Consider the following 72,089-nt stretch of genomic DNA (forward strand, 5'->3'; position numbering starts at 1 on the left):
GCTCATCCGTGCTATGTGCGTAAGTAATTACCGTCGAACAATAAAATATATAAAAAATGTTTTTGTATAATTCTTATTTATGTTTTCTATGTATTTATAACTGTGTATTGTGTATATTTAGATTTTTTTAAAAATGTATTTGCATTTTATATTATTCACTCATTATACACATTACAATAATGATATTCGACAAAAAAATGTTTCAAACATAATGACTTCTTGCACCAAGAACATCTTACTACAGCTATATTATTGCAACCTTCGATATCACATTTTGTTAAAGTTTCGTCTAAACTAAAGTGTACTGGATTTTCGAATTCGTCTGGTCTTTCATTCGTATAACCACTTTTAAACCACGAATATTTAAATAAGTTTTGATATCGTGGGGATGACAATTGATTATGTATCAAAGATTGCAATTTTATTATATTATTTCGTTCATGTAAGTTTATATTACTTTCCAACAGTAAAACCGCATCTGAAAATCTTTTAGCAAAATTTTTCCAAATTCTGAATCCATAAACATCTAATGGTTGTATTTTCCCTGTAGTTCCTTTCGGTATTATCATAGTAGTAATATGTGTTCCAGGAGGTGTTAAATCCGAAATCATATTGGGGCAATGTCCAGTCCATGAATCGATAAGAAGAACGCTATTAGGACCAATGTTTGCGAAATAAGCTTCTTCTAACCACATTTTAAAATGATCTGTACAAAATATAAATGTTAATTTAATAGTTTTTTTATGACTCTTATTAAATTGTTAAATAAAATAAGGTTGTTAAAAAAAGTAATTATAAAAGGAAAATACCTGATGTCATTTTACCAGATTTCGATGCTTTTACAATAACATTTTCTGCTTTAAATAAATTTTCTTGTACTCTTGGTCCAAATTTACCATTAGCTTCTTTTAATACAATAAATAAAGGGGACAACAAATTGCCATTACAGGATATTATTGGTTGTATCGTATATGAATGGGTTGTTGATGATATGGATTGCACGACACGTTCTACTTTCTTTTCTCCCTGGTTAGACAATGATCTTCCAGAGTGAAGTTCCAATTGGAAACCACTTTGATCTGAATTGTAAATATTTTCAGATCCAAACTGTTCAATAAGAGGTTTTACTGTTTCCAGAAAATCATCAGCTGATTTTTGCAAATCAGCAGAATCTTCTAATGTTCTTCTAGTGACAAACTTCGTAACTTTTCTTGAAACAATTCGGTGAGACTTCTTAAATCTTGCTATCCAACTGTGAGATGCTTTAAATATAGGATTTAAATTTCCTATTTCTTCTTGAGCTTGTAAAGCCCATCTTTTTAAATCAATATCATGAACCATGAATCCTGATTCGACAGCTGCAGTAAATTTATCATGTGTAAATTTGGAGATGTAAGATAATTTTTCTGTACGACTTCCACCTGATTGTATTTGTTCTTCCCATCGCCTTAACTGACGTTCAGATGAAACTCTTCTAAATTTATTTTGTACTACTCTTAGAGGACGATTCCTTTTTCTGTCATTACTGTTTTCATCAGTGTCCCGAAATCGCCAATACTCAACAGCTCGTCTTTTATAAGAACTATCAAAATTTGTATCATCATTTGAACAATGAGGATGAGAATTTAAACTATCTTCATGCCATGCTTCTTCGTCATCTTCAATTATTTCAAAACTATGTAATTTATAAGGTTCTTCATAATCGAGATATATTTCTTCCGTTACTTCCACCCCATTATAATGAAAAACGCTATCCAGTAATATTTTTTTAATGTTTTCCTTTAATTCCACTTCTGCTTCAGTTACTGGCGTTTCTGTTAAATATATTGAATTTATTGACACCAATAAAAGTCTAACAACGTTAAGCGGATTGATAATCATATTCAAAGATGTTATATTTTGCTTTCTATTGCAATAAAAGAACAGTTTACACAGATATTATTACAACGAAAAGACTACACCGACTGTGAGAATTATGCTGCTACATGAACAATTTATATTAACTTATCAGAAATACGTCATCACATAATCTTATTTTATTATTTATTTTAACGTATTAAAGATTTTATTGTAAAAATTATAACTTATCTGGAACACGTACACATAATCTTATCTTATGATTCATTTAACGTAAGATATAAAATTTGTTTATGCCAAATATTGCGACATTGGTATTCGCAAGATTCAATTAAAAAATAATTTTATTATAAAATATAATTGTTTTTAATTTTTATAGAAGAAATTAAATATTAAAGAAATAATAAGAAAGCAGGGGGTATATTTAAAAAATTCTTATTAATTATATTTAAAAATTTTTTTTTAAATCTAAATATACACAATACGCAGTTATAAATACATAGAAAACATAAATAAGAATTATACAAAAACATTTTTTATATATTTTATTGTTCGACGGTAATTACTTACGCACATAGCACGGATGAGCGTATATACGGGAGCGTTTATAATTAATTTTCGAAAATGATATTTCGTAACATAACTTTATTACACATGGTTGAATTTGGAAAAAAATAAGCTTTAAATTAGGTAAAACAAAATTTTTAATTTTGAAAAAAAAAATTAGGTGGTGAGGGTTTTTTAAAAAAAAAAAAAAAAAAAAAAATTTTTGTTCATATAACTTTAAAGTACTCTTCAAGCCATTAAAATTTGTTGTACGTTTTTTCTTTATATCTCTTATAGTTTAGCAGATATTTGATCCTAAAGAAAAATACCGTTATTCTTTAAAGGGGTGTTTCACCCCTTAAAACTCAAATTGCGCACGTATAAAAAAATACGTGTCTTTTAGATTTGTGTATTTAACAACATATTTCAAGGAGAATCAAATCGGTTCCGGACAGTTGTGACATGTCCCTTGTAAGTGCAATTTTGGCGCGAACTCGAAGCTATATTTTTGGCACGACTCGAAGCTGCGGCGTACTTAGAGGCACTGAGGGTGCGACTTCAAGAGCGTGGTGTGTCTTTAGGTTTCGGCGGACCTTGGGAGAAAAAAAAGAAAAACACGTCAGTTCTCTCGGGGGAAAATAATGGTCTCTCTCGATTTCGCTCGGCGATGTTGTTAGGCGGCAACGATGCCCTTGGTCGAAGACAAGAGGCGCGTTTTGTTATGATTCGCAAATTTATTTTTCGCCGCTGTTTGGCTCTCGACAGATTTGCAGAGTTTTGACCATCTCGCAAAAACACAAACAGCGCGCGGACTGCGTGATCATTTCCGCAACATTTTCCGCCCGCCTCGTTAGTCGCATCTAACGATAAATGCTCGCGATTCGCCCAGTCTGGTCGGCCGCTGCCAACAGGGTTTTGCAACGCTTTGCGTCTTGATAACGAGCATAGGACCGGTCCTGCTGGTTGAAAATTGTAAACGAACGACCGGCATTATTTTGATGTTAAGTGGCGCGTTGTCTGTGACGAGTGACCCTGTGACGACAATCTTCCGAGCTCGGGTCCGCGAGGCCTCTGCAGCGCTGACGACGTGCGGGGGTGCACGCCATTGCGGCAGGCCCCCTGCAAGCACTGCGCGGTAAAGCTCGCGGGCCGCAGGTAAGCTCTTGCAGAGCAACGTGAAGTCAAAGGGCAACTTGACTGGCATCGCCTGCTCATGTGGTATTGAATGTCGAGGTAAGTCATGTCGCGGCCCGGTCGTCTCGGCTACTCATCAGCTGGTTGGTCCTCAGGTTCCGTGTCTGCCCTCGGCAGGAGGATGACCTTGACCACCGGTCTGGCCAACGTCGTCGTGGCTGTCCGCAAGCTGACCACGCGCACCTGTCCATCAGCACCAGGATGAACCTCGGTGATTCGAGCCAACGGCCACCTGCTCGGCGGAAAGTTCTCTCCGCGGATAAGACACAGGTCGCCAACGGTCGGGTTGATGTTTTTCCTCCACCATTTCACACGCGAGGTGAGTGACTGCAGGTATTCCTTGGACCACCGTGACCAGAAGTCATCCCTCATTCGTTGTAGCAGCTGCCACCGCGTGAGCCTGTTGAGAGGCTCCGATGTCAGCGACGGCTCAGGCAGCGATGTCAAAGCGGCTCCAATCAAGAAATGGCCTGGCGTCAAGGCCGAGACGTCCTCCGGGTCATCCGATATGGCCTGCAAAGGACGAGAGTTGAGGCATGCCTCAATCTGTGCAAGAACAGTGCTTAGCTCCTCGAAGGTGAGTGTTGATTCTCCTATAACTCTCCTGAGGTGGTGTTTGATCGACTTTACGGCTGCTTCCCACAGGCCGCCAAAGTGGGGTGCAGCCGGAGGGTTGAACCGCCACTCCACCCCTTCGGAGGCAAGGATGTCGGCGATGCGCGGGCTTTCGCGCACAGCCTCCTGGAACATCGCTCGAAGCTGGGCATCAGCACCGACAAAATTGGTCCCCCGGTCGCTGTACAGCGTGCGGCACATTCCGCGGCGTGAGACAAAGCGCCGGAAAGCCGCTAGGAAGGCATCCGTGGCATAACTGGACACCAGCTCGATGTGCACAGCCCTTGTTGCAAAGCACACAAAGATGGCCAAAAAGGCCTTGTGCGCCTTGTGTCCTCGACCTGCTGCTGTCCGAACCTGGACCGGGCCCGCATAGTCGACTCCCGCTTGGCTGAAGGGACGCGATGCTGTTACCCGCGGCGGTGGTAGTTGTCCCATCATAGGATTCGGGGACGCCGCCCGCCATCGCAAGCAAGTGACGCAGCGATGAATGTGGCGTCGAACCTCCAGGCGTCCTCCCGGAATCCAGTATCCTTGCCTGACCATCCCCAGAGTCAGCTGCACTCCGCCGTGCATGGCTCGGCGGTGGCACTCCCGAATCACCAGGACGGCGAAGTGCGACCTCCTGGGGAGGATGATCGGGTGCCTTTCATCCGGGTTCAAAACAGCGTGTTTGAGCCGACCACCGACTCTGATGACGCCATTCCTGTCCACGAATGGATCCAGCCTAGCGAGGACGCTTCTTCGCGGGACTGCCACGCCCCTTGACAGCGCTCGCCGCTCTTCCGCGAATTCCCAGGACTGCACATGACGGATCCAGCGAAGTCGGGCCGCCTCGAGTTCCTGAGGCGACAGCGCGGACATCGGGGTGTATGGAACGCGCCGCTCGCCGAGCCAACGGCAGCACCACGCAGTTACCCTCAGCAGCCGCTGCAGCACTGAGAATCGTCGCAGCATTGGACATTCCTCGGCTGATTGGACCGCTGCAAGATGCACCTGACGCCTCTCCTCCTGCGGGTCACCCATCGGCAGCGGCGTGCTCGCAGGAAGCGTGGCGTCTCCAGACAGCCAGGGCGGCCCGCTCCACCACAGCCCATGATCCGGCAGGTCGCTGGGAGACAAGCCTCGTGACGCGCAGTCTGCTGGGTTCTCTGCTCCGGACACATGATGCCATTGGGCGTTGGGGAGCCTTCGCTGGATGTCGGCGACCCTGTTGGCCACATAAGTTTTCCAGCGCGACGGGTGACTCTGAATCCACGCCAGCGTCACTGTGGAGTCCGACCAGAGGTGAAGAGGAGCGGACGCGATGTCCATGACCTTGACGACGTGCGCTGTCAGCTTGGCAAGAAGCGCCGCCGCGCACAACTCGAGCCTTGGCAGCGAGACCGGCTGCGCAGGGGCCACCTTGGTTTTCGCCTGCAACAAGAAAACACGGCGCTCGCCCTCCACTCCTCTGGTGCGGAGGTACACCACCGCAGCGTATGCTCGCTCGGAGGCGTCTGCGAAGCCGTGCACCTCCAGGTCACTGTTTGATCCCTTGCACTGTGTCCAACGAGGCACGTGCACGCTCTCCAGAGCGGGGAGCTCGTCGCGAAAAGTTCTCCAAGTCCGATCTTCCGTCGGGGGGACAGGCTGATCCCAGTCCAGATGCTGCAGCCACATCGTCTGAATGAGAATTTTCGCCTTGATGATCACCGGCGACAGCCAGCCCATGGGATCGAATAAGCGAGCCACTTGCGAAAGTACCACTCGCTTCGTCACTCGCTGGCTGCTCAGTTGCTGTACCCTGAAGGCAAAACAATCCTGGCGAGGATGCCAGCGGAGGCCGAGCGCGGAGTGTCCCTTGTCGCTCTCCCACTCACGCAGGTCTCGCACTTGACGTCTTTCCTCGGGGATGTCCTTGAGTATGGCGTTTGCATTGGCTGACCATTTGCTAAGAGGAAATCCGCCCGCCGTGCAGAGGCCGATCAGCTCGTCGCGGAGAGCCTGCGCCTCGTCCAGGGTGTCGGTTCCCGTCAGGATGTCGTCCACGTATGCGTCCTGCCGCAGCGCTGCCGCAGCGCGAGGAAATCGCTCTCCTTCATCCTTCGCCAGCTGCCGGATTGTGCGTATCGCGAGGAATGGCGCGCAGGTCAGGCCGTAGGTGACCGTCTGCAGTTGGTATTCCTGCAGCTCAGCGTCAGCCGTCGGCCGCCATATTATCCTCTGCAGATCTCGATCGTCGGGATGCACCAAGATCTGGCGGTACATCTTCTCGATGTCAGCGGCCAGCACGAATTGATGCCTCCTCCATCTCAGGAGCACATCACTCAGCGCTGGAAGCAGATTGGGACCCGCGAAGAGGTGAGCATTAAGCGAGTCACCGGAATTGAGGCGCGATGACCCGTTGAACACTACTCTGATTCTTTTCTCTGGTGCAGCTTCCTTGAGTACGCCGTGATGCGGGAGATAGCATGTGCGCGCGCGCTCGACCTCCGACGGCGGGGAGACTGCTAGCATGTGGCCGAGCGTCTCATACTCTCGCATGAAGGTGCAGTAGAGCCGATGCAAGTCCGGGTCTTTCGCAAACCGGTGTTCCATGCAGCGAACCAGCCATGCGGCCGTGCGCTGCGTCTCGCCGAAGTCTGGCAGCGTCGTGGTAGTCGGGAGGCGCACGACGTACCGTCCCTCAGGCGTGCGGCGGAGCGATGAGACATAGAATGTCTCGCAGCGTTGCTCGTCCTCCGTGAGCGGCGTGGAACTGGTCGGTGGTTCTTCCTGGCTCCAGAATTGACGCACCAGTCCCACGAGGTCCTCGTCTACTTGGCAGTGATGGGATGATGCCTCCCCGGACCTTGCTGCGCCGTCGACTTCGCCCAGGAGAATCCACCCGAATGCCGTGCGCTGAGCCATTGGAGCGCCGGGGCCGCCTTTGCGTACTTCTCCTTCCATTATTGCGGAATACTCCTTCACCCCCAGCAGCAGCTCCACTGGGTCGCTCGCTCCATAGTCTGGGTCGGCGAGACACAGATCCTGGACGTGGGGCCAACTCTGAGTCGTGGCCGGCACGCAGGTGTTGCTCGCAGTAATGCGGGGGAGGATCAATGCGGAAATTCGCATTGCAAAGTCGGAGTTGCGCGACTTCAGCTCAAGGGGCGTGCCCCGCAGCCTGCCGCTTCGCCGCCCGATGACACCGGAGATGGACATAGAAGTGGCGCGACGAGGGAGATGCAGTCGCTGCACCAGCGCCTCGTGGACGAGCGACACCTCAGATCCCGGGTCGATGAGCGCACGGACTGCTTGTAGCTCGCCATGTCTGTTCTTGACGTGTATGCGTGCGGTGGCCAGGAGGCCAGCGGCACTATCTTCTTCGTGGTGGTAACTCACGTGTAGCGATGTCGCGATAGCTCCACTGGCTGCCGACGTTGTTGAACAGGCTTCGTGAAGCGTGGAGTGATGCCTCGCGTTGCAGACCATGCAGTTCTTCGCAGATCGGCACTCGGCTACAGGATGCTTGCCAAGGCAGTTCAGGCAGAGGCTGTTTTTCTCCACGCACTCCTTCCTCTGCGCCGGCAGCCTCTTGCGGAACTCAATGCACAGGAGGATGAAGTGATCCTTTTGACATAGTGGGCACCGACCTCCTTTCTGCTGCTTCTGCGCCAGGTTGGCGCGCGCCGACCTTGAAGACGCGCTCGCCGACCTGGAGGCAGAAACGGATGCGGGCTCCTGCTTCGCAGGATGCAACGCTTCTAAAGCTCGCAGGCGGCTCTCGAGGAACGCTCTCAGCTCATCATACGAAGGCGGATCTCGTGAATCGCAGATTGTGTCCTCCCACTCGCGTCTGGATCGAGGATCTAGCATCTCGATCACTGTGTGGACGAAGTGGTCGTTGTCGTATGCTGCCTTGCGACCGATGCTTTCCAACGTGCCAGCCGTCTGCAGTATGCAGTTGACCAGCTTCTTCAAGTCGGCGACGGACTCATTCTTCATTTTAGGCGTTGCGGAGAACGACGAGAGGCACGAGCGCACAAGGACTCGCCTGTTTTCGAACCGATCCTCGAGGATTGCCCATGCTCGTCGGAAATTGCCTTCCGTTGTCGGCAAATTGCGAATTCGATCTTCGGCTTCACCTTGCACTCTTGTTTTCAGGTAGTGCAATTTCTCCACATCTGCCAGCGAAGGATGGCGATCCAGCATCGACAGGAACAGGTCCCTGAACGCTGGCCAATCCTCAATGCGACCGGAGAAATGTGGAAGCTCGATGTTGGGCAGCTTCCGCTGCGACGCGGGCTCCGAAGCTGCTATCATCTTTCGCTCCGCTCCGCTCTCCGGCTTGGAGCGAAGGGAATGCAGCAAATCCAGCAGAGTTGAGCGCTGGTCCATCACCCTGTCTTCGACCGTGACAATCCAGCTCGACTTGAAGTAGTCGTGGTCAGCGAGCACCTTCTTATGTTTGGAGCGCAGCTCTTCGTGATTGAGCTGGAACTTATCCCAGTTTGCCTCCAGAGTCTGGAGTCGCGACTCCACACTGCCGATTGAGATTTTTGACGCTCCTAACTTTTTCAGGTTTTCTTCGGCGCGGGCTATGCGACCGTACAGCTCGGACTGAGCGTCAAGGACACTTTCGGCGTCGAGGCTCATTGCGCGAGTTAAGTCAACGTCACGCCCTTCGCACCAGGATTACCGTCACCGCGACACTCGTGTTCACTCACCACTCGCTCGGATGTGCACGATCCGGCTCGAAGGACCAAAATGTTTAGAGTGAGGTGGAACGAACACCAGAATATTATAAAGAATAAAGAAATGTTCAAAATATACTGTTCACAAAAGTGTTTAATGAAATAAAACAAAGCACAAAAAAAGAATATATATATATATATGTAAAGTAATTAGACACACAAAAAAAATAGAAAGTAATTGATGCAGTAAATTCTTATTAACTGCACGTTGCAGCGGTGCGATATTGGCGAGAATACTTAGTGCAATTTTGGCGCGAACTCGAAGCTATATTTTTGGCACGACTCGAAGCTGCGGCGTACTTAGAGGCACTGAGGGTGCGACTTCAAGAGCGTGGTGTGTCTTTAGGTTTCGGCGGACCTTGGGAGAAAAAAAAGAAAAACACGTCAGTTCTCTCGGGGGAAAATAATGGTCTCTCTCGATTTCGCTCGGCGATGTTGTTAGGCGGCAACGATGCCCTTGGTCGAAGACAAGAGGCGCGTTTTGTTATGATTCGCAAATTTATTTTTCGCCGCTGTTTGGCTCTCGACAGATTTGCAGAGTTTTGACCATCTCGCAAAAAACACAAACAGCGCGCGGACTGCGTGATCATTTCCGCAACACAACAATTTAGTTAAAAAATATTTACAAAATAATTACTATAAATATTTATCTTTACATACCATAAATATGAAATATTTAATCTATGTTTTAATAATATGTTAAATAAAAGTTTTTATAAGACATTTTCAAAATATTTATATAATATTTGAAAAAATATATATTCATAAATATTTATGAATTTTTATCATAAATATTATGTGCTGTCTGGGATAGAATTTATTTTAAGGATTTAAAAAAGGAGATTTTAAAACAAATGGTAAATGTTGCGTTGAACAAAGATATGGTTGTGACCTTGATATATGTTGTCAAGATCACTGTTTTGAGTAACATCCAAAAGATTTTAGCTGTCGCTCATTGCTTATTAAAAAGTTATTAACAGAAAAAGTTTAAAAATTAAATGTAATTTTTCTGACACTATGTATATTTCAAAGAGAATAGCTTAACAGATTTAATTGTTTGTGTGTAGTAAATTGAACGCATGGGCGAGAGGGGCTATGACATGACCCTCCTCCTATACCCCTCCCATCATCCAACAAATATAATCTAACATAATCCAATGTCCCATGTCCGAAGCATTAATTTTTATTAATAATAAATCATCGCTGGAAGGTCGCCATCTTGGACGCTCTACGCAAAGACGTGCCTTTGAGTGCTTCCGCTAGACTTTATCAAATCAGCTCATTTCTGGACTACTACGAGATTTTCCAAAACCAGAAGCATCATCAACTGTATGAGTGTAGATGTCAAGGAAAAGCAGACAAAAACGGCCACACACGGATACATTAGCCCATCTCGACCGTTCTTCGGACCTGCCGGACGGTGAGCCTTTGTCTCAGATACATGGCTTCCCGCGCAAATTCTCTAGTTCCTTCCCATCTTCTCCTGTCGTCTAATCTTCTTTCTTATATCTCAAGCACAGTACTTGGAGGAAAGGCTACGACATTTCGCTCGCATCCGGGTTCTCCCAACAGCTGCATTATATTCTATCTCTTGATCGACTTATATACCATGGAGGTAGACGAAGAGACGATCTGCCTCCACGATACAAAAAGTATCTTAACGCGTAAAAACGCACGCGACACGTCCGAATCCAAAACTGCAATAGATTTGGATTAGGTTATATTAAATTAGGTTAGGTTAACGATGAGGTCTTGTTGGAAATTTCCACATAGGTTTGCAACTTTTCACGCGAAGCGATATTTACCCCCATCATCCAATAGTGCTTTCAGTGTGAGATTTATATTTGCAAAACTTAAAGTTGCGAATTCATGTGGAATTTTGCAAATATAGATTTCGTTTTGCACTGAAACCGGACAACAGGAGTAAATATACTAAATGGTTTTTAAACTTATTTATTTCTTAATAAAATTTTTTAATAAAAAATGAGTGACGGCTAAAATCTTTTGAAGGTCACTCAAGAGGATGACCTTGACAACATATGTCAAAGTCACAATCCTATTTCGTTGCTCCGTTCATATAAATTGTAATTGAGATTAATGTTGCGTACGCGACATTAATCTCAATTACAATTATAATTTTCCTATTTCGAGATAGGGAAAGGAAGAAGAAAAATATATATAATTGTGCATACAACAAACTTATTTCTTTATTCCCAAAATTAATGGAAATATTAACCATTTTGCCTGCTTCAATAAGTTTTGATAAATCAAAAAATTTTTCAATAATTAAAAATCCGAATTTTCTTCCATTAAAGATCATAAGCTTCAATTGGTCGCTTTCAAGATGGCATAAAGGTAAATAAATATGATTCGAACATATGTGTTGAAGTTAGGTTATGTTAATTTGTGATAGAGATATCAGCACAGCTTCTGAAAGTCTCTTGTGGGCCACAACCCATGCCAGATTTTCCATCTTCACATGTGCCCCAAGTGTTTCCGGTGCGATAGTGCCATCTGAATCAGAGATAAGACAATTAAATTTATTACTGAAATCATATTCTGTAATAATATATATTAAAAATAGGGTAAAAGGAAAAAATTTCGGACCTCTGAAATATCTCAGAAGTGGAATATAAAAAAAAATTTTTTAATTAAAAAGAGGGTACTTGATGGTGACCTTCACCTTGATCTAGAGGTCAGAGGTCATTTCAAAATTAACTTTATTTTTTTAATTGAACTATTATACTTTTTCTATATAAATCGATTCCTTATAATATTTATACATAAAAAGTTAAGGGTTGGATGATCAAAAAATGAAAGTTTATGAGATATTTTATACTTTAATGTGACATAATTTTATATATGAACTATAAAATATCTCGTAAAATATTCATTTTTTAATAACCTTATCTCAATATACTTTTATGCATGAAATAATGAGAAAAATCAATTGATGTAAAGAAAAGCACATAATTTTTTTTAAGAAAAATATATATAGCTGCTAATGGTAAATTACATATATTTTTCTTAAAAACTATTATATATTATACTATTAAATAATTATTATTTATTAGACATTATTGATTTATGTTTGTAATTCTAACCTGAGTACGCATTGTTTACATGTGACATCCTTCGGCAAAACCAATTTGACGTTATGATCATTTGATCCGTGAATACGAATAGGGTATTTGTAGCCACTACCGTCCGCTAATGAGAGAGGATACTGCTCGAAGCATTTGTCTGTTTCTAATTCCTTCTCTGTTGTCAATGGGCAAAGATTGAATTCAAAGTAACCCAAGTGACTGGCTGTGAGACGAACTATTACATCAATGGTAGAACCTGCTTTGTATCTGCGCATAGGAAAATTTTTATGTATATAGTACATTTTCATATAACGTAATGCAATGATCCTTTTAATTCACAAACAAACAAATAAATCGACTTCGAGTAATAAGAACCTTATATTTTACAACCATCTCTGCTGTTTTGTCCACTGAAACTATATATACACATGTTATATATATATACATGTATATATATAACATATTTTTAACTTCTTATTCTTTATTGCTTCGAGAATTTACCAAAGACATAAGGTGAAGATATAGATTAAAATGCATAAATTATTTTTTGTTTGTATTAAAAATTCGATTCAAACCACAACTTAACCTAACCTAACCCAAAACTAATTCTAATAATAAATTATAATTCTGTATCAAAAATACAATATATTTACAGTTCAAATATAATTCTCTCTTGTGCTCTGACAAAATATATTTTTTACAAATAATTGCCTATACAAAATGTATATTAACCCCTTGAATATCAATGACGGAAAAATCCGTCAAAATAAACTGGCCAAAAGTGCATCATAAAAGAAAAATCCGCATATTTCATAACTGATTATAAGTTTGACATCGGATTTTAGAAATTGAAAATTGCGGATCCAGTATGGCGGATAATAATTCTTCAAAATTAGTATAGTTCAAAAGTTATTTTACTTTGCAAATACCGGTTCAATGTATCAGATAAAACATTTTTTCATACTGAAAATCTAAAATTAAACCGATAATTAGCAATACAGGGAATTGAAAAAATATTTCAGATTATTATCCGTCATTTTGAATTTTGGAATTCTGACCATGGATTTCTGATCAGTACCACAAAAAACCCCGGAAAAGTGACTTACTTTATATTTCTAAGTTTATGTCATTGATAGCATCCTTGGCACACAAGCGTTTTTCTTGCCTGACACTCAAGGAGTTAATGAAAAAATCTTCAATTAATAAAAAACTAAACATGATTCTCTTTGAAACTAAAAGCTTATTGTTAATTTTTTTAATAATTTTAAATATTTTTCTACTTTCTATTTAAATTTACTAACATCTATTATAAGGCAAATGAAAAATACAGGATCGAAAGGGTCTGAATAGCTTAGTGGTAAGAGCAGTCACCCGGAAAGTGAAAGACGCGGGTTCGATTCCCGCTTCAGCGACTTTTCGGACCTATATTTTTCTCGCCTATTTTTCCATATGTAAGTTCGAGGTTAATTAATATATGGAATTTAGTAATCTCAAACCAAGAGATACAGTTCCGAAAAATTAATTTTTGCGCTTGGCTTTATTAGCCGATTTAAATATCATATTTATATTATAATTAATACTGAGAGCCGATAAAAATATTTCTTATTTGTTTTATTTGAATTGTTATAATTGTATTATTATATTTTACTCACTTTTGGACAATGACGCCGGTTCCATAAATGCCTCCATTTTCGTTTGGTCGTGGTCGGGGTAGAGCATAATTATCACCGCATTCTCCGCACTTGCCTCCATTTCGTTGATGTTGAATCTAATAAAGAAGTTTTTAATAAAAGTTCTTTGATATAATTAAGTTTATATATATTTTTTCTTTTTCTTATAAAAATATTGTGTCAAAATTACAATATATAAATTTAAATTGAAAATGGAAATATATATATAAAATCTGAATAATACAAATTAAAATTTCTACAATTAAATATAATTAAATACTGCAAATTTTGAAGAAAATCTAGTAATATTTTCAAAAACTAATGATAAACATAAAAATTATAAAACTTGTAATATTTTACTAGAAATGCATTATTAGCACACAAATATTATTTAACTAAAAGTTTAATACAAACATTGATAAAAATTATTAATAATAAATTATTGAACAATTAATGAAATTCGATATACACCTCCTTCTTCTCGGCCACAGAGCCAAACGCGATGTTATTGCGAAAATTAAGTAAGAAAATTAAGGAATCTGAAAATTTGTATCCTATGGTTGAGATCTCAAGAATTCTCCTTGTTCCTCTTTTAACTTCCCCTGTAAAGAAATAGGCGAGAAAAATATTGGTTCGAAAATTGACTAAATCGGGAATCGAACCCGAGACCTTCCGCTTGCCGGGCGAATGCTCTTCCATTTTCGCAATAACATCACGTTTGGCTCTGTGGCCGAGAAGAAGGAGATGTATATCGTGTTTTATATTAAAGAGCCGATCTAATATTCTTATTATTATTAATTAATGAAATTATTTATAATTTTTTAAAATTAAATTAAAAATGCAAAAAATACAGGAAAAATTATAAATTATAATTTTGTAATGTGTTATTCTTATATTTGATAACTTTTCTATTTTATTGATTTACATTGGAATTTTCTTTTAAATTAATTCTTCAATGTAATGAATATCTTTGAAATATAATGTTGTATATCGCAAAATTTAGTTTCTGCAATAAAATGAAAATATACTGAAATTTTGTATCTGTATCTATTAATATAAATATAACAATAATAATATACTAATAATAATATTTAATATTTATTTTAAATATTTTAAACGCGCGCGGTTTTGGAAAAAATATTTTGTATAAAAGTAGTAGTTATAGCGTTTTTAGGGGGATCTAGAAAATTGCCTCTACATTTTTCAAAGTCATTTAGAGATCAACACAGTTGTTTTAAACGAAATCACTCTTTTTTACATAAATTGATTCTTTGTAATATTAGGCATAATAAATTATAAGGCTAAAATGACCGAAAAATAAATCATTTACGAAATATTTTATATTTTAATTTGATATAATCTTACATGAACTATATACATATATACATATATGAAATATCTTGTAAAATATTCATTTTCCAATAATTATACTTTTATGCCGAAAATAGTAAAAGAAATCAATTGTATAAAAAAAAACATAATTTTCACATAAATTGATTCTTCGTAATATTAGGCATAATAAATTATAAGGCTAAAATGACCGAAAAATGAATTATTTATAAAATATATATATATATTTCATATTTTAGTTTGATATAATCTTACATGAACTATATACATATACATATATGAAATATCTTGTAAAATATTCATTTTCGGATAATTATACTTTTATGCCGGAAATAATAAAAGAAATCAATTGTATAAAGAAAACCCAATTGGTTTCAAGAAAAGTACGTAAATTGCCCAACAGCTGTAAAATTGTATCAAAATAAGGTAATAAAATATCTCGTCGCAACTATTCACTTTTTGGTCATTCTACTCTTATAACTTTTCATGTTGAATGTTGTGCAAAGAATCGTTTATATAGAAAAAAATTAAGACGATTTCATTTTAAAAAAATTAGATTAATCTTTAAACGACCTTGAAAAATATCACTCAAGGACAATTCTAGGCCACTAGAGTATATTATGTCTACCTCAAAACTCTGCAATTTTTACCTGTTCCTATTTTTTTTTAAACACCATGATATTCAAATATTTGCCTGTTAACATTAAAATAAATTATGTATTTTGATAACCGAATTTTCAATCCTATAATAAGGAACACTTTTTTTACCCTAAAAATTATGCTATTTTCAAACCACTGAAACTCGAAATAAAATTAAAAAATCATCGTAAATTAAAAATTAAAAAAGCATTTTGAAACCTAAAATTTCAATTTTAATGCGGAATCAATAGTTTAAAAAATGTTTTTCTTTCCATTTTATGTTTTAGAAAAATACACATTTTGTTCTTTAAAATTATGTATTTTTGACGCTCAGGATTTTTATAAAAAAATGTCTTTCGAATTCTACATTTTATTTCAGAAATGCAATTTCATAAACTACATTTTCCTTATAAAACGCTATTTTTTAAATTTTCCTACGATTTTTTTTTTTTACTGAGTTCCATAATTTTGAAAGTAAACCTATATTTTTTTGATACAATGTTGATCAGAATGTCAAAAATACATAATTTTAAGGAACAAAACAACGTGTCCCTTTTTAAAGCATAGAACAGGAAGATAAAAATAATTGTAAAAATTATAAAAACCACCGATTCTGCGTTATAGTTGAAATTTCAAGCTTCAAAATGCTTTTCACAAATTCAATTTCTTTTTTTAAGTAATGTATATACATACACCGACTCCACCGCAGAAATGCTCGTTATCGGTATAGTTAGGCGGTACGGGAAAGCCCTTTCTCCAGGCACTGCTCCTGTTTATAGGATCCCACAGCATTCCGTGGCCATAAATTTCTTGCAAATTAATGACAACCACGAGTGTCACCGTAAATAATTTTACAAACATTTTTTTAAATTTTTTCTTTCTATCTTTAATATACGAAATATAAAGTCTTAACGAGAAATATAAAGTGAACGAATTTCGCTTTAATCTACTTTATATACCGATTCCATAAATCATCCACACCTAATAAAATAAGTTATTGATATTTAGGACTTATCTTATCAGGTATGACGTGCATTACATGAACAAACAAAAGACTTTGTTAAACTTTATTCAATACATCTTATTAATGTCACTTTACACCATTCTTGAAATTTATCGTAGAAACAGGACTGTAGTAATTTAAATTAAAAGAATGAGAGAGAATTACTTTTCCCGTTTTATTATTTTCTTAATACAAAAATTATGTAAATAAATAAAATAAATAATTAGATATAAACGATAAAGAAAAATTTTTGCACGAATTAAGCTTTAAAAACATAAATAAATTACGTAACATTATTTGCAATATATCTTAATGAAAAAGTGAAGTATAAAAAAATAATTAGACTCAAGACAAATTTACAAGAACAACGACGTGTGTTTGTTTTTTGATAATTTCGAATTATGCCATACAATACCTTAATTTGTCAAGTGCTGATACTTCATAAGTAAAATGTGAGTTTGAATTTCAATAATGAGAAAGTTATAAACATACACAGTAGGATTACTTTCAGCTGTGTTTAATATGCAATAAATCATTTATTACTATCAGTATAAACAAATATTTAAAAAATTAATTTGATCTTTGAAATTCACGTTATATTCCAGATGTCTTATTCATCAAGTATTATTATATTTTAATTAATCTTTATAATAAAGCAGTAATAATGCCTTGACAACATCAATTAAATACATTAAGAGTTTTTTCATAAACATTAATAAATTGTGTTTGACATGTACACTCTCTAAATTTCTTGGAGTGAAAACTGAACAATCTCATTCCAAAAGAGTGGAATTTTACTCCAAAAGAGTGGAATCTTACTCTTTTGGAGTAAAATCACTCTTTTGGAATGAGATTGATCAGTTTTCACTCCAAGAAATTTAGATAGTATAATATACACATGTGAAAGCTTAAACATAAGATTAAAAATAAATTTATACAATATTAAATTATTAAAAATATACTTTTAAATTTTTTGCTTAACAAATGTTGCATGAATATTTAGATATAATGTGTTAAATTACAAAATGCTTCACTTTATTGATATATATTTATAGGTTATAAGAAATTATCGAATTAAAAAATATTTTTATTTATATTTTTTTGAATAAAAAGAAATATAGTATATGTATATACAGGGTAGGCCATTTTAATCTTTCCACTAAAATTTCTCAAAATCCAAAAATTTAAGACAAAAATGTTTCAGATAAAAGTTGTATGGTTTCAAGGGGGACATGAGATGGTGTCATTGATTTGACCTTGAATAGCCATTTGAAGGTTACGTGAAGGTCAACTTCAATTTCTTAAATGGAACACTATATTTTTTCTTGCATACTTTTGTAGCTGACTTCGAGATCTTTCCAAAACACTACAATAAAATATTTTTTCATGAAGTATTTTTCGAGTTATTAAGGCTGCAAATTTGCAGTATTTTGACATAAAATACAAAATATCTTGGGAAATATTTATTTTTCGATTATCATACCTTAATACTTTTATGCACAGAATAATGAGACGAATCAATTGAATTTTAATATTGTTTACTTGAAATAAATTATCTAACTGCTTTTGCAATTTTCATATTTTTTTTTAAAGGTAACTATGTGTTTTCTTTACATTAACTGATTCATCTCATTATTCTGTGCATAAAAGTATTAAGGTATGATAATCGAAAAATGAATATTTCCCAAGATATTTTGTATTTTATGTCAAAATACTGCAAATTTGCAGCCTTAATAACTCGAAAAATACTTCATGAAAAAATATTTTATTGTAGTGTTTTGGAAAGATCTCGAAGTCAGCTACAAAAGTATGCAAGAAAAAATATAGTGTTCCATTTAAGAAATTGAAATTGACCTTCACGTAACCTTCAAATGGCTATTCAAGGTCAAATCAATGACACCATCTCATGTCCCCCTTGAAACCATACAACTTTTATCTGAAACATTTTTGTCTTAAATTTTTGGATTTTGAGAAATTTTAGTGGAAAGATTAAAATGGCCTACCCTGTATTAATAACAATTAGATAACAAAATAAATATTTTTAATTTAATGTTTATAATTTATTTACATTATTTGCTGTTTTCTGTTTATAATAAGATAATAAGATGTTTATAATAACTACCCTCGACAAAAAATAAATTTTTAATAAATTTGTAAATAAAATTTGTATATAAATCTTATAAACGGTGTAATTAAAAAAAAATTAATTTTTTAACGAAAAATACAGTTTCAAAAATCCAGTAAACATTATTCCACAATAAAAGTTATTATTTATAAGAAAATGATAATTGAATCTTAATAATAATTTGCAATAAATAAATTTATGTAATAAATTAATGTAATAAATTCATTCATTCATTCATTCATTGCTTTATTTTTCCCCTTGAGGATTAAAGGCGCTTTTAAGGAGCGTACCCAAACCTTACATACCTCTTACAAAATTAACTTACAACTACTCTTATATCTAACTTACAATTATCTTAATTTTAACTTAATCTACTTATCTAACTAAATAAGAGAGAGAAAGAGTCGTCCCTATCTATTATCTCGCTTCGCCTCGGCTTCCAGTTCCCCATACATTCCCCACCACCTCATACATACTTCCACTCATTCTCCTCATATTTCCTTTCTCCTCTACCCCTCTCTCCTCTTCTCCTCCCGTTCTCCCCTCCTCCCTCTTTTTCTCTAATTCTCTCATCCATCCTTCCCCTTCTCCTCCTTCCTGTAGTATTTCCTTCATTCTTTCCCACCAGTTTCCCTTATTCCCCTCTCCTCCACATTCTCCTACTACATGTTCCCATGTTTCATCTTCCATCCTTTTTACATAGCCTATCTCTTCTTTTCTCCTCCTCTTCCCAGTATCTCGCCCCTCTCATCTCATTGTTCATTCTAAACCTCACTATCCTTCTCCATCTACTTTCCCCCCATCCCTTTCTCAAATATTCCGGCAATCCCTCCTCCTTCCATTCTCCATACCATCTATTATATCTCGACTCTCTTATCCTCTCCCATCTTTCCTCCTTTTGCATTTCCTTGTCCTGCTCCCATCCCTCGTATACTTCCTCTCCCCTTCCTCTTTTTTCCTCCATCTCCCTTCCTTCTATTCCTCTTTCTTCAAAGAATTTTGCCCTCTCTTCCTCCCATACTGTTCTCTCTTTTCCTCCTCTTACCCCCTCTTTCATATCCTCATAGCATTTCCTCGCTAACCTTCCTCCCCTTCCTTCTTCCAATTTCTTCTCATATCCTACTGCTCTTCTTCCTGCTCTTATCCTAAATTTATCCTTTCCTATCTCTTCTCTTATCATATACCCCGGCGTACACCAGTCCACTCCTAACGTCCACCTGATCCATCTTTCCTGCATTGCCTCTACCTCTCTCCTCTCCTTCCACCCCCATATTTCCGCCCCATATTCCATCACCGTTCCCACCAACCTTTCCATTAACCATGTTCTTTTCATCCAGTCTCCTGCAAATCTTCTTTTCCCCATTCCCCATATCTGTCTTATCACCGCTCCTGCCTTCCTTACTCTGTCCTTTACCTGCGCATCCTGTCCCCCATTCCTTTGCAGCTTATATCCTAAATACGTGAATTCTTTCACTTTCTCTAATCTTTTCTCTTTCCACCTCCATTCCACTTTCTTCATTCTTCCTCCTCCCTTTTTGAACCTCATTACTTTTGTCTTCTCCACATTCACCTCTAACCTTTTCTTCTCCATATAATTTTCCATTTTCCCTAACATGTGTATCATCCCTTCCTCATCCTCTGCCAACAGCACCATGTCATCTGCATATGCCAAGCAATGTACTTTTTCCCCTCCCAGTTTCACCCCTCCCCAACCTCCTTTTCTCAGCACTTCCTCCACATCCGCTACCAACAAATTAAATAAGTGTGGGCATTGGACAACCTTGCCTCACTTCCCTTGCCGTCCAGAAGCTTTCTCCCTCCTCCATCCCCACCCTTACTTTACTCCTCGTTTGTCTATACACCTCCTCTATCCTATTCCTTAATCCCTCTTTTACCCCCTACTTTCTCATTGCCTCCATTAGCACCTCCCTATCCACTGAGTCAAACGTCGCCTTCAGATCCATGAAGGCCGCTACTACCTTACCTTCCTACCTATTCACTTTTTTATTCACCAGGTAGTTTAGTACATAGATACTATCTATTACCCCCATTCCCTTCCTAAAACCTGTTTGACTCTCCGGTATCATATTCTCCTTTTCCATTTCCTCCTTTAATCTTTCTGTTAAAATCCCCACGTATATCTTAAAAAAAGTAAAAAAAGGCGACCAGTTAAGGGCACGCCATTAACAAAAATTATCCATTGCAAACCTAAGTAGAATCCTATGAAAAATTAATCATTGCAAACCCATGTAGAATCCTAGGCAAAATTAACCATTGCAAACCCATGTAGAATCGTACACATTGCAAACCTATGTGGAATCCTATGAAAAATTAACCATTGCAAACCCATGTAGAATTGTATTAAAAATTATCCATTGCAAACTTATGTAGAATCCTACATTGCAAACCCATGTACAATAGAATTGTATGAAACATTATCGATTATAAACCCATGTACAATCGTAACAAAAGTAATGAAATAAAAAAAAAATTGCGACAAGTAAAAGTAGAAACTTGTACCAGTGAAAAATTAAAGTTGCAGACATATATATAGTCGTATAATGAATCAGTAAAAATTTAAATTTGCAAATGTAGAATCGTACCATAAAAAAACTTATCTTTTAAAAAAAAAAGATAAACAAGATGCCAAGTCCATTAATATAAAATAAAAAGAAATAAAAAAATTGTAGTTAAAAAAACTGGGCGCGCTGCTAAATAATATTCTAATGATATTAAAATTAAATTGTTATTTTTAAACTCATTGCAGTTAAAATATGTTTTGTGTTTAAATTAATTAATGTTACTTTAAGGTGCTAAATAATATTCTAATGATATTAAAATTAAATTGTTATTTTTAAACTCATTGCAGTTAAAATATGTTTTGTGTTTAAATTAATTAATGTTACTTTAAGGTGCATTGTAATTTTGAAACTTAGCTGCGCGCCCAGTTTTTTTAACTACAATTTTTTTATTTCTTTTTATTTTATATTAATGGACTTGGCATCTTGTTTATCTTTTTTTTTTTAAAGATAAGTTTTTTTATGGTACAATTCTACATTTGCAAATTTAAATTTTTACTGATTCATTATACGACTATATATATGTCTGCAACTTTAATTTTCCACTGGTACAAGTTTCTACTTTTACTTGTCGCAATTTTTTTTTTTATTTCATTACTTTTGTTACGATTGTACATGGATTTATAATCGATAATTTTTCATACAATTCTATTGTACATGGGTTTGCAATGTAGGATTCTACATAAGTTTGCAATGGATAATTTTTAATACAATTCTACATGGGTTTGCAATGGTTAATTTTTCATAGGATTCTACATGGGTTTGCAATGGTTAATTTTTCATAGGATTCCACATAGGTTTGCAATGGGTACGATTCTACATGGGTTTGCAATGGTTAATTTTGCCTAGGATTCTACATGGGTTTGCAATAGGATAGGATTCTACATGGGTTTGCAATGGATAATTTTTGTTAATGGCGTGCCCTTAACTGGTCGCCTTTTTTTACCTTTTTTTAAAGGTGAGTTTTTAGAGATTATATCATTTATTTTTGTATATGATAAGCATCTTTACATAAATAAGCAAAGAACCCGCCACCACCCCCGTCATATTTCAAAATACGATGGTCCTCTTTGCTTATTATAGATAAAAATAATTATCTTGTATTTTAAGTAAAAAATATTTTTTTGCACTTCAGGAATAATGCAGAATGTAAAGCGTTGTCATGAAATTGCTAATATATTACGAAATCTTTTTTTATATAGGACTGATTAAAATACAATATTAAATGATTAAATAGTAATAGTCATAAACTTGATATATAAAAATCTATTTAGGAAGAATTTTATAACTACTTTATTTTATATCGAATTGATATTATTTATTACCTATTTTTTGTAAAAATATTATATAAACATTTTTAGCACCTCTAGGCCACTGTCTCTTTTTTACTTTTGCATCATCTATTTCGATCCAAATATTAGATAGTCCTTCTCTACATATGCTTACATAATGACCTTCATCGGTGCACGAACTATCATAAAGTATAGCACTCATCGTCTTGTACAATTGTCCCGCTATTAATACTTTAGTTGTTGGAACAGCACATAAATTAAATTTGTTTTCTGCTTTTATTAATTTACCATCTTGTGCTAAAAATAGTATTAAACGAATAACAATTATTTCTCTTGTTAATGTTACTTCATTTTTTAATATTTGATCAGTTCCAGTACAATATTCACATGATTCGTTGTGTAAGTGAAACCAATGTGAAAATGTAGAATTTAATAATTTATTAAAATTACAACTTTTTTTCTTTAAATTATCAAGGGAAATTGAAATAGCAATATTATTTTCAACAATAGTTTTTGTACGAGTATTACCACATGTTTTGCATCGCTTGGTAGAAGTTACTTGATGTTGTATCAAATTTGTAATGCAATCATATTTTTCGCAAAGTGCCGTAAGAAAATCGTACGCGTTTTGTCTTACCATACTCGAAAAATATTCTCCTAAACATTGCCGTATTGCATATGTATTTAGATTACGCATTCCATTTTCATATCAATGCATTAATATACGTAAAACGTCTGTTTTATCGCAATTAATCAACTGCTGCCTAATAATATTTAAATGTAATAAACATTGCAATACTGTATTTGCATAACATGAAATCTTGTCTGTATTCTGAAAACCACGTATGATCCAAGCAGTGCTTTGAATTCTTTTATTTGAAACCGTATGTTGAATTTTTCGATCTGAATTTGATTTTTGAACAGAAGTAACTATTTTTGGTAACGCCCATGGAACATCTTTTACTTTACGACAACGTTCTTTTGACACAGCAATCATTTCTGCTTTCGGATTGTATATTTGTTTTAAACGATTATATTCAATAATAACTTTTTCGTTAGCTATTACTGCTGAAGGATCAAAGTTTATTAAATGCACTCCTTCTAGAGATGTTACTCGCGACAAGGCAACATAAATTTGACCACAACTAAATACAAAGTTGCCAATATCCATAACAACACTTTGCAAACTTAATCCTTGGCTTTTATGAATAGTGATGCCATAACTTAAAGATAATGGAAATTGTTTTCGAATCACATACGCTCTATCCAATACCTGAAATTTAGCCGTTACTCTTTCAATTTCATATTCTAAACCTGATGATAAAAGAAGTTTAATCTTTTCTACGTCATCAGTAGATGTTTCTCGTACAATTGAAATTACTTTAGCAATTGTACCGTTTACAAGACCCAAACTGGCATCGATGTTACGCCGAATCATAACTTTTGCTCCAATTTTAATTGTAATTTGTTTTGAAAGTCCAGCTGTTAGAGAACTATCATCATCGTTATTTGACAATACTTTTAATACTTTCTTTTTTACATATGATGTACAATCAATCGTATCTTCAGCAATTAATAATATTACTTTGGAAGTAATGCGACTTAACATTGCATTATTAAGGACATCACACATATTACAAGTAGGAAATAAACAAACAGTGTCCGATGATAAACTGTTAATAAAATCACATAATTCATTTAATCTAGATTCGAAAGAATCAGCTTTGAAAGATATTTTTCTACTCTCTAGAATTTTACAATCAGATTTTGTCACTAAGCCAATACGAATTTGCGACAATAATTCACGGTATGAATTATCTCCTTGCTGACGCATATTGATTATCAATTCATCATATTCAAATAATGTTATCCATAAATTAACAGCATTTAAAGAACCAAGATAATTAACAATTTTTTGATCGGATAAATGTGTAAAGATAAGATCTTCGCGTACAGGAGGCAATTGAAGCAAGTCTCCGAATAAAAGAATATGCTTTCGACCAAACCAACCATCATCGCAATCACTAGTATCAAATATCTCAGACAATCGAAGATGAATATATATTAAAGTCAAATTAGATATCATTGACACTTCATCAATTACGAAAAAAATAACATCTTTAAGATCTGTTCGTAAAACTTTTAATACATGATCAGATAGTTGTTTATACTTAGGAGTTTGACCATGTTCAACGGGTAATTGAAGCAATCTATGAATTGTCAAACCATCTATATTAAATGCTGCTATACCAGTAGGTGCTGTTACAGCAGTATCTTTGTTGAGATTTTGTTTTATCCAGCATTTAATAGTCTTGATTAAGAAACTTTTTCCAGTACCACCTTCTCCGCTAACATATAATCGTAATATTGATTTATCGGACTCTACAGCATTGGTAACTTTATCAAATACTCGTTTTTGATCCGTATTTAATTTTACTATCATGTCAGATACATCAATTTCTTGAATTGCTCTATCACCAAGATCTTTAAAATCTTGCATTGCTTCACCAGCTTCTATATTTTGAATACCTATTGCATTTTCAGGATCATCCTGAGACTGCTCTTTTTGCAAATTGTCATCTAAGCATTGCTGAACTAACTGTTTTGCAGTTTCAAATGCTTTTTGCAATTCTTCTAATCTTTCATGATATTGCAATGCTTCTTTAAGATGCAGTTTACTTTGTGAAACGATTCGGTATAAGTATCGTATTTATTTTTAAGATCCTCTAATTTTCGCCATGGTTTAAACATAAGCAATAACGCAAAGAAATAATTTTCCGGCTGTGTATTAACATTATATCTAAAATGATTAATAAGATATCCGCGCTGTCGCCGTTTAAGATAACAACCATTACCTATTTTATAATATTCAATAAACTTATTTTTCGGTTTGATCTTTGAGATATCGTGCCACTGTGCAAATTCATAAAGAGACGTATTTTCTAATTCGTTTAATCTATGTGGATAATGATCATCTGTCAAAGATTGATAAAATATATCTGTAGATTCAGGATCAAGAGCTTCAATTTCTTTACGACTTTTTAATTTTTTATATCGTATTTGATTAACATTTAACCATCTGATGGTTGTATTTCGATCAGTTCCATACAAAGGAATACCTAACAATGTATCAGCAGCTTCGAGAGCTCCACATTCTCTATTATTCGTAAATCGCAAAGCAATATTCCAAAGATGACTCGCTAATGATTTGTTTTTGTTATCCTTACTATCAAGAATATTCTCAGATAATTCACTTTTTCCCGCTTTATTCATATATTTAGTAACATACCAGGTTAGCAGCGATGATTTTTCACCAATAAATTGTATATCCATATTACCTTCCCATGCAGTAAAAAGAACAGGATTATAGTCATTTATATTACCTTCATTATCCGTTCGAGGAAGATCGTAAAGTCTACTTTTATGTTTCAATTGTTTTCTACCGGCTATCGAAGTTGCCACATCCCTGATATTCAAAGTTTCAGTAACGGGACGAGGAAATCCAAAACGACATCGACGAATAACTTTACGTCCTACTTTTTTAGAACGAAGACAATAATCATTTGTATATGTCGCTGATGCGTATCAACACGTCTGTACAACAATAGCGAAATATTTTGATCCGGTATTGTGCAGCTTATATGTTGTGAAATAAATTTTGAAACTTCCTCAATAGTAGATTCACCGAAAATTGGTGCATTTTTAATCCAAATTAATAAGTGAAAATGTTGTATACCTCTACCTTGATATTCTCGTCGCCAGAAATAGTGCGTTACTTCTCCAATTGGATGATCTTTAGACCTAATAAAGTCAAGCATTGCCCGAAACTTATTATCGAGAAACCTGGATGTTGATACTGGATCTCTAACAACGAGTGCGCTAACGCTTAAGGAAGCGTCATGCCATTCATTTACTTCACGAATATATTCACCTAAATCTTCCCACAACCACTCACTTGGACTGAGTGTTAAAAACCATGTCGCAGGTCCATAATGCTGCGTCATACAATTTAAATCGTTTCTCGGTTTACACTAATATTGCTCCGTATTTCGAAGTGTGGCAAATATTGTACTCAAATTAGATTCCAACAATTCTTTCGACATTGCGTCTAGGTATTCTGCGGCTGTATAACGAAGTCGCGGATTAGTTACATTCATTTCATGAAAAATTCCACGACTTAATTGACGCATATTTGCATCGTTCAATAAATAAAATACATATTGTAGATTTAATCTATACTGTGGATGTTTAGATGTCAAACGACATTTAATAAATTCATGATCATGAAGTTTAACTTGTCTAATCTCACGTTGTCCATTAATACCAGAAAAATATAAATCTGGAAAACACATTAAATCTAAATGTTGCTCACGATTGTTCAGAGGCAAGTCCTGAATTTTTAACATTTGATATAAAGCTGTCGCAGTTTTATTTGCTTTCTTTTCATATAAGGGATAGATGGTATATTGTTCGTAATAGCCATCGTTTTCAGCATTAGTCACTTGAGTCAACATTGCTTTCCGTCGACCTTCTAACATATCATTTTTTATCTCTTCTATCGGATCATTTAATAATTCAGTCTTATCATCAGCTACTTCTGCATTACCTTCTGTCTCATTTAATAATTTAGTCTCATCATCAGCTACTTCTACATTATCTTCTGTCTCATTTAATAATTCAGTCTCATCATCAGCTATTTCTGCATTATCTTCTGTCTCATCTTCTATTTGAAATTCTGAATTTTTTAATTTTGGTAAACGTAAATCATTGTAATTCATTTGGCAATATAATATGAGAATATAAAGTATTGTTGCGCTTTAACCACGTTAAAGCGTCAAATACTTTTTTAACATCAACTACCTCTTCCCAAATAATCTTTGATTTTGTCGGGATACCTCTAACTAATATATATAACTCATGATTAATATTTATTGGATCAGTATTAGAACATAATTTATTCAATGTCTCCTGTAACGGAAGTGGTAAATGAAATGTTCTACCTTTAACTTTTGATACCATTTGTCTTTGAGGCAACTTTTTATTAATAACAGTTCCCATTTTAAGGACAGTTTGAAACGCTTTAGCTCTCTGTATAAGAATTTTTTCGAATGTATTAAGAGATGATATTACTTCAGGCACCTGATTTGTAAATAGATTATTTAAGACGCAGTATGCAGGCATTAAACCTTTACGAAATTTGCCTGCACAATAATTACATATATATTGCGCATCAACTTTTTGTTGTTGTACATACGTCATTAAATCCTTCAAAATTTTAACATGTACTTGTGTCTGAAGACTATTGACTTTAGAAACACTTTTTTTATAACACAATCTCTCGCATGATACGCAAACATGTCGTGGTGTGTCCACAGAGCGTTCAGTCAATGCTTTAAATGCTAAACGATATTTAAACATAATATCATCATCATTCAAAATTGTATCAATCCGTTGATGTCTGTACATATCTACTTTCTCCTGTGCAGAAGTCACAATTTCATTCAAAGTATTCATATCAGCATTATTTAAAGCATCATCTAGATTTTCCAACTTTCGATAAAAATATGTAAGTTGATAAATTAAACGCTTCATATATCTTACTTTCGGAAAATGAGGCGATAATAATTGAACTGGAAGAAACCTTCCTTCGCAAAGTGTTATATCAATATAACAGCTACGCGTATGACCCAATTTCTCATTTGAAATTTTCATTGTACATTTATGAATATTTTGCATAAGTTTTGGTACATTTTTTAAAGTACATGTATTTACGGTTTCGAGAAACTTCTGATAACGATCAATTAAAAGCGGATCGTTAATTTTACAGCTTGCAGTATTACACATCAGTTTTGGTTCATTGTTTAAGGTACATGTATTTATGGTTTTAAGAGACTTCTGAGAACGGTCAATTAAAAGCCGATTGTTAGTTTTATAGTCTGAAATATTACACGATCAAGATTTTTTAGCTTGTTCTGTTGTTAATGGTAATATGTTTACTACTTTTCCTTTTACATTCATTATCAAAGGTTCCAATGGATTTACATCATGACGATATGTAGACTCAATAAAATAATTTTCAGATGAGGCTGTATGTCTAGATTCGCCACATAGTGCAGTTAATTTGTCTTCGATTGTAGAACAATCTGCGACAAGAGTCAAATACACTTCTGATTTCTTTTTAATCAAACTTAACATTTTGTATATATTGCGAATATAATTTTTCCTAATACACATGCACCAACGTACAATTTTTTCAGCTTTCAATCGTTTCTCAATATAACCTTTAATATTGATTTTTTTAATAATATTTTTTATAAATATTTCTGAACAATTACAAAGTTTTATGGTATTCTTCGACCAGAATTGTTTATACTTTTTAGTAATATTTTTAGCAATATTGCAAGTTTTCATTTTAAATGTAGATTTTGTTTTGATTTTTTGTCTTTTTGTCTGATAATATCGCTTATTATAAAGCCATTTGCGATTAGGATCCAATCTTTTTTGTCTATCTCGTTCATACTCAAAGTTTTCCGAATAACGCATACGCTTTTGTGCGCGTTTCTTTTGTAAATCTTGTTCATATCGATATTGATCTTTAATGCGTTCATCTTCTAAGTTCCATTGATATCGATTACGCTTTTTAGCGCGATTGTATTCTAAATTTTGTTTATAACGATTACACTGTTTAGCGCGATTATCTTTTAAATTTCGTCTATATCGATTACGCTGTTTAGCGCGATTGTCTTCTATATTTTGTTTATAACGATCACGTCGTTTAGCGCGTCTATCTTCTAAGCTCTGTTTATACAGATCGTGCTGTTCAATGCAATTATTCTTGGAATTTTGCTCATATAAATCATGTTGTTTAGCCTGATTTTGTTCTAAATCTTGTGAATAGTGTGCACGTTTATTTACACAATGATTTTCCAAGTCATGCTGCTTAGTGTCTTCATAAATATCATTGTTTGTTTTCATTAAATTCTTTGAATTATTTTCTGTTAATTGAAATTGATTATTATTTAATTCTTTTTCAAGTTGGTAAATATGACGTTGCTCTTCTAACCGATTCAAATATGGTCGTTCCGTCTCACATTGACGTATAGTACGTTTACGAGATGCTTCAATCTCTCTTGCTTTTATTACTGCTAATGGAAGCACCTTTTGAAGAGCATATTGTTGATTTTGTGGAAAATGCTCAATAACATTAGATTCAAAAATATTAATTAAATGCAAACGCATTAAACTATGATCATATTTTATTTTTTCAGGTTTAATATTAAATAACAATGAAATTGCAAAGGCTATTGCAAAAACTCCGCAATCGCTACTATTTGGTTGGTATTGTACAGTAGGAAATTGGATAGAATTTTTTTCGAAGTTATATGTTGGAAATAATCTTTTCAAGAATTGTTCATGATGTCTATGCAATTTTTTCTTATTTAATGAATCATAAATAAATATATTTTTTGTATCGTAGTAACTGCACACCCAATGTCCATCTGATGAACCTGACGAACTATGTAATATTTGTATATGTTTTTTATCAATTGGCATAGGCTGAATCGTATCAGGAAGTTGTAATCGCCATGTTTCGACAGGTCTATAATCTGAAAAATTTTGTAATAAATAATCAAAATGTTCCATATGTTTATCAGTTAACCATTCACCTCGAACAATTATATTTTTATCCTCAGGAGATAAAATTCTATATCTTTTTGTCTGTATAGACATTTTTATTATTTATATATATTTTTTTGAAATACGTAATAATTTATCAGCGCAAAGCAGCAACTCTTTATCGGTGCAAAGCAGCCACTCTTTATAGGCGCACAGCAGCCTTGTATGAGCGCACAGCAGCCACTTTTTATAGGCGCACAGCAGCCACTCTTTATAGGCCCACAGCAGCCACTCTTTATAAGCGCACAGCAGCCACTTTTTTTTAGGCGCACAGCAGCTTTGTACGGGCGCACAGCAGCCGTTTCTTTTACAAACACAACAGGCGCACAGCAGCCTTATAATTTTTTTCTTTTCTTCTTTCTTTATCTTCTTTTCTTCTTTCTCAATCTTCTTTTCTTCTTTCTTGATCTTCTTTTTGACAAATTTTAATCCGAAGATTAAAATGACCTACCCTGTATATTATAATTATACATTTCAATATCATTTGTAATTTCTCAAAATCTAAAAGTTTAAGACAAAAATGTTTCAGATAAAAGTTGTATGGCTTCAAGGGGGACATGAGATGATGTCATTGATTTAACCTTGAATAGTCATTTGAAGGTTATGTGAAGGTCAACTTCAATTTCTTAAATGGAACACTATATTTTTTCTTGCATACTTTTGTAGCTGACTTCGAGATCTTTCCAAAACAATACAATGAAATATTTTTTTATTAAGTATTTTTCGAGTTATCAAGGCTGCAAATTTGCAGTATTTTGACATAAAATACAAAATATCTTGGGAAATATTCATTTTTCTATTATCATACCTTAATACTTTTATGCACAGAATAATGAGACGAATCAGGTGTAAGAAAACACATAGTTACCTTTAAAAAAAATATGAAAATTGCAATAAGCAGTTAAATAATTTTTCTTTAAGACAACTATGCGTTTTCTTTACACCAACTGATTCGTCTCATTATTCTGTGCATAAAAGTATTAAGGTATGATAATTGAAAAATGAATATTTCCCAAGATATTTTGTATTTTATGTCAAAATACTGCAAATTTGCAGCCTTAATAACTCGAAAAATACTTAATGAAAAAATATTTTATTGTAGTGTTTTGGAAAGATCTCGAAGTCAGCTACAAAAGTATGCAAGAAAAAATATAGTGTTCCATTTAAGAAATTGAAGTTGACCTTTACGTAACCTTCAAATGGCTATTCAAGGTCAAATCAATGACACCATCTCATGTCCCCCTTGAAGCCATACAACTTTTATTTAAAACATTTTTGTCTTTAACTTTTGGATTTTGTGAAATTTTAGTCCAAAGATTAAAATGGCCTACCTTGTATATTATAATTATACATTTCAATATCATTTGTAATTTCTCAAAATCTAAAAGTTTAAGACAAAAATGTTTCAGATAAAAGTTGTATGGTTTCAAGGGGGACATGAGATGGTGTCATTGATTTAACCTTGAATAACCATTTGAAGGTTACGTGAAGGTCAACTTCAATTTCTTAAATGGAACACTATATTTTTTCTTGCATACTTTTGTAGCTGACTTCGAGATCTTTCCAAAACACTACAATGAAATATTTTTTCATTAAGTATTTTTCGAGTTATTAAGGCTGCAAATTTGCAGTATTTTGACATAAAATACAAAGTATCTTGGGAAATATTCATTTTTCGATTATCATACCTTAATACTTTTATGCACAGAATAATGAGACGAATCAGTTGTTGTAAAGAAAACACATAGTTACCTTTAAAAAAAATATGAAAATTGCAATAAGCAGTTAAATAATTTTTCTTTAAGACAACTATGTGTTTTCTTTACACCAACTGATTCGTCTCATTATTCTGTGCATAAAAGTATTAAGGTATGATAAATATATATTAAAAATATATGCATACTCATACATAGGCATTTATATAAGATTTATATAATTACAACTAATATGTAACATGACATTGTAGGGAATGTAACCTACATACATGTTACATGCAAAGAGGTTACATGTCATCAAATCTGACATCTGATCTGACACATCAAGAGACACGGTAGTGTCTCGCGACCAGTTAAGGACGTAGCCGAGACACCGTGTATCTTAACGCGAGTCGGACATTTGAGTCTTTATAATATTTCGAATTCTCAATAACGGCTGAAGCAATCGAGTTTATACTAGACTTAATCGATAGATTGAGTTTGAATTATATAATAAAAGTGTCTTTATTTCTGCTCTACGTGATTTGTAAGCAGAGATATAAAAATGCAAAGTCGAAATATGAAAAATTTCTTTTAAGAAACGTCCCCGTCATCATTGTCATCATCGACCACGCAACATAGTAGTATCGTGCTACACGTATTCACACGTATACAACACATGCGCACACATATATCACACGTACACAACACATAAATAGATGCATGTATTGGAAATGTCCATCTCGCACGTTTTACAACAGACGGCGATAGTTGCCCTCCGCTATATTGACAGCGTGCGGGGTTAGATATTTTCAATCAATCAACGTGCGGGGTTAGATATTTTCAATTTCAATTTTTACATTCAATTTTAATGTTATTATTTGCAAATTTATGGTCATAATATTTCAATAATATTTCAATTATATAAATGCCTATGTATGAGTATGCATATATTTTTAATAATAGTTGCCCTCCGCTATATTGACAGCGTGCGGGGTTAGATATTTTCAATTTCAATTTTTACATTCAATTTTAATGTTATTATTTGCAAATTTATTGTCATAATAATTTATGTGCAAGTTTACAGTCTGTGATACAAAATCAGATATTTTGCTATTATTTCAATAATATTTCAATTATATAAATGCCTATGTATGAGTATGCATATATTTTTAATAATTTTCTTAATTAGCTTCTATATTTTTTTCAGTTGTACATCAAGCAGGTAGCATTATCAGCTCACTTGTGAGCATGGGTTGGGCAATGGCTAGTTATCATCGCAGCATTCGATTAGCTTAACAAGATAAATCTAATATCAGTGCTATAGGAACTATTTTACAATTTTTCTGGCATTTTCTTATTGCAGGTACATATATATCCAATAATTAATATACAAAATTAAATATTATTCATCACACACTTTGTATCAAAATAATATATTTTTTAAAATTTATTTTAAATTTATTTAATCATTTTTATCATTGTGATTGTAGTGGCAAGGATCTTATTGCTCAGTGTCATTGCAAGCATCTGGCCTGTATATACCATAATATATTGTGTAATACATTGGCTAAGTATGACAATATAGATTTTGATAGATTCCCATGGAATATTGGAATTTTGTCGGACTTACAGTCATCCACCACATATGCAGCCTACAATTAAAGAACGCATTTATTCCATATGATTTGCTTCCGTTATTGGAATATTTAAAATAAAAATTTTATTAATAAATCTCGATGAAATAATTTATAAGAGGTTGAAGAAACTATGAAACAAATTCAGTCTCATAAAAGGGTAGTTGGAACAATAGTGGTGAATGCAGAAGGTATTACATGAGATCATTGACATGATTTACTTATAGTTGTAAACAAAAATTTATAAAATTATATTTGTTTTAGGTATTCCTATAAAGTCAACATTAGATAATACGACAACAGTTCAATACGCAGGTTTGATAAGTCAATTGTCAGATAAAGCTCGTTCTGTCGTACGTGACTTGAATCCAACAAATGATTTAACTTTCTTGCGCATACGTAGCAAAAAACATAAAATTATGATGGCACCAGATAAAGAATTCATATTAATAGTAGTACAAAATCCAGTTGATTGATATTTAAAAGAAACAAAAATATATTTCAAAGTTAAGATTTATTTTTTTGGTTGTTAATTTAATCTGTATGCTACATTGGATGTTAATATCTATTCAATTAAATAAAGAAAAATAAAAGAATAAAGCTTAAAAATTATACAAAATGCAGTATTTAATTACTAATTTAACAAATTATGAACTTTTAGAGTTTTTAAATAGTGCTTTCTTCTTTGGTAACAATATTATATTTTTAAGTTTGATAATTATGAAAATATGTATATATAGTAATTCATGGCATGTTTATTTTTGTATTTAATACAATTATAAATGTACATTTCTCATCAATAAAATATCACAGTATCTTTTTTATAATTGAAATATAATATTGAGATTGTTTTTATTCAGTGGAAAAAAAAATGTGTAGTTGGTCCCTATTAATTATACATACATATAAGAGTGTCGCACAAATAATTCTATGCAGTCTTTTTAAGATAATATAAAAATACTTATAAATATAATCAATTAAAATACATATAATCAAAATTGTATGTATTAAAATTCAATAGCATATAAAAAAGATTTTTTAAAATTATATATATATAATAAAAATCCAACATTTTATATATATATATATATATATATATATATATATATTTATTTATTGTATATCATAAATATATATTTATTTATTTATATTTACCTATCTTTTTTTTATATATATGGTAGAAATACAATGTATGAGTTATTTTATTTTGCAAAATTTTTGAAAGTTAAACTGTACAATGAAATTATTTCATATAATACCGAGATTCTTTTCATAATAAAGATTAAGAGAGAGTTAGATTTTATCATAAGATTTATAAAAGTCATAAGATAAGGTTAATTGCATATTGTATAGTTTATCTCTCATTTTTTAAAGTAAATAAATATCAAAGTTACATTGCTTGAACTGGTGCGTTTGAAGTATGTTGTCTTTTTGAGGGATGCAAGACAATATAGTACAAAAGCATTGCTGTAATTCCCAAGAAAAAGGAAATGATACAAATAATATACAAATAATAAAGATTATATTAAAGTACTAAGCCTCTTTAATTGCAGGAGGACAAGCATATTGCCATAATAAATTTGCTGCAATATTTTCAAAAAAGCAGATAACATAGAAAGATAGATGTTTTCAAAATGTTTTGCTATCTACAGCATTGAGATATATAAAAATGTGCACTATGCCAATAACGGAAGCAAATAATATGGAATAAATGCGTTCTTTAATTGTAGGCTGCATATGTGGTGGATGACTGCAAGTCCGACAAAATTCCAATATTCCATGGGAATCTATCAAAATCCATATTGTCATACTTAGCCAATGTATTACACAATATATTATGGTATATACAGGCCAGATGCTTGCAATGACACTGAGCAATAAAATCCTTGCCACTACAATCACAATGATAAAAATGATTAAATAAATTTAAAATAAATTTTTAAAAATATATTATTTTGATACAAATTGTGTGATGAATAATATTTAATTTTGTATATTAATTATTGGATATATATGTACCTAAAATAAGAAAATGCCAGAAAAATTGAATTTGCTTATTTATTTAAAGATGCTTATCATATACAAAAATGAATGATATAATCTCTAAAAACTCACCTTTAAAAAAAGGTAAAAAAAGGCGACCAGTTAAGGGCACGCCATTAACAAAAATTATCCATTGCAAACCCATGTACAATAGAATTGTATGAAAAATTATCGATTATAAACCCATGTACAATCGTAACAAAAGTAATGAAATAAAAAAAAAATTGCGCCAAGTAAAAGTAGAAACTTGTACCAGTGGAAAATTAAAGTTGCAGACATATATAGAGTCGTATAATGAATCAATAAAAATTTAAATTTGCAAATGTAGAATTGTACCATAAAAAAACTTATCTTTTAAAAAAAAAGATAAACAAGATGCCAAGTCCATGCGCCATGTGAAAAGGTGTTAAACAAAAAAGTATTTTTAAGTAAAAAAATCTATCAATTGACAAAAATTTATGTTCTAAAATTAATATCTCTACAAAAAGTAATGTCCAATTATTGCGCGAATAAATAAACATTTTTATAAAAAATTAAAATTTAAAAACTTATGCAAATTTAAAATTAATATAAAATAAAAAGAAATAAAAAAATTTTAGTTAAAAAAACTGGGCGCGCTGCAATGAGTTTAAAAGTAACAATTTAATTTTAATATCATTAGAATATTATTTAGCAGCGCGCCCAGTTTTTTTAACTAAAATTTTTTTATTTCTTTTTATTTTATATTAATTTTAAATTTGCATAAATTTTTAAATTTTAATTTTTTATAAAAATGTTTATTTATTCGCGCAATAATTGGACATTACTTTTTGTAGAGATATTAATTTTAGAACATAAATTTTTGTCAATTGATAGATTTTTTTACTTAAAAATACTTTTTTGTTTAACACTTTTTCACATGGCGCATGGACTTGGCATCTTGTTTATCTTTTTTTTTAAAGGTAATTTTTTTTTATGGTACAATTCTACATTTGCAAATTTAAATTTTTATTGATTCATTATACGACTCTATATATGTCTGCAACTTTAATTTTCCACTGGTACAAGTTTCTACTTTTACTTGGCGCAATTTTTTTTTTATTTCATTACTTTTGTTACGATTGTACATGGGTTTATAATCGATAATTTTTCATACAATTCTATTGTACATGGGTTTGCAATGGATAATTTTTGTTAATGGCGTGCCCTTAACTGGTCGCCTTTTTTTACCTTTTTTTAAAGGTGAGTTTTTAGAGATTATATACCTAACATCATGGATCATGGAGCGACATACTATCGCCGTCTGTTGTAAAACGTGCGAGATGGACATTTCCAATACATGCATCTATTCATGTGTTGTGTACGAGTGATATATGTATGTGTGCGCATGTGTTGTATACGTGTGAATACGTGTAGCACGATACTGCTATGTTTGCGTGGTCGATGATGAAGGGGACACGTTTCTTAAAAGAAATTTTTCATATTTCGACTTTGCAATTATATATCTCTGCTTACAAATCACGTAGAGCAGAAATAAAGACACTTTTATTATATAATTCAAACTCAATCTATCGATTAAGTCTAGTATAAACTCGATTGCTTCAGCCGTTATTGAGAATTTGAAATATTATAAAGACTCAAATGTCCGACTCGCGTTAAGATACACGGTGTCTCGGCTACGCCCTCAACTGGTCGCGAGACACTACCGTGTCTCTTGATATAACGTTGGCATCAATGTCACCCCTCTGTATCGTCGAAAAAAAATCTAAAAATAATTTTGGAGCTTCAACTTTTAACGCATTATTGGTTGTAAAACCTTATTCTGGAAAATATTAATTTGTGCAACCGGCGCGCGAACAGTCGCTCTTTACGCACATGATGGGATTTTAGAAAGGGCTCCCTCTCACGAACATCATGCGGATTGTCACACTCGGCCGATTTACGATCCCCCGGCACTTGTTAGCTAATATTCTATTCAAAATTCGGTTAAAAAATTTTTAGGTTATGCGCTCCTTATTTTTTTAAATAATGTAATTTATCTTGTCTTAATTATAATATGTTTTCAAGGAAAAAGTCGAAAGATACAATCGAATAAAAATATATATAATTATATATACATGTGTAAAAAATACACATATATCTATAAGTCTATAATATATACGTATTTATATGTTTTTTTCCTCTTATATAATCTCTATTCAATCTTATATAGGAAAAATATACGAATTATTTTGCATCGTTTTATACACGAAATTAAAAAATTAATAAAAATTTTTAATTTTAACGACATATAATTTCTATGTAATCATACCGTGCGTGGCGTACTTATATAGCGGCCCGAGTGCTTTTGATTCACGGGCGAGCGAACTCGACGTGCACCGCGTAGCGGCGGCGCCCGTAACTAACGGGACGGCCGCTAACCGGGTGCTTTATTGGCGCATTAACTATAATTATTAGATTGCACCAATTTTATCATTGCGTAAAATAAACAATAAATCTCTATTTGTAAAACAAATATTTATATTCTGCGTCATTATTCCGAAATAATAAAAAATATATCAAAGTGTCAAATTTTAATTACTAGACAAGACAACGCGCGCTTCGCGCGCGTCATTGGTATTGTTTTTCTTTTTATTGTATAACTGTCAAATTGTTAATTTTCACGATGACAGTTGCTTGATAGTTTAACAACAAAACGACTCGAGATAAACAATCAGCACCGCAGAAAAGCAATAACAATATGCGAGAATGTCCTTTTTAAAAAGGAACATAATTTTAATTTCCGAATTACTATTATGTATTACATAATTTTAATTCGTCGAATTTTTATTATGTGCATAATTTTAATTCGCCGAATTAATATTACGATCATCTGTTATGTATATATAAATTTAATTCGCCGAATTTCTATTATATACATAATATAAATTCACCAAATTTCCATTATATACCTATATAATATTTTAATTCGCCAAATTTCTATTATGTACATAATTTTAGTTACCGAATTTCTATTATATGTATTGTATATGTACATAATTTTAATTTTTCTATTATATCCCTATAAGCGCATGATATTATTTAATATTTAAACAATATTCTAGGCGTATTTTTAGAATATATTTAATATTCTAAGAATATGCTCAATATATTAAATAATATGTGCTTATAGGGATGTACCATATATACATAATTATAAATCATCGAATCATGGACATAATTTTAATTCATCGAATTTCTATTACGTACATAATATTAATTCTCCGAATTTCTATTATGAACATTATTTTAATTCATCGGAGTTCTAGTATGTACATAAATTTAATTCACCGAATTCATATTACGAACATAATAAAAATTTACCGAATTTCCATTATGTATATATGTATAATCCTAGATAGCACAGCTATTCGAAAAGAATTCATTTGTATGTCACCTTGTATGTCACCAATTTCGAGTCCTTTTTCAAATACGTATAGAATTTATTTTGTAAAATTTTAATATATATATATATATATATATATATATATATATATATACATATATATATACGTAATAGAAATTCGATGAATTAAAATCATGCATGTACATGATAGAAATTCGGGAATTAGTATTACATACGTAATAGAAATACGGTGAATTAAAATTATGTATGATATAAAAATTCGGCAAATTAAAATTATCTATATGTATAGAGAGTGAGCAGGTTATAAAAACAATCATTTAAATTACACAAATATTAATTTCTATATAATTTTATTGTTATGTAAATTATTGAAGCTTATTAGATGTAACTTTGCATAGAATTATGTGTGTTTTTTTGTAGAGCAATGTACAAATTAAGATATATAGTTTCTGTTAAAAAATAATTACACAATAGAAATATCGGAACAAGATTTAAAAGTTTCTTGAGGTCCGCAGCCTTGATTGTGTGTACCATCTTTACATTTGCCCCAATTATTTCCAGCAACATATTCCCATCTAAAAATTAAATAAATGTAGAATAAAGACTTTTCATATATATACAATATTTTATATATAAAAAATTGTAAAATAATTTACTTTTCAGCATTTTTATATAATTAATTACAAAAATAATCACATTAATTTGACATTCGTGATTTTTACCACTGAACTTAAAACAGTTCTTTAATATTTTTCTAAGAGTATATCATATATATATATATACATATGTGTGTGTGCATTTATGCGTGTGTGCGTGCGTGCGTGCATGTGTGTGTGTGTGTGTGTGTGTGTGTGTGTATGTATGTATATTTTTTGTTATTATCTCAAAATCTGGACAAAAAAATACATTTGATATAAATCAATTTATAATTCTAATATTTTACAGATATTTAACATATTTTTTGTAAAATTATTATAAATCTTCTCACACAGGCAGAATTTCAACTGTAATAACGACTTTTAATTATTTTAAATATTAAAAACGTGTATTCGCTCATCTATTGATTAAAACAAAATTTAGTATATAAGAAGGCCAACTAATCGAGCATTATTAGATGATATAAACTAAGTATTTATTGGACATTTGAAAATGAGAGGTCATGTTACGTTGGTACGGTCTAGTTGGGAAGCGACAAACATTACAAGTAAGTGCACAGATCACGTAAGACCAATTTTTATATTTTGACACATTATTAATTTATTATATCTCACTACTCATAGTGCGTTATGACAACAATAATTTCTCGCATACTAACAATGAAATCTATTGGCTAAACATCTCAATAGAGCGATCAATCCGTAAGAAATATACTGACATTTTGTAATTTGACTCAACACGACATGCACTAATTCGGCGATAAAATTGCGACTTACAATCACTCATGATCATCTACTTTTAATTCCTATACTGAAGACCGCGTGCGGTCGCAACGTTTGTACTGTATTATCTTATATAGAATATAAATACTTAGTTTATATCATCTAATAATGCTCGATTAGTTGGCCTTTTTATATACTAAATTTTGTTTTAATTATTTTGTTAATACTATTTGTGAACTTCCCAGATAGCCAATGCAGTGAGTTTGCTGTCATGTTGCTAGCGTTAAAGCAACTAATTTTAAAAAACTTAGAACAAAGTTAGATAGCATTAGAATGAGTTGGTCGGGTTGTGTGGGGGGGGGGGGGGCTCACTTGAATTTTAATTTCAATAACGGCAAATTGATTACAACGTGTCAGCATCAATTTGCTATTTGTAACGAAGTAATTTGCTACTTTTTGTAATTTGTATTATTATATACGTATTGTTGCCGTCCTGTTTGCATTATGAGGCTCAAGCGCTAGAATGACGAATCATTTATTGCTGACATGTTGCAGACAACATAACGTATATTCCCAGTGAGAAATCACTAGTTAAAAAGATGTTGATTCGACGTCTTTTTAACTAGTGATTTAATTCTCACTGGATTAGTATTTGCAAACTGTTTGCTCTTAAAATTTTGTAATCTGATTGCATTTTTATAAGCAGTCATGTAACTGCATTCGTAATGTGTTTTACTTCGATGTCAGCAAATGTAGAGCAAATATGTAACAACATGCAATGGATTTAGTTTGCTCAATATGCTATATCACACGCTTGGTTATCTGAATTTATTCATTCATGCTATGAAAATAGAGAAAATAGTTGTTTTGTAATGTAACAATAATTGTATATGCGATTTCAAAAAAGATGTATGATTAGTAAAAAAATATATGTAGATTCGCAATTAAAAGCTAGTTGGTCGAAAATTAGCATTTTTTCGAGTGAAATAATTTTCTCCTGAAATCTAAAATATCTTTACCATTTTGATAATGTATTAAGTTATATACAGGGTGTAACTAAACAAAGGTATATACAAAGCACATTATCAGGTGCAGAACAATAAACTAAATCAAAAAGTCCTGAACCATTTTTTAATCTGAACTTTATTTTTGACGCTATAAATTGTTAAAATTTGCCAATTAGCGCGTGACTGTCACAGAAAACAGCGTAGGCGCCATCTTAGTAGGCGTTCCGTTGTAGCCACGCGCGCTAATTGGCAAACTTTAACAATTTATAGCGTCAAAAATAAAACTCAGATTAAAAAATGGCTCAGGACTTTTCAATTTAGTTTTCCGTTCTGCACCTGATGGTGTCCCAGATAGCACAGCGAATTCAAAAAGAATTTATTTGTATGTCACCAATTTTGAGTCCCTTTTCAAATACAAATAGAATTTATTTTATAAAATAATTTTATAAAATAAATTCTAATATGTATTTTAAAAGGTACTCAAAATTGGTGACATACAAATAAATTCTTTTTGAATTCGCTGTGCTATCAAAATTGGTGACATAAAAATGAATTCTTTTTGAATTCGCTATACTATCTGGGGTGCTTCGTATATCTTTGTACGTATACGTTTGTTTAGTTACACCCTGTATATTAAGTTACATATACATTAACTACATATAATTCGTACCTGAGAACACAGTGCTGACAAGTAAGATCTTTGGGCAAATAGGCATACATTGTATAATCGCCGGTGTTGGAACTGTTTAATACATATCTATCGGTACCATCTTCCATTTTCAGAGGATACTTAGCGAAACACTCTTCAGTTTCCAGTTCTTTTCCGTGATTCAGTGGGCAAACAGAATACCGAACGAAACCTCTATGGTTCGCGGTAATTCTAGTCACTAATTCAATCAATTGTCCTTGTTTGTAGCTGAAAACATACTTATATAGAGTGACTCATTTTAATCTTCCTTAGCAAATATTTTGAAAACTATAAGAAATACGAAAAAATGTTTCAAACAAAAGTATTTTTACTTCAAGGGAGACATAAGATGGTGTCATTATATAATTTGACCTTGTATAATCATTTGAAGGTCATGTAAAAGTCAACTTCAATTTCTTAAACAAAACTTTACTATTTTTTACTGCATATTCTTGTAGCTTTTTTCGAGAGCTTTTCTTTTTAATACTTTTGTTTAAAACACTATAATAACATTTTTTTAATAAGTACTTTTTGAGTTATTAAAGTTTGAAGTTTACAATTTTTTGGCATAAAAAATGTAAAATATCTTGTAAAATATTCCATTTTCGATAATCATATCTTAATACTTATTTTATGTACGAAATAAAATGATATGAGGCCAATCAATTGGTGTAAAGAAAACACATAACTTTAAAAAAAAATTCACAGTTAAATTGTTGTAAATTACATACTTTATGTGAATAATAATTATTATTATTTAAATAATTTAAGACTTGATTATAAATTTTTATATATCCTCATTTTAATCTGTTTAATTTTTCTTTCTCTATTTGTTCCTTTTCTTAGGATTTTTATTTTTCTTTGAATAATATTATTTTTTAAATAAACTTACGTTTTTACAATAGTACCAGTTCCATATTTCCCACCATTTTCATTGGCTCTGGGTGGTGGCAGTCTGTAATCATCGCCACAAAGACCGCATTTGCCACCGTTATCTATATGCACCTATATAAGTTAACAATTCAATTAAATCAGTCAGAAGCTTCATCAGTTAAAAATAATTTTCATTGTAATAAGTAATTGAGGATACAAAATAAATGGATATATTTATTTTTATGGATATTTTCATTTATTTTTGCTTTATGATACAAAAAAAGCGAATACAAGAAAAAATCAAGGACAAAATCAAAAACAAATATTCGGACAAAAAATTTATTTTATGTATAAAGTTATAAAAGAAAATTTTTCGTGAAAAAATTTATACTGACAATGAGTAGAAAACTTTTGATATTTTTGAAAGTTATTCAAAATTAAAATTTTTGAACTGAAAAATCATATTTTCTTTGAAATTTTATTTTTAAAATCTGTATTTTTACTAAATTGTTATTATAAATTAGAGAATTTATTGTTTACTTTATATATAGTTTCCTTATTTTAGTTATTTATATAAACGAGTCTGGAAAATCTACGTTTAATATTTTCTAGAGAAGTTTTACTTTTGTTTTTACTCGATAAATTAATTATTACTATACATTTATTATTTTTTTCTTCCATTCTTTCTCCCTTATTTTGTCCTCTCAGCAAAAGATTTAGACGAATGAAAGAAAATATACATTTCAGCACGGTAGTTTTATTTATCGTATAACTTCTATCAAAATTTTCAATCCATTGTAAATTATAGACCATTTAGATTAATTTCATTAAAATTTTAGTATGAAAATTTTAGCATAGAAATTTATTGAAATTTCGACCTAACTGGCCAGTACAATTTAATTAGAAACACTACGTTTCGACCCTTAGGTACGGGTCCTTTTCAAGTGTAACTGCACAATAAAAATATACAATGATTAAGATATGAAACAATAATTTACAAAGTTGTTAACGAAAAAATTTAAAATAATATAAAAATAATGTAATGTACCTTTCAAGATGTTGATTCGACAGCAGTAAAATTACTAATGTTAAACCGGAAGAGAGAGACAAGTAAATCAATTTAAGTCAAACGTTAAAAAGCACAATAATATCAAAATTCGACAATACAACGAAATAAATAAATAAATAAATAGACAATCGTATACTGTGGATCAACTTATCATAAATCGGATTTAGATTTTCTGTGTCCTTTTGCAAATTAATGTTATTTTTATATTTTTTAATAAAAAACATCTCCGCTAATTCTCTCTTTCTTCTATGTTTTTCGCAATGCAAAATCCTAGGTTCCATCCATTTAAAATAATGGTCATATTTTATTCGATGTTTGCTAATTACGTTAAAATTGCTATGATGTTGTTTAATATTTCTACAATGATCGTTTACGCGTGTAGCTAATTGTCTTTTTGTTTGCCCTGTATATGTTGCATTGCAATTGTTACATTCTATCAGATACACAACGTCAGTTTTTTTTCATATAGTTGATCTTATCTTTACCTCTCTTGATTAATCTATTTAATTTTTTCGGGATAATATAAACAATGTCGAGGCCACATTTTTTTAACGCAATACTCAGATTTTCGCTCAAGTTTTTTATATAAGGTATCGGTAACAATAATCTCGTATTAAACTTTTTACATCCATTGTCATTAACCATCAAATATTCTCTACGGTGTTTTAGAGTTTTCATTCTCTTCTCAATATGTAGTTCAATGAAAGGTTTCGGGAAGCAATTGTTAACCAAAATATCCGTAATAATTCTGATGTTATCAGTGTGAAAGCATTCATTTGAGAGTAATAAAGCTCTGTCGACTAAACTTCTAATCGTGTTGATTTTATACTGAAGGGGGTGGTTTGAAAGGAAATTTAGATATCTGCCAGAAAAAGTGGGTTTTCTGTACCAATTGGTCAACAATGTCCCCTCCGCTTTTACAACAGTAATGTCCAGGAAATTTATAGAACCGTTGACTTCAACCTCATGCGTGAACATTAGGCGTTCGTGGTAACTATTAAACATCGTTAATATCTCATCAATTTTTGTTTTAGATGCTATTGCAAAAATGTCGTCAACGTGTGTGTATCTGTAAAAGACCGGTATATAGTTTAACTTGCTTAAACATTGTGTTTCAAGCTCGTCCATGACCAAGTCAGCCAATATTGGTGATAAGGGTGACCCCATCGGGCAGCCGAAAATTTGTTCGTAGTATTTTCCACCAAATTCGAAGCTCGTTAGATCAAGGACAACCGAGAGTGCATGTAAAAACTGGGGCAATGTCAAGTCAGTATTTTGCGTAATATACGTCCATCTCTTTTTCACCGCTGTTAAAGCTAAATCTTTAGGGATGTTCATAAATAACGATGAAACATCCAATGAAAATAAAAACTGGTCGTCATTGAACTTCGTGTGTCTAATAGCTTTAACAAACGTCCAACTATCCTTGACATACGATTTAGGCTTAGGAATTGAATTTGACAAAATTTCCCGTAGATATTGCGCTACATTATACGTGGGGCTACCTACAGAAGAGACAATAATGCGTAAAGGATAGCTCTTCTTGTGCACTTTTGGTAATCCTTAACACCTTGGAAGATATTTTTATGGTGCAATTACACTTAAAAAGGACCCGTACCTATAAGGGTCGAAACGTAGTGTTTCTAATTAAATTGTACTGGCCAGTTAGGTCGAAATTTCAATAAATTTGTATGGTTTTACTCATCACTGCTGGCGACTTCATTAATTTTATCGTTATGAAAATTTTAGCTTTCGAGTATTTTTATTAATTTTGCACAATATCTTATTAAATTATTTACTATTTTCTTATTAATAAAACAAAAGAATTTAAAAAAAATTAAAACAGCCATTTTATTTAAAAGGCATTAAAAAGATATATTAAATATTAAAACAAAGTAAAATAAAAATTTTTCCGACGTAAAGGTGTGTATATTTTAATAGTTTTCTTAATTGAGGCTATACAATAATTTTCAATATTTTTCGTCTAAAGAAATGCACACTTACAAATAAACCTCCGCAATAGTTTCCGTCATCGTCATAGTTGACGGGTGTTTTGAATCCTTTTCTCCACGCACTTCCTCTATTCACGGGTTCCATAAGCATCCCATGTCCATGGATCTCTTCAAGGTAAAAGATTCCAAGAATGAAGATGACCGCTAATTTAACGTACATCATAATGATGAAATATTTTCAATATGTACAACTGCTTTAACAATGTACTACTGTATTAATGGACACCATTAAATGTAACTTCGACAAAAATTACTCACTTTTTATAGGATTGCAAAAGAGATAAGAATTTCAATTTGACGCGATCAATAATGAGATAAGCAATATTTCAAAGAAATCATATGTGACGAACCCATTCACTTGGAAGCATTAGACTTTTACGCTTCGTTTATCAATGTTTACGTTTATGAATATATAAATGAATATGTTTTATTATTAATATTTTTAAGTATTAATATTTTTATATACAAAATAAAATAACATGTCAAAATTTTCCAAAAAAATTATTTAACGTTGCGAATATCGAATTGCATTTTATACAGTGTCCCGAAGAGTCGCGGGACGACAAAATATTTCGAAAAATATTATTAAAAAATTTTGAAACAAAAGCTGTAAAGTTTACAAAGATCTATTTATTAGCCTTATCAGTTTGACCTTCAGTAGCGTTTTTTAAGATTATTTCAAGATCAACTCGATTTTTTTAATGGAATTATACTATCCTAAGTTGTAAATAGATTCCTTGTAATATTTTGCATACAAAATTATAAGATGAGTAAAATAACAAAAAATTGAATAGTTTACGATAAACAAAATAAAAATACGGATATATTTTTATATCCTTTTTATAATTTACATTTTTTTGTACAACTGTGTTTACATAAGCGGCTTTAAATATAAAATATTATATGGAAGTTATCTAAATAAATCGCCATATAATTTTAACTTTTATTTAGATTTATTTATTACAAAATCATCTTTATCTTATCTAATATATGAATTTTTATCTCATCTTTATAGCTATCTAATTTTAAAATTATTTAAGCATTATATCATTTAACACTGTTTACTTCATATTCTATATTTTATTCTGACATATTTTGATATAAAATACAAAATATCTCGTAGAAAATTTAAATTTAAAATTAATAAAATTTAAAAGAAGAGGATTCAAAAAGGGTCGGTGAAATATAAAGCAAAATGGATGTTAAGTAAATATCTTATTAATTTTACTATCAGCAGTAATTGAAATATTACAAAAATGTAATTATTAATTTTATTCCACGACACTAATATACATGTATAATAAAATAGGATTAAGGCCAGATTAAGAATAGGAATAAGAATACATCGTTACAAAATTTAATTCACAATTTAAGTTTCTCGAAGTTTTACTTGAATTTGTTTTCATATTTTTTGTAAATAAATGTACAGACACATCTTATTCGAGAATTTTATTTTCTATTATCAAGTTTGTAAAGAAAATATAACGTAAGTTATATTTTACATTTATAGTTTTTTATTATATATTAAATATTTTTTTAATTATTAAGAAACACATTCTTTTAGATAAAGAATGTCAGTATATACACATATATCATATAAATTATAAAATTTTTTAAATTAAACATTCAACTAATATGAATGCATCTTCGCTTTCGAACATACTTCAACAAATCAACTTATATAATAGGTATTGAATCCATATATATATTAGAGATGTGCGAATCAAGATTTTCTAATTCGAATCGAATCGAATTTGCAAAAAAAACAACTCGAATCGAATCGAATCGACAAAAATATCGCCGAATCGAATCACCTATATTTCGAATTCGAATCGAATCAACGCGTATAGAATTAAACGGATTTTAAATCTTCTTACGCGGTTCTTTGATTCGAATTCGAATTGCAGTGATTCGACGTTATCGAATCTTTCGATTTCGAACTACGTCGATTCGAATTCGAATAATTCGCACATCTCTAATATATATTAAAATTATATATAAAATCTAAAGCATAGTTCTAAAAATAAAGTGAAAATGTCTTTATACAATGTGCGTGATATTTCTACAATAACATTAAAATAATTAAATGCAAATTTTTTTTCCAAAATTCTATTAAAATTCTTGATACTAAACTCTTTTAACAATAACAAATATGTATGTAAGCACACGCGCATATGAATAAATGAATGAGTGAGATAATTCCTATGTATAAAAGAGATTTCTATGTAAAAAAAAAAGAGTATTTAATTATTAAGAAATTACCATTCTAAAAATTAGAGAGGCAAAAGTCTATATGTCTACTTAACAAAATATATAAGTATTACTTTAATATACATTTTATATGTAAAAAGTTGTGTAAATAAGTATTGTTTTGTGACACTTTCTTGAAGATAATAATTTTAATACTAACATATATAGTAATAAAATAATTAAATTTGTAGTATAATTATTTTTTCTCATTACTTAGCATAATTTCTTGATATTATTACTTTTATCGAAAAAGTAATTTTAAGCAATAAAATATGAATTAAAGCAATATTTTTATACAACTTTTTAGATAAATAAATTACATATTAAAACAACATTTCTTTACAAAATTTCTGCTTTAAGAGGTTTTTTGAAAATTTTGAATTTTCTGCGAAAATATAGCAGACATTATAAAATTATAAAATAAGACTAATTATTACTCTTTTTTTTTACAATAACCACTTTTTACAAATATTTAATTTCTTTAACGACAGTTGAAATATTTTTATATCAGTAATTTGAAAATCTGCCATTAAAATACGAAATTAATGCAGCCTTTTGAATTATTTAAAAAATTTTTTTGTAATTTTCGAATTTTTCAAAAATTTTTTTAACAATTATAGTATTATAAATATATTAATTATATTATATATATAAATATATATAATTATATTGTCAAAAATTATTATGTCTATCATTATAATCATAATTACGACACATTTTGTTCCACATCGATCAATATAGACTGCCGTTTTTTTATTTATGATTTTGATCGTTGCTAACAGAGAAATATTCTTATGTAAAAATTATCAATTCTGTTGAACAAATATTGATTTAATAATGGCAGTCAAGCATTAAGACACCTGTGCCATTATTGACATATTATTTGTAACGTATCTTATTGTACAAAATAAATATGAATTTTATATACATAAGATGTAACATTAAAGCAATAATGTTTCACAGAAATATCTTTTCATTTAAACATGGCATCTAAGAATTTTCAGCGTGCGTTTTCTCGCAATATCTCTTCAAGGAAGCATTTGCGAACAAACTTCCAAATAAAATAGTTGTTCATTTTGAGATTATCCTAAATTCGTATTTTAAGTTTGACTATTTAACCTGGAAACACCCTGTATATCTATAAAAGGTACAATTTTTTAAAAAAATTCAAAGATTACAAAAATTAATAAAAAAAAATCAATTTGAAAGACTGTTAATTAATTTCATGTTCTAATAGCAGATTTTTTTAAATGATCAATAGAAATTTTCTTTCGATCCAAATATTCGCACACACTCTCGCACTATTTTTCATCTTTAAATTCATAATTATTTTACTATTTCTGAATAATTTCATTTGGCGATTGCAATATCCACAGCGGATCTTCTTCCTGTTTCCTCCTCTCCTTTCTTCTCTGGCCGCGATTTTTCACTCGATTGGGACTCCAATTGACCACCTTATCGGTGATTGGTTGCATTTTGGTCGATGTCGATAAGACATTACTATATTGCATTAAATGTATCGGTACACTTTGGCTCAGTTCTTGCTCCTCATAATCACTCGGAAAAATATATTGCGAATGGTAATACTGTTTCAGGGTTGACTCGTCACGAAAACTCTGCATCGCACACCACACGTGGCACAATAAGCATGGGAATCTCGTCAGCCAATATTCTGTAAACTTTTCAGGAATCTCGCCCAGACTCCTCTGCGCTTCCGGAGTTAGTTCTCTGTAGTGATGTTTCTATAAAAACGCAGCAACATTGTAACATTAACAATAATAATTAGGATATTGCTAAGAAACATTATACAGCATGAGGAAAAAATATGAGACTGATAAAGTATCTCGGAAGAAGTGCCCAGGTACATAGCCACAGTAATTATTATGACATCATTTTGATGGCAAATGATGCATTTTGACATCAAAATGATGTCATAATAATTACTGTGGCTATCTGGGTGGAATATAGAAAAAAATGTTAAATACAAAAGAAGTAGAATTCAAGGTGCAGCACTTGATGATGATCTTGATTTTGACCTAGAAAGAAAATTAAGGGTTATTTCAAGGTCATTTTTTTTAAATAGAACCACCATATTTTTTACAGAAATCGATTCCTTACAATATTCTGCATAAAAAGTTATAAGGGTTGGGTGACTAAAAATTGAATAGTTTATGATATTTTGTACTTCAAAAAATATGACATAATTTTACATAAATTATAAAATTTTTTTTATCTCGTAAAATATTCATTTTTCGATTATCTTACCTAAATACTTTTATGCACAAAATAATGAAGAGAATCAATTGGTATAAAAAAAGTTATTTTTGAGGAAAATATGTAATTTGCAACTAACAGCTATACATTTTTTCTATGCACCAATTGATTTCCCTCATTATTTTGTACATAAAAGTATTAAAGTGAGATCATCAAATTCTGAAAAAATTCTGAAAAAATATTTGAATATACGTAGAATATGGTACCATATAGGAAATTTTCCTATCACAATAGGATCCATTCGTAAAATAATATTTGTTCCAAACAAAATGAGAATTTCAGCCAAATTTCAACTAAAAACTCAATGATATCCAATTTTTAATTAATTTAATTATTTAATATTACATAAATAATATATTTTTAACAAATAATTCTAAAATAAAAAATTTTTAACTTTTAAGTAAAAGCTTAAAAAAATTAGCAAAAAAAAAAGAAAAGAAGATGGTGCAAACAGTACATGATGTTCCCAAGCGGTCACCCATTTGCTGAAGAAATAATAAAGAAATTAATAATAACAAAGAATTTCAAGATTATTGTAAATAATTTACATTTTAACTTTATAATTTAAGTGTACATTTGATACAAAAAATATATATCATTAAGGAGATCCTAAAGCCGTCTGTTTTACCGATAAAACACAAAGTTGGATTCAAATAAACCACTAATTTTTTTATTAGTTATGCAGATTGGAAAATCCTTTTCCCCAATTAAAGTACTAATAATAACGAACTGCGAACGCTATAATTTCATGTAAAGAAATTTAAAAAAGTTAAAAAAATATAATTTTTATTTTTTAGTTCGTTATTTACGTTTTTTTACTTTTTATAGTTCATTATTATTAGTATTTTAGATGTGAAAAAGGATTTTTCAATCTATATAACAAATAAAAAGATTAGAGATCATATCCAACTTCATGTATCGATAAAATGGCTTTAGGATCATCTTAAATTTGATCTTTAGGTCAAGGTCAATGTCATCATCAAGCGATCCCCACTTTAAATCCTACTACTTCTGAATTTAACTTTTTTCTATATCTCACTCCTTCCGAGATATTTTACCAGTACCATACTTTTTCCTCATTCTGTATATTTTTTCCGTCACTTTCAAATATACAGGATGTCCCAACCTTACCGTACCATCCGTTTATGAGAGTCCTATAGTTATTTGGAGACGATTTTTCCTCAGCAAAAATGTCGAGGAAGGTAATCATTTTTTTAATGTTCCCAATTTTTGATATCATGTATCTTTGTAACTAAGCCTTAATTTAAATTCTATTAAAGTAAATTTACCTGAAATTAACTAAAAAATGTAATTTTGATAATTTATTTTCACAAGACTTAGTTTATAAAAAAGGTTTTATTTTCAATCATTTATAACTCGAAAATTATTGGTGCCTGGACATTTTCGCTGAGAGAAAATCGTCTCCAAATCGCCTCAAGAATATCCCATTAACGAATGGTACAGTAAGTCTGGGACACCCTGTATATCAAGTATATATTAGTTTTATAAACGAGCCACTCACCTTGTTCCGTAAAGCCCTGAGTAAATCTCTTACGCTATCGCCTCGATAACTTCTATATTTTCGCAAGTCTGCTGCAACCTCATGATCTATGTGCGATCTCCAATCATCGCGGATCACATGTTTGCTGCAAGTTTCTAAGGATATTAAAGCTGGGCTATCAAGTTGATCCTTTTCCACTCGATCGCTAACATCCTGTCACAAATAAAATATATCCCAGTAATTAATAAAAAATTGTTAGTTATATCAATTATCATAATTACTTTGCTTTTAAGTAAAAATTTTTCAATAAAACATATTTAGCTGTATATATAATATATAATATTCATAGATAAATGGATAGATAGATATATTTATTTGTCCCCTCAGGGTTACAATTATATATATATTTTTTTATCTATTTAGAATTCAAATAAAAGAAAAGTGCCCAAAAATATTAAAACATTTTACATACTTGGAAAAAACTCAAAATCTCTCCTGGATTCCAGAAGATCGGGTAGTTACAAATTGATAAAGCTGGAGGTCTCTCGGCAGGATTTCTGCATATCATCATCTTGATTAATAATAATGCTAATTCTCTATCACTCGAGGATATTCCTTGGAGCGCTGTCATATTAGTCTCTCCACCTGTAAAAACAAATCAAAATAAATAATTGATGATTGATATCCTATATTTGAAAAATGAAGAGTAAGTATATAATGATAAATAAATTGCCATGATATTTTTGTTACTGATAATTTAATAAATAATATTACGAATATATATTGTAAATATATTAATATAATCCTATCTTTGTGCCAAATATAATAATATATATGTAATATATAAAAAGTATATGTGTAATATATAAAAATTGCATTTTCACGATTTTCCTTGGCGTTTGGACAATTTTAAGCTTCATTTTCTAGTTCAGCAGGTCCAAAAAACACAAAGATACATCGGTTTTATACATTCCCCTTATAGACAAATTTTGGCCTTTTTTCAGCATTGTTTTTTCATTGCACTTACAAAGAATATTGGCTTGTCTTCGTAGCGGATCGCCAAAAGGATGTTTGCCGTCAGAGAGGACATAATAAAAAACACAGCCGAGTGAAAAGATATCGACGGCGCATGTTGTTCTTTCTCCATTCAACATTTCAGGTGCTATCCAGCCGTCAGTCCCAGTAATCCCGGATCTCCGCGAAAATGATACGCGCCCAAGCTGAAGTTTCTTGCACAATCCGAAATCCGATATCATCGCACGTACCTCTCCTCGAGGTCCAGGAACAGAGAGCAACACATTGTGAGGTTTAATGTCTCTGTGGACTATATACACAAAAAGAAATTATATAATTATGAATATAATTGTAAATTATAAATAATTATAATTTATCAAATTTATTATAGAATATTTATCATTTATTTGTAATTTATTATCTAGATCTCATAAATTATCTAGTTTAAAAAAATTAATAAATTATCTAAATTTATTATCTAAATAATTTATTATAAAGATTAATAAAGGTAAATTATAAATAATTATAATTTAGAATATTTATCATTTATTTATAACAATAATAAGAATATTAAATCGGCTTTTTTTAATATTAAAAACAATATACAGAGTGTCCGGTAACTAACGGACCAACGATTACAAGTGGATTCTTTGGTCAATTTGGGAACGATTTTTCCTCAGCAAAAATGTCGAAAAAGGTCATCATTTTTTACAACTTTCCAATATTTGTCATTATGTATCTTTATAACTAAGCCTCAAATAAAAATTTTATTATAGTAAACTCTACCTGAAATTAACTGAAGAATGTAATTATGTTAGACTTTTAACTCCAAAACGTTTAGTTTTCAACAAACCCATTTTTTTCAATCGCTTATAACTCGAAAATTATTGACTTTTCAACATTTTGCTAAGGAAAAATCGTCTCCAAATTGGCCAGAGAATCCGCCCTTAATCATTGGTCCGTTAGTTACCGGACACCCTGTATACACCTCCTCCATCTCGGCCAATAGAGCCAAACGCGATGTTATTGCGAAACTTAAGAAAGAAAAATTGAGAAATCTGAGAATTTTCTTTCTTAAGTTTCGCAATAATATCGCGTTTGGCTCTATTGGCCGAGATAGAGGAGGTATATATATTTATTTATAATTTATTATCTATATATCTAGATTTATTATCTATATATTCTAAATTATAAATTAATCAATAAAATGTTTAAATTATAAACAATTAAAAGTAATAAAATATTGCTGAAGTTTACATAGACTAACCGATGTCTAATAAATGTAGATGTGCCAATCCGGACGTAGCCTGATACAAAATATTCTTCACAGATATCTTTTCTCTGTCATATCTGCCCGTCACGTAATCTTGTAAAGTAGCTTCGGCCAACTCCAGTGCAATATATCTGAACATACGATCCTCTTCGGTACAGAAATACCTGACTACATTTTCATGCGCATCTGATTCCCTCAACAGCGCCACTTCGCGATCAGCAAAAGTAAAACAATCTGGCAACAGACGTTTCACGGCCACAGCGCGACCGTCGAATTCACCCCTGGATAGAAAGAAGCAAAAAATAAAATAAGAAATTTTTTTGTATAAATAAAAAAGAAAATTAAATAATAAAATAATAAATTTAAAGCAATCGAGATAAATTAGCTATATAAACATTATACAGGGAGTCTATTTTAATTGACCCCCAAAAATATTTTTTTATATCAATCTTTCTCGCAATTTTCGGCATAAAAAGTTATAAGAATGAGATGACCAAAAAAAAATATATATATATATATTTAAAAAAATATAAATGACCTTTAAATGACCTTGAAAAACGTCCTTTAGAAAAAACTCAGTAGCGCCATCTTATGTCTTTCAAATCAAACAACTTTTGTATAAGACTATATTAAACCAAACAACGATATCTCTATATTAAATCAAATAACGATATCTCTATATTAAATCAAACAACTTTTGTACAACACTGTATATTAAAATATTAAACTCACTTGAATACAGAGGTTCCTTCGCAACCTTTGCCAAGAATTTGTTTCGTGTTGAAAATAATTTTTCCCACTTTCACTAAGTCATCTCCAATATCTTCTGGCAGAACAACCGAATCGCCTGATCTACCAGAATGACTCGTGCGACTGCTTTCACGCGAGTTCTTAACAATCAATTTAATAATATATACATTAGTAAAGCTCGTATAAGATTATACATTAAAAGCTGAAATTGAGATTGCATTATGATGAAAGTAATAAATATCTTACCTGTAATAACTGCTGAGATTGCTTCTTATTTCGTGTATACCATATTGTAATCACGCATATTACTAATACAGTCAGAAGCAATATTATAGCATTATTTTCTTGTTGACTGGTCCATACTTTTTTGCACATATTTAATATCATTATGTGCCAATTTTTGTTGCTTTCTAATTGCCCAGTATCATTTGAGACGTCTGACTGCTCAGCAACAGATGACTCTCTTTCAGTGACATTCAACGTTGAAGACTCCAAAATTATCGGATCGGACCGCCCAGTTATTTGAAGGAGTTGCTTTTGTGATCTAAATTCTACAAGTACATTATAATAGTCTAAATTACAAAACGTAAGAAAAGTGCATAATAATTATACACAATAATTATACCTACATATATTATAATTAAATACATTACTTATATGTAATTAAATATATTAAAATATCCATAATTATATTTATATATAATTATAATTATTGATTTTTTCTGAAGAGCGCACTACCTTTGAAGGTCATTTGTTTTTTAAATGAAATCACCATATTGTTTTAAAATAATTCGATTTCTTGTAATTTTTGACATAAAAAGTTATAAGGATAAGATGGTAAATAAATAGTTCACAAGATATTTTATATCTAACTTTGACACTAATAAAAAAAAATATGTAATTTGCAACTAGTAGCTACATTTTTCTTACAAACAACTATTCCTTTTTCCTTACACCAACAGATTCCTTTCATTATTTTATGCATGAAATTTATGGTAAGAGTGTCAAAAAATAAATATTTTACAAGATATTTCATAGTTTATGTACGTTAGTGTCAAATTAAAGTATAAAATATCTCATAAATTATTCATTTTTTGGCCATCTTATCCTTATAACTTTTTAAAATTACAAGAAATCGATTTATATAAAAAAATGATAGTAATTCCATTTTAAAAAATATAAATGACTTTCAAATGACCTTCAAAAGTGCTCTTTGTCCCCCTTCAAATCAAACAACTTTTGTATAAAACATTTTATACAATCAAAAATAAAAGATTTTTGGATGTGGTCGATTAAAATTGGACATCTTGTATATATAGCTATGCTTTGCATCATATTACCTAACAAATTTTTTCTGATGTGTTTGGCATTTTGATAATTATCAAAATTATCTTCATTTATGTATAAAATATAATTTCCTGGCAATTTATTATCATCTGCATGAAGATCAGACGAAGTCAATGATGAACCCTCCAGTAATGAGCGTTCAATGTTGTTTGATATCGTCGTAGACGAATCAGCAAAGGATGGTAATGCATAGGGACCGTGCTGATGCTTTCCAACAAACACTGTAGGGCTAAAACAAGAAAAGATTCAATTATTTATCTTCTTCATTTAACTTTTTCAATATAAAATTATTTCTCCTTAATTATTCAGTAACTTACAATAACGGATAATCATTGCTTGGTTCCATCGTAAACCTCTCTAAGAAAGAGTCAGCGACACTTGTGAAAGGAATTCTCACTAATCCGTCTTTAGTTACAGTGTACATTGCTATCACTGGACTCTTGAGATTTAATTCCCAAAGAATTTTCCATCTCTTATCTAAGGTCACAACACAACCTGTTGAACTTCCAGTAATATGTAACAAATCTGAAAATAAATTTATATTATAAATATATTATTATGTCTTATATTACATAGAACATCCTATTTTAATTAACGCCTTATACTGTGTCATAAATATATTTAATATATTAAATATATTTTATTTTCATATATTTTATTATATTTAATATACTTTACTTTTATTTAATATATTAAATATATTTAATATTTCCATACAAAATAATTTAGGAGAATTTTAAAAATGCATAATTGTTTCACCAAAACTGGTACGTACCATAATTGTCTGTTACATCAGGTTCCATTTCTGCAGCAGAGTAACCATTAAATGTTATAACATTCCATTTTCTGTCTTTATGCTTACTGTCGACCATAATAATGTTATATTCTGTGCGACCCACAAAAATAGCATTCTGCATTTGCGAAGGGCAAGTATTTCCAACATTATTGAAACTTAAAGATTCCCTCATACCGGTTCTTGGGTCAATACTAAACCAGGTGTCTATTTTTCTACCAGTATATAATATACCATCACTACTTCTGCAAGGACTATTGGCCACCAACTCAGGAATGGTAAATGGTAGCTTTTTCAATTCTTCTGTACCTCTGCCAAATAGATAAAGAGAACCGTCTCTAGGATCTGGCAGAAAGATTGGCCTGGAAATAAAAAATAATTAATAATAATTCAGAGTGTTACTTAAAACACAAACAACAATTATAATTTTATCAATAAATATAAACAAATGTCACAAAACTATAAATATTTTATGAAAGTATGAAAGGAGGATGTTAAAAATAAGCTATTTTTGACCCAAAAGCAGAACCTAAATCAATCATTAGAAACTGTTTTTGATAAATTTATAAATTTCATAATTTGATAAATTTGATATATATTCAAAATAAAATCAATTGTATACTTATATATTGGTAAATAAGTAGTATGTGTAGAAAACTTAATGTTTTGATTTACATAATTTACATTACACATACAGGATGTTTACACATATGAAATATGTCACAAATTATGCATTTTAGAAAAAAATGTTTTATGTAAAAGTTGTAGCGCTTAAAAATATATATACTAGTCTTATCAGTTTGACCATAGATGATGATGTCAAGGTCAGAGCAAGATCATCTTAAATTTTTTAAATGACTACTATTTTAAAAACGTGTATTCGCTCGTCTATTGATTAAAACAAAATTTAGTATATAAAAAGGCCAACTAATCGAGCATTATTAGATGATATAAACTAAGTATTTATTCTATGTAAGATAATACAAACGTTTCGACCGCACGCAGTCTTCTTCAGTATAGGAATTAAAAGTAGATGATCATGAGTGATTGTAAGTCGGAATTTTATAGCCAAATTAGTGCATGTCGTGTTGAGTCAAATTACAAAACGTCAGTATATTTCTTACGGATTGATCGCGTTATGACAACAATAATTTCTCGCATACTAACGATGAAATCTATGGAATCGGCCAAACATCTCAATAGAACGATCAATCCGTAAGAAATATACTGACGTTTTGTAATTTGACTTAACACGACATGCACTAATTCGGCGATAAAATTGCGACTTAACACGACATGCACTAATTCGGCGATAAAATTGCGACTTAACACGACATGCACTAATTCGGCGATAAAATTGCGACTTACAATCACTTATGATCATCTACTTTTAATTCCTTTACTGAAGAAGACCGCGTGCGGTCGAAACGTTTGTATTATCTTATATAGAATAAATACTTAGTTTATATCATCTAATAATGCTCGATTAGTTGGCTTTTTTATATACTAGACTACTATTTTTTTTTTATATTAATCGATTTCTCGTAATATTCTGGATAAAAAGTTATATGGGTAAAATTGTCAAAAAGTGAATATTTTATGATATTTGATATTTTTATTTTACATAATCTTACACACACATAAACTATGAAATTTCATGTAAAATATTCACTTTTGGACCATTTTGCCCTTATAACTTTTTATGCAGAATATTGTAAGAAATCGATTTATATTTTTAAAAAATGTAGTGATTTAATTTAAAAAATTCAAAATCTTGTCCTGACATTGGCATCGCCATTTATGATCAAACTGATTAGATTAGTAAATAGATATTTTTAAACATTACAACTTTGGTTTGAAACATTTTTTTCTAAAATGCGGTTTATGAAATATTCGATCATTTCCAGACTTTTGACACATCCTGTATGTATAACATAAATTATGTAAATGAAGACATTAAATTCTTTACATATACTACTTATGTTTCAATATTAAGTGTATAATTGATTTTATTTTGAAGATATATCAAGAATATAAAGCTTAAAAATCTTTATATAACTTTCAATTGATAATAAATTTTGATTTTTATAACTTTCTCCGGACCTGACAGATAAATATTTAATTGTTTTTTTCTGCTTCTAGAAGATCCCAAAAACAGTTTCCAATGATTAATTTATGTTCCGCTTTTGGGCAAAAAATGGCTTATTTTTAACATCCTCCTTTCTAATCATCTTATATCATTATGCATTATGTAATTTATATAAAGAAAAACATACATTTCAGGTTCTGATAGATTCAAAGGCACTTTGACTACTGGTTCTGCAAAATCAAATGAAACATAGTTAAAACATGGGTGAAAACAATTAATTTCCTGATGTAATCGAACAAAACAATTACCATCATGATGCTTCCAACGTATTTCCCCGGATTGCTGACTAACACCAACAAACGATCCTTCGAGAGTAAAAAACACAAGAAGTGTATCATTTTGTTCCGCCACCAGTTCGGTGTTAGGACTCTAATAACAAATATTCAAGTCAAATTTTAATTGCAACAGCAAATAACAAATATTCAAGTCAAATTTTAATTGCATCAGCAAATAATTATAGTAATTATAGTATCAGTAATAATTATACATAAATCTATCTAAAAAATGAATGAATTTTTTATGAATTTAATATAAGCAATTTTTTTTCATATTTATGAGAAAATAATAAAGATCATGTAAATTATTTTTTTATTTTTAATAGTTTTTGACAAAATTTCATACTAACAGAACATTCTCTTTTTAAATATAACAAGTATGCTATTGAATTTGTTAACTCAAATATGTTGAGTTGATTGCAAAGTTAAGATTGTTTCATCAAGAATTGTACGTACTCAGATCGTTCACATTTTTTTCTTCTATGTATATTACTGTTTCGTTTAACAAATTATGTATCATTTTTTCAGTTTATACTTGAAAAGGACCACAACTATATAGTTGAAACGTTATAATTTCTAATTAATAAACAATAATTTGGCTAGTTTGGTCTATTAATTTAGAAATTGATCCTTTGAATAATTGACTAGCGATATTAATATATTTAATTTATAAAAAATTACATTACGTACATCCAAGTTGGGTTGTCCCACAATAAATGCAAACATTGACAGACTAAGAAGCAGCCAAATGTTCATCATCATGAAGAACATCTATGAATATCTTTGATCATACAATATGTGTGTAAATAAGTACAGCACTGTCAGAATGTGTCAATACTTTCTTCTGCGTAACACTTGTAATATGCATATACCATTTAATGCAATTGTTACATCCTCTTTCTCCAGAATGCAAAAAAATGGGAAAAAAACACATTGTACACTAACGGTGCTTATTTTTTTTTCTTTCAGATAAGAATGGAGCACAATGATCATCCTGTAAAAATGATTGTTATAGAAGACATTTAGACAAATTTTATTACAAATGTCGAATGTACCTGAAGCGAGGATAAAATCATCTTAATAAATAAATTTCATCCATTGTCAATTGGCATCTTCAGCTTCCAAGAGATTCAACAATCAATGAAAGCTGTTTCATTGTCGTACATACGAAATTATACGCAAATTGTGGAATATTTTATATAGACACGTGTCTCATACACATATATTTTCTATATATATATAATATATGTAAATAATTTACGCATGCGCGGAAAACAAATCCGAAAATCCCTAGCGATCGAGTGCAATTGGTTCTTACTAGAGTCCCTAGAAATAATTAAAAATAACAATAAAAAATAAACAAGGTTGGAAAATAACAAGGAACACACACTTTTGCATAAGCTGTCACGTCCGAGTGACCTTCTTTCCTCCTCTATTACTCTAAGTCTAAGACGAAAGGGTTAGCTCTCTATTTATTTAGGGCAATCTGCATGCACCGACTATACTCTGGGTGCGCCGAGAGCTGGAACTGACTTTTCGGATCTGGGGAATTTTAGGAATAGAGAATGTTTAGTAGGAATATATAATATCGTCTAGGAAAATTAATATTAGTTCAAAATCGTATAAAGTATGTTATTAATAAAACAAAGTAATAGTCTATTATCACGGATTTGAACATTTAGAATAATCGGTAAATAATCGCGAGTTGAGATTATTAAAGATTTATAGCGTTTTCGATTGGGAAAAAGTTAGTGCGCACTCAGTTCACACGAACACTGGACAAGTTCCATGGGTTGCACTGAATAGTGCAGGTGAAAAAGAACACGCCGAAATTTTCAGTGCCACTTGAGTTGACTAGATTCCGGGAAGAACGAAAAAGTAACCTCGACATCTTGTGTTCAGTTAAGGGTCGACAGGTCGGTCGGCCAAACTCCGAATTGATGTTGGAGACCTCGCGCGGTGACAACGCGAAACTCCGATTTCAGTGTTGCCAACGCCGAGAATCCAATTCTCGGGTTTTATGTAGTGGTGCATGTCTGTACACGTACATACACCATTGCATTGCTCACGCGGACGCACCGTAGAGAGACAAGGACCGATAATCACGTGTTCTCCTTGTTCCTCTACCGTGCCGGTATACGCGAGATGCCGCCTGAAAATGCTTTCTGGCCTTCCGTAGCAGAAGGCAGTAGCGTAGCAAGGCTAATAAGTACCTACTTTTTATAAATTTTATATATCCTTATGCACATATGTGCGTATATATATATATATATATATATATATATATATATATTATATAAGGGATATGTTGATTATTCTTGATTTCTTTTTGATTATTGATGCTATTGTATAATTTGCTCCAATAACTTATAACGTGAAAGAACGTACCGTTGAGTAATATATAATCAATGCAAGGATGTTCAGTATATCATCCAGTAAATTAGAGTTCAAATATATCAATATCAATTTTTTTATAATACAATATATATATATATATATATATATTGGAATATAGAAAAATGATAAAATATATTTCGGCGATTTAAAAATTTTTTAATATATTGAAAATATTTTTACTACATATATATAAGTGTAAAATAATTCAGAAAATAAATTTAATAAAAATCTACATACCAGCTGTGTGCATGTGTGCAATTGATTTATTGAAATTTATTTACGGAAGTATTTTGCATTTATATATTTATAGTGTGTGTAGTTGTAAAATGATTAAAATATTTTCAATATCAAATTTTTAAGTTTATCGCCTATATAAAAAATATATTTCTATGATTTTCTATATTCTTATATATTATAAAAAAATTGATATTGATATATTTGAACTCAAGTTTTTTACGTGATTAAATATTCTTGCATTGAGCCATCATACGTTACTCGTAAGTTCTTTCATATCTGTATATATATATATATATATATATATATATATATATATATATATATACACTTATATATATATTATATATATATAATATTTCATTTATTTATAAAATACATTTTTAATTCATATTCAACCTGAATGATATTTTCTATATGTTTATGCTATCCTCCGATCTATCCCTAACAAATTAGGAGGTGTAATTGCATTATTATCATCAATTATTATCTTATATTTTTTACCTCTAATTTCTATAAAATTTAATTCATTATCATTTTATCCTTTAAATCAATATTTATTTTGAATTTTCATTAATATTTTTATTCTATTATCATGAGCAGGAGCTCAACCTTTTATCATTATTAGACAAATTTTATCATTATGTTACTTTCTTTATTTTATCTTATTACCTTTCCTAATAAAAATTTGAGATTTAATTATTTTTAAATATATATTTTAAAATTTATTATTATAAATAAATTTAAAATATTAAAAATAATTATATTTAATATTTAAATTTTTTATAAATTACTATTAAATTAAGTTAATAATCTTGAATTTAAGTTTATGTTTTGAAAACATATTAAAGAAATTTTAATTTTCTATTAACTTTTAAACATTTAATTTTTTTTACTAAATTATTATTAATAATATAAATTTAAATCCAAAAATTAATAAAATATAAACCAAAATTATTGGTAAAATAATTTTCCAACATAAATATATTCATTTACCATATTGTATTCGAGGAAGTATTCCATGTATAAAAATTACTATTCTACATAAAATATTAATTAAAATAAAAGTTAAAATTATTGAATATTTTAATAAATTCCTAAATTTATAAATTCTAATTAATCTAAAAAAATAATTATTCCATATTCAGATAAAAAAATTAATGTAAACCCACCCCTAAAATATTCAATATTAAATCATCTGACTCACTTTCGATAAAATCTATAGGACTTCGATTTAATTCAGCTAAAATCCTAATAAACACTATAATAAACAAAGGATATAAAACTACTATATATCATAAATAAAATTGATAATTAATAAAATCAAAAAAAGAATATCTCTCTCTTATTAATATAATAACTAAAATAATTAAAATAAATCTTACTTCATATGATAATATTTGTGAAACTGATCGTATTGCTCCTATTATTGAATAAATCGAATTAGCTGATCATCCCATAAAAATTATAACATACCCTCTAATAGTTATAAAAACAATTATTAATAAAATAGAATAATTTAAAAAATAAATATTAGTAATGTAAGGAAATACTAATTATATTATTATTAAAACAAATCTAATTATAGGAGATAAATAAAAAAAATTATAATTAGATTTATATACATAAAATAATTCTTTATTAAGTAATTTAATAGCATCACTAAAAGATTGAAATAATCCTATAAATCCCACCTTATTAGGTTCTTTACGAATTTGTACATATCTTAAAATTTTTCGTTCCAATAAAGTTAAAAAAGCTACCCCAACTAATATAATTAATAACAAAATTAACAATCTTAATATATTTAACGCACTATAAAAATATAATCTTAAATTTTGACAAATTATTACTTGTATAACTTTTTTCTATTATACATCATTAAAATTCTAAATTTAATACACTTAAATTTTGCCAAAGTAATTTTATTTATTTATATATATTTGATCAATTAAATTTATTCATTAAAAAAAATATAATTTAAAAAAAAGTCCTTTTGTACAAAATTTTCTTAATTTTATTATAGATAGAAACCGATCTGGCTTACACCGATCTGAACTCAAATCATGTAAAATTTTATTAGTCGAACAGACTAAAATATTAAACTTCTTTATTTAATTTTTATTTTAATTCAACATCGAGGTCGCAATCATTTTTATTAATATGATCTTTCTAAAAATATTACGCTATTATCCCTAAGGTAATTAATTTTTATAATTATTATAAAAAAAAAAATTTTCTTAATTTAATAATCAATCCTTTATAAAAATTTCATTAATTAATGTTAAAATTATCTTTAAATTAAAGTTCATTTTATTTAATTATCCTCCCAATAAAATATAATCATTAAAATAAAATTTATTTCCTTAAATAAAAAAATTATATTAATTTAATAGGGTCTTCTCGTCCCATAATTTCTTTTAAGAATTTTAACTTAAAATTTAAATTTTAAATCTACAAATTAAAACAGCTTTAATCAATTCCTTCATTCCAGTTTTCATTTAAAAAACAATTGATTATGCTACCTTTGCACCGTCAATATACTGCGGCTATTTAAAAATCACTGAGCAGAAATAATTTTAAATTATTATCAAAAAACCATGTTTTTGTTAAACAAGTAAATTAATGAAAATTAATGTGTATATGCATTACAATATATTCAATACAATATTCTCTTAATTTGAACGAAAATTATAAATAACTTATGCGTAACATATATTTTTGGACTCCTAAATAAAAAATATATTATATTATTTGCAAAAAATAAGATGAAATATTTTTTATTCGAATAGTCTCAACTGCTCTTTTAGCTGAATGTTTAGAAGCAATGAAAAAAATCGAGGATCTACGAAAAATTTAAGTACATTTCTAAGATTTTTTTATATGATATAAAAAAAATATATGGTATATAAATTGATTTTTTAATTTTTTTATTAATTTTTAATTACACACACACACACACAAATAGATTCTTATTATTTAAAATAGTTTTTATTTTTGTTCTTTATTTACATATGCATACATATACAAAAAAATAAAAATAATATGATAGCCTTTTTGCTGACATTATCTCTCAATATTTGCATCCGTGTGCTCACGTATTAGTTTTTGTACCTACATGGACGCTACTACATATGCGATGTAAGAGAGACAAAGATGGAATGATGCTCTCTCCTTGTCAAGCAGTCAGCATGTTACCACAGAAATTTCCCCTGCTCCTTATGAATCTAGTGAGAATCTTATCGTCCAGATATTTCATAAAATAAGTGACATAACTTCGTAAATTTTTTTTTAATATATTCTTTATATAATAAAGCAGTCCTCTAAAAGGCCGGATTTTACATTTTTGCTCTTAAAAATTTATAATAAATAAAATACGGACTCGCGGCTAACCCAACCTTACCCGTTCCTAACTGTGCATTCCCCCAAGTTTATTAAAAATTTTTATTTTTATCTTTTTTTCATAAAATAGCTCTTTAGAGGACTACAAATGAGCTTACTGATTAAGAATATCCTAAATTTAATAAGATTCATTCAATATTTTTGCTAATATCTGGAAAATAAGAATCCGTAATTCCCGGCCGGCCGATAGGCGTCTCCACCATGTCGCCTGTCGACCCTTAAGTAATGATTTTTATTATATGTAATTAAATATAGAAGATGATCAAGAATATCACGTATGACAAATATAAAAATTATTATTATTCAGTATAAAAATGCTATTACATTAAGTACATTAATTATATTTTAAAAAAGGGTATAGGTTCGATGTTTATATAAAAAGATATAACACTTACGGTGTCATTATCTATTTTTTTCACACATTCTACATAATTTACAGTTTTTGAAATTATTCTTCTAGTTCGAAGAGTTGTAATTATTTCTTCTTGCTCGCTTGAACTAGAAGAAGATTCCAAAAATGTCTCCAAAATATTAAAGAGAGCCAAATCCGAATTGCTCATTATGTCGAATTTTCGTTCAAAAGAATGCCCTACTGCTTGCATGCATCCAGTGCACTGAACTGGCACCGTCAAAATATCTCGTGCCACTTAGTGCGCACTGAGTGCGCACTATGCGAGTGTTGTGCGTTCAAACGAACACGCAACACTAGCCAAGTGCGCATTGGCACTACCAATCGAACACGCGCCTGACATTCAGTGCAGCCAGTGCACCCCAATCGAAAACGCTATTAGATACGTCGGATAGTCGTCAATTTCAGAGAGAGGTTCTAGCGGTCCAGGGTACTTATTACGGTTCTTTGGGTGAGTTTGCTCACGAGGTAAAAATCACAAAAGTGAGAGATTCACTAGGTTGTCTACGCTTCTATTGGTCAAAATCTAGTGAATCTCTTATTTTTGTGATTTTTATCTTGTTAGCAAACTCACCCAAATAACCGTAATAGGTACCCTGAGCTTACTAATTCTGGTAAAGAGACAGCAGGAAAATTATATTCCTCGAAAGGTGGAAAATCTTGATAGGAATTCTTAGACGATTCTATTAATTCGTTGATTATATTATCAATCTCCTCAAGGGGGATTGGTGATAAAGGTTCTATTTTATGTTGAAAATTGTCAATTGATCCGGAACTTTGAGGTAGGTCAGGAGAGATTACCTCTTGAGACTCAGGTAATTGTTTATCTCCGGATAATCTCTCTTGAGAATTTGAGAAAGTAGTCGCGATTGATCTATATTTCCTAATTATTGAAGGGCGTGTACGCTTCTTCTTACGTACAAGGTTGCGTTTCCGGCTGTCCATTTACAAGGATATGTTCATCCTTATAATATTAATTAATTAGTTATTAGGAGATTATAAAATTAGATTGAGGATTAAAAAGGATTAGTTCTTACTTGATTTCGCACGGAGATGAAGATCTGCTCTGTTGTTCCTGGTGACTATGCCTAGGCTGTAGTTCTCCTGGGGACCTCGGTCTCAGGATGGAGTTGGAAGAACAGACGTGCACTGATTTTATATTAATTTTAATTCTTTATTCCTTTATTTATGAACAATTTCTAAGTCTGTGACTTATAATCGTACAATTTGGAGTTACGAATTTAAACTATCAGATGAGTTAACTACAATGGTAACTAACATAAGAATTCGCAGAAAAATCTAAGTACTAATTGACATGAAAACTAGATTAACCGTAATCGGCTAAGTGTAGAATTTAAAAACTAGTAATACGAAATGCTCTATTCTAGAAGTTGACACGAAGTGCCGCAGGACACAAAATCCGCAGTTTATATATACCCTTCGGAGGACCAGGCGTGCTTAGATTTTGACAGGTTTATGGATCCATAGGAATTCGGTTTGCGTTATCGAAGAGGGGGCAAAGAGGGGGCGAAGAGGGTGGTCCATTAGCGAAGATGGTTTGTTGGCGCAGTATAATTATAATTCTTAATAGTCAAATGGGAATCTTTACAATAGTTTCTGAATTGCTTATTTATAAACGTTAATATTTATCATTATAATTTGTACTAAAGGGTTAAATTGCGTGCCCTAGAAGCCATTACAAAATGTGGAGATTGTAATTCCTTAAGTATTCATTAAGATAATAATTGAGAGGTTTTATTGTTAAAAAGAACGTGCAACGTTATTCTGTAAAGGATTCAAGGGCTAGCTTTTGATAGTTTGAATTGTAGCTTATAATGATAAAGATAATATTTCGCTTCCTAAATCTTTGGTTCGGCGTAGGGTATTGGTTTCTTTCCTAAAGTTCAAGAATGCGGCAGAGGGGTCATACAGGGTCAAATTACAAGCTATCGTGTCGCCAAGTCAATCTCTACGAATACTTATGTCTAGTAGTACATTTATCGCTCTTTTGTTTGGTCTTTTTACGCATATTGATCAATCAATTATGGCATCCTTCATTTATAATATATGATGTTTATTAGTTAATTATGGCATACTTCATTTATAATGTATAATATTTATAGTTAATAAAAAGGTCTACAATTATTTATGGATCTATAATTTATTAATGCAATATTGAAAGGTTTACATATTCAAATGTATACTCGGATAATTCTTAGTCGCACTTACAGCCCCAGGGAGAAACAAGAAATCGGATCGACGTCGATTAGACGTAAATAACGTCTATAACTTTTTCAGTTCAAATTAGACGTCGACTAGACGTCGATATTATTTGCTAAAACAATCAGGCCAGACATCAATAAACATTTCATTTTAATCCATAATAAAATACTTTTCATGTAAAAAAACATATATTAAAATTTATATATAAAATATATATGTGATCCATATATATATATATATATATTTTTTTTTTGTGTTGTATAATTTCTCTTTGTGTGTGTAATATATTAATTAATTATAAAAATAAAGGTAAATTAATTATTATATATATATTATATATATATATTTACTAATTATGTATGAGGAAACTTTATATGAAAATATAACTTTAATTATTTAAATGATTGGTTCGATAACGCTTATTTTGATTTAACTGTCGTATAAAAGATAAGTTGCGAGTTGCGACACCGCCTTGCGACTAAATATAGTACCAACTTAACGCAACGAGTTAACGAACTCATTCTGTTATTGTTCCGTAATCGATGATCATTCGTTGAAGTTCGTTGAATGTTGAACTGTGCTTGTGATAATATTTGTTCTTCTGGAGGCCTATTCTGTAACTTTTAACAAATGCGTTATAACTGTAACGCATGCGTTAGTCGTCATATCGTCGACGAATTCATGGTTAACAAATGAATTATAGTTATAACGCATGCGTTAAAAGTTACAGAATAAGTCTGCTGGATCGATTGCTATTCTAATAAAGAAGTCATCACCAACAAAAATGAGTGAAAGTCCACCGGTAAGTGCTTCATAATTTATAATTTCTTAATAATCTACTTTTTACTTTTGTGCCTCAAGTCGTCTGTAGGTTATAATTGTTTCATAAATAAATTACAATTTTCATATAAATAGTTCATAATTTATATATATATTAATAAATTATTTTGATTTATTTAATTAAAAATATTGTATGCTCTTATATATACACTTTTCTTTAACTCACTCTTTAACTAACCTCAACATATACGGAATTATTAATAATAATATTGTCACTATTGCTTCTTTTTTGCTATTATTTATTTAAAGTTTATTATCAAAATTTATTACATAACATTATTGTGAATGCAGTATAAGCAATATATTTTAGTACTGATGTTGTTCTTGTATTATTTTTACATCTATCATAGGAAAGTAGGAATCGTCGTAGAAATACGAACAAGCAAATAATTAATGAATTAGTTAGGCAATGTAGGAATCAAAGAAAATTGGACGATTTAAGAAATCGAATTACTACTGTCTACAAGACAGAGGCTTCATCCGATGAAGAGGTTTCATCCGATGAAGAGGTTTCATCCAATGAAAAGGTTTCATCCGATGAAGAGAATAATGAAATGCTGCCCATTCCAGGGATTGAAGATATTTCTTTATTAGAAACAAATTCTGAAGTATCAACAGAATCTGATGCATCTATCGATCAACTTGAAAATGAAAATATGGATGATAACAATAATTATAATAATGACAATGACAGTGAATTACATTTTGAAGATGAGAATAATGACAGCGAAGGAAGTGTTGAAATTAATGATGCTAACAGATATAGTAACGATGAAGAAAATGATGATTTAATGATTGAATTTGAAAATGACGAACAGAGAGGACGCTATGTTTTAAAAACATTGAGGGAGTGGGCCCTTGAAGGAGGTGTGTTATCTATGAAGAAGTTAAATGATTTACTTCGTAGATTGAGAGTATTGTTTCCCATCTTACCTAAAAGCTACAAAACCTTACTCCAAACTTCTCGAGATTTAGATATTGATCGATTACCTGATGGATCTCAAATGTGGTACAAGAGTATAAGAACAAACCTTGACAACATGCTTCTTGATGAATATTTAAATATTTACAATTCTGTTATTATTGATATCAATATGGATGGCCTTCCATTGTCTAAAAGTTCTAAATTAAAAGTTTGGCCAATTTTAGGTTATTTAGTAAATACAGAAAATGAGCCTTTTATTATTGGTTTGTACTTTGGTGATCATGATCCTGTTGACATACATTTTTATCTGCACAAATTCGTAAATGAGCTCGAAGATTTATTGGAAAATGGATATATTCGGGATAATTGTACATATCCATTCATAATAAGAAATTATGTTCTTGATGCACCAGCTCGCTCATTGGTGAAACGCTGTGTTAGTCATGGAGGTTATGGAGCTTGTGAAAAATGCACATGTGTTGGTGAATATGTTGCGGATCGTATAGTTTATACAAATCTGAATGCTCCATTGCGAACTGATCATTCATTTATTATTCAAGAAGATCCACTTCATCATATATGCCGTTCTATTCTAAAGAGAGTAGATACAGGAATGGTGTCTCAATTTAGATTGGATTCATTTCATTTAGTTTGGCATGGAGTTTTCAAACGATTATGGATGGTATGGATGCAATGGAATGGGCCATGGAAACTTAACAAGTTCTCCAGAAAAAATATTTCTAACAATCTAAATTTTTTGAGGGATTTCTGTCCAAGTGATTTTTGCAGACTACCAAGATCAATTGATGACTGGAAAATGTACAAAGCTACAGAAGAGAGACGATTATGTCTTTATGATGGACTCCTAATATTTCGAAATAATTTGCAAGAAAATGTTTATAAAAACTATCTCTTACTTCAAGCTGCCCTGTATATTCTCTCTAGTCCTTTACATGTTAATGTATTGAATGACTTTGCTAATGAATTGCTTAGAGCATTTATTAAGCATTGTATAGAATTGTACGGGAAACGTTTTGTGGTATATAATGTTCATTCGCTTTCTCATTTAGCTCAAGAATGTGCAGAGCATGGTTCTCTGGAGAATTTTAGTTCTTTTATGTTTGAAAATCGCTTAAAATCAATCAAAAGTAGCCTAAAATCTGGATATAAACCACTGCAACAAGCTGTATTACGGGATTTAGAACGAGTCAGAGCAATAAAAATTAAATTAAAAGCTAAAGAGAAGATTATTCACCTTTCTCACAGACATGAGGATGCAGAAGAACAATTACCAGGAACACACTTTCGGTGTCTTTCTATTGATAGTATGGTATTACGGATTGATATAAAGAACTGTTGCTTCTGCACAACAGATGGAAATGTTTACATTTTAAGGAACATTGTAAAGCAAGAGAGAAGAGTGATGCTTGTTTGTAACAAGTTTCAGGATATAGGCGATTTTTATACATATCCTTTTCCATCCTCTCGATTAGGTATTGTGAGAGTTTCTCAAATAGATGACGAAAGGTTCATTGTGCCATTGCATGATGTTCATGCTAAATGTTGGTTAATGCCCTATTCCGATGATTGTTTTTTATGTGTTCCTCTTCTCCATACAATATTATTCCAATAATATTTGAGATTTTTTCTGTTAAGGTATGCAATATAAGTAGTAATCTTAGTATAGGTTTACAAATTTTTTCAAATGAAACCATTTGTCATTACGTGGAAAGTGTAATTTGTGACATGAAAAAGTGACAAGAAAAAAGTTTTTATATTTTATGCTTATTGTAATTTTATGTGTTTTGCAGTTTATGGTTGTGAAATTCTTATCTACTGATGATGAAGAAACTGATGATGAATGTTACGAGGTGGCTCTTTCAAAATGGCTTGAA

At 31.3% G+C, this 72,089-nt stretch overlaps 9 protein-coding genes across 13 annotated transcripts in view; 3 read left to right on the plus strand and 6 right to left on the minus strand.

Annotated features, from left to right (window-relative positions):
• Nucleotides 1–346: 346 nt before the first annotated feature.
• On the minus strand, nt 347–1,965 carry LOC146723449 (uncharacterized; the record flags this gene model as incomplete). The annotated part of the gene is made up of 2 exons (XM_085481899.1): nt 810–1,965; nt 347–706 (listed from the first exon to the last, which is right to left on the minus strand). Coding segments are annotated over exons 1-2 (1,432 nt in total), but the record flags the coding sequence as incomplete, so codon positions are not given.
• A 1,921-nt stretch (nt 1,966–3,886) lies between these two features.
• On the plus strand, nt 3,887–4,425 carry LOC146723450 (uncharacterized). Its single transcript, XM_085481907.1, has 2 exons — nt 3,887–4,174; nt 4,243–4,425. Exons 1-2 carry the CDS (start codon nt 3,887–3,889, stop codon nt 4,423–4,425), a joined length of 471 nt encoding a protein of 156 aa, XP_085338033.1.
• A 20-nt stretch (nt 4,426–4,445) lies between these two features.
• On the minus strand, nt 4,446–8,832 carry LOC114945952 (uncharacterized). Its single transcript, XM_085481908.1, is given in 4 exon segments — nt 4,446–4,495; nt 4,554–6,418; nt 6,420–6,450; nt 6,522–8,832. Coding segments are annotated over 4 exon segments (4,257 nt in total).
• A 2,344-nt stretch (nt 8,833–11,176) lies between these two features.
• On the minus strand, nt 11,177–16,542 carry LOC114945955 (uncharacterized). Its single transcript, XM_029322312.1, has 4 exons — nt 16,369–16,542; nt 13,669–13,784; nt 12,035–12,283; nt 11,177–11,444 (listed from the first exon to the last, which is right to left on the minus strand). The coding sequence occupies exons 1-4, from the start codon at nt 16,534–16,536 to the stop codon at nt 11,330–11,332; spliced, it is 648 nt and encodes a 215-aa protein (XP_029178145.1). The 5' UTR covers nt 16,537–16,542; the 3' UTR covers nt 11,177–11,329.
• Nucleotides 16,543–19,954: 3,412 nt separating this feature from the next.
• On the minus strand, nt 19,955–29,649 carry LOC146723451 (uncharacterized). Its single transcript, XM_085481909.1, is given in 11 exon segments — nt 19,955–20,110; nt 20,218–20,546; nt 20,869–20,922; nt 22,708–25,353; nt 25,356–26,243; nt 26,246–27,205; nt 27,281–27,449; nt 27,451–27,813; nt 27,961–28,152; nt 28,687–28,817; nt 29,220–29,649. Coding segments are annotated over 11 exon segments (6,318 nt in total).
• Nucleotides 29,650–32,375: 2,726 nt separating this feature from the next.
• LOC146723452 (dynein light chain roadblock-type 2-like) lies at nt 32,376–34,297 on the plus strand. Of its 2 annotated transcripts, none has more exons than XM_085481900.1 (4): nt 32,376–32,877; nt 33,256–33,411; nt 33,539–33,873; nt 33,947–34,297. In XM_085481900.1, the coding sequence occupies exons 3-4, from the start codon at nt 33,816–33,818 to the stop codon at nt 34,156–34,158; spliced, it is 270 nt and encodes an 89-aa protein (XP_085338026.1). In that variant the 5' UTR covers nt 32,376–32,877; nt 33,256–33,411; nt 33,539–33,815; the 3' UTR covers nt 34,159–34,297. The 2 variants fall into 2 exon arrangements, with proteins under 2 accessions (XP_085338026.1, XP_085338027.1); XM_085481901.1 differs by lacking the exon at nt 32,376–32,877 and adding an exon at nt 32,884–33,041.
• Nucleotides 34,298–39,470: 5,173 nt separating this feature from the next.
• LOC114945954 (uncharacterized) lies at nt 39,471–46,349 on the minus strand. The gene is made up of 4 exons (XM_085481902.1): nt 46,131–46,349; nt 43,077–43,189; nt 42,167–42,412; nt 39,471–39,685 (listed from the first exon to the last, which is right to left on the minus strand). The coding sequence occupies exons 1-4, from the start codon at nt 46,299–46,301 to the stop codon at nt 39,574–39,576; spliced, it is 642 nt and encodes a 213-aa protein (XP_085338028.1). The 5' UTR covers nt 46,302–46,349; the 3' UTR covers nt 39,471–39,573.
• Nucleotides 46,350–48,791: 2,442 nt separating this feature from the next.
• On the minus strand, nt 48,792–61,817 carry Ire1 (serine/threonine-protein kinase/endoribonuclease Ire1). Of its 2 annotated transcripts, XM_029322309.2 has the most exons (15): nt 61,155–61,817; nt 60,820–61,090; nt 60,455–60,758; nt 59,738–59,858; nt 59,617–59,659; nt 57,323–57,702; nt 56,865–57,072; nt 56,541–56,776; nt 55,447–55,751; nt 55,183–55,340; nt 54,445–54,731; nt 53,191–53,487; nt 52,636–52,808; nt 52,185–52,376; nt 48,792–50,130 (listed from the first exon to the last, which is right to left on the minus strand). In XM_029322309.2, exons 3-15 carry the CDS (start codon nt 60,533–60,535, stop codon nt 49,723–49,725), a joined length of 2,889 nt encoding a protein of 962 aa, XP_029178142.1. In that variant the 5' UTR covers nt 60,536–60,758; nt 60,820–61,090; nt 61,155–61,817; the 3' UTR covers nt 48,792–49,722. The 2 variants fall into 2 exon arrangements, with proteins under 2 accessions (XP_029178142.1, XP_029178141.1); XM_029322308.2 differs by having other exon boundaries at nt 60,820–61,817.
• Nucleotides 61,818–68,924: 7,107 nt separating this feature from the next.
• The window catches only part of LOC114946315 (uncharacterized), a 5,961-nt gene continuing 2,796 nt past the window's right edge, over nt 68,925–72,089 (plus strand). Inside the window, exons 1-2 of one of the 3 annotated variants that reach the window (XM_029322769.2) lie at nt 68,925–69,231; nt 69,620–71,999. In XM_029322769.2, the coding sequence (XP_029178602.1) occupies nt 69,214–69,231; nt 69,620–71,827 (2,226 nt within the window). In that variant the 5' untranslated portion in view covers nt 68,925–69,213 and the 3' untranslated portion in view covers nt 71,828–71,999. The other 2 variants (XM_029322770.2, XM_029322771.2) reach the window with 2 other exon arrangements.

Source organism: Nylanderia fulva, unplaced genomic scaffold (assembly GCF_048542155.1).
Source record: "Nylanderia fulva isolate GAGA-0341 unplaced genomic scaffold, ASM4854215v1 Scaffold198, whole genome shotgun sequence".
In the NCBI taxonomy this organism is placed as follows: domain Eukaryota; kingdom Metazoa; phylum Arthropoda; class Insecta; order Hymenoptera; family Formicidae; genus Nylanderia; species Nylanderia fulva.

Coding starts and splice junctions, on each gene's coding strand:
- Ire1 (XM_029322309.2), bottom strand. CDS start 60,535: ATGTTCTTCATGATGATGAACATTTGGCTGCTTCTTAGTCTGTCAATG. Junction 54,732..55,182: donor GAAGGAACCTCTGTATTCAA/GTGAGTTTAATA, acceptor CTTTCTATCCAG/GGGTGAATTCGACGGTCGCG. Junction 52,809..53,190: donor AAGACAAGCCAATATTCTTT/GTAAGTGCAATG, acceptor TTGTTTTTACAG/GTGGAGAGACTAATATGACA.
- LOC114945954 (XM_085481902.1), bottom strand. CDS start 46,301: ATGATGTACGTTAAATTAGCGGTCATCTTCATTCTTGGAATCTTTTAC. Junction 43,190..46,130: donor ACTATTGCGGAGGTTTATTT/GTAAGTGTGCAT, acceptor TAACTTATATAG/GTGCATATAGATAACGGTGG. Junction 42,413..43,076: donor ACTGGTACTATTGTAAAAAC/GTAAGTTTATTT, acceptor GTATGTTTTCAG/CTACAAACAAGGACAATTGA.
- LOC114945955 (XM_029322312.1), bottom strand. CDS start 16,536: ATGTTTGTAAAATTATTTACGGTGACACTCGTGGTTGTCATTAATTTG. Junction 13,785..16,368: donor ATTTCTGCGGTGGAGTCGGT/GTATGTATATAC, acceptor CTTCTTTATTAG/ATTCAACATCAACGAAATGG. Junction 12,284..13,668: donor ACCGGCGTCATTGTCCAAAA/GTGAGTAAAATA, acceptor TCCTATGCGCAG/ATACAAAGCAGGTTCTACCA.
- LOC146723450 (XM_085481907.1), top strand. CDS start 3,887: ATGTTTTTCCTCCACCATTTCACACGCGAGGTGAGTGACTGCAGGTAT. Junction 4,175..4,242: donor CAGTGCTTAGCTCCTCGAAG/GTGAGTGTTGAT, acceptor TGCTTCCCACAG/GCCGCCAAAGTGGGGTGCAG.
- LOC146723452 (XM_085481900.1), top strand. CDS start 33,816: ATGAAACAAATTCAGTCTCATAAAAGGGTAGTTGGAACAATAGTGGTG. Junction 33,874..33,946: donor AATAGTGGTGAATGCAGAAG/GTATTACATGAG, acceptor TATTTGTTTTAG/GTATTCCTATAAAGTCAACA.